The sequence below is a fragment of the Polyodon spathula genome, chromosome 9 (genome assembly GCF_017654505.1).
Source record: "Polyodon spathula isolate WHYD16114869_AA chromosome 9, ASM1765450v1, whole genome shotgun sequence".
NCBI lineage: Eukaryota > Metazoa > Chordata > Actinopteri > Acipenseriformes > Polyodontidae > Polyodon > Polyodon spathula.
In genome coordinates, this window is record NC_054542.1 from 17,309,237 (window position 1) to 17,381,325 (window position 72,089).

Here is a 72,089-nt window from a genome sequence, read left to right on the forward strand (position 1 = left end):
CTACCATGTCTTCACAGTCATAATCCTGGTTGCCTTCTACTCTGCCTGAGACAATTATTTCACAACGCAGTGGTATGGTCATATCCTAACCTGTAACTACCTTACAGACATCTTTATCTTTTTCAGCTGGAAGGAGAAGGAATTTCCTGCCAACAAGAGTACAAGTGCAGTCCTTAAAATTGAACACAGCACCATATTGCATTAAAATATCAGTTCCTGGTAAAGCTTGTTGCCCAGCATCTTCAGCCACAAGGAATTCACAAGTGAGCTGCAGATTAGCAGATTAGCAGTGTTAATGACAGCCTTCCCTATCACGTTCAACTTTTCACCATTGGCAACTCTGATTATCCCACAGAATGGTATTAAGGAGTATTCATTATCTTTGGCGGCGTTCATCCACAGATGGGGGTGGACAACGAACACCTGCGCACCTGAATCGACTAAGGTGCTTCAATTTGACTGCTCAGATAATACCCCAGCCCCACACCGTCAGCAAGTATAACCTCTTCAGTTTGGGCCTTACAATTGCTGAAAGGCTCCTGGCCCTCAGTGCTTGCCAGTACCAGTTTCCCTGCTGCTTTTGGTGTTTATGTTGAGGACACTCCCTTTCAAGGTGTTCGTAGCTACCACAAGTCTGGAGCTCGGTTTCTTGTCCAGAAGACTGATTTTGAACAGGTCCCATTTGGTTTGAACTGTTTCCATGCCATCTGTTGGCTTTGAACTTAGACCTCTGCTCTGCTGATGCTCTAAGCCTAGGAAAGAATCCACTGGGCCTATCCTGCATAGTTTCTCTAAGATGAGTGATCTCCTTAGGTCACGAATTGCCCCCATCATGTTCTTTAACACTGGTTCTAGCTGAGACATAGCATCTTTGGTCTTGTCTTCCCCAACTTCATGAATGCGTACCTTTGGGCTACTGACTTCCATTCACTCCATGTTCTGGATCAACATAAACTAGGAATTGTCATAACATTAACACTAAACCGACCTTTAGTTTTCAGCCCAACCATTTACAGAAATACATATAGAATTTAGTTGCACTTTCAGTAACTTACACTACCCAAACTTCTATAATTAAGGCTTTGCTTATTTCAGTTGAAGTAAAACAATTTAAACCTTGCTTAAATTATTAAGCTGCAACTTAGGTAATTTCACTATTGTTCTTATGCCTTCTTAGTTATTACTGTTTCCAATTTAAACCATACCAACACATTGTATTATTTACACATACTTCCTTAGCAAAAAACATTGCAATGCAAACCTCTATTTATCCTTTTTATAATAGCCCAGAATGTAATCAGAAAAGACATTTACTGATACAGCCTCAGATCAGTAGGCCTCTAATTCACCGTGCAGCCCTGATTTCAATACCTAAACTTAACCTGCCGCTGATATTTAGAAGTACAACCTATTTTTAGCCCTTTCCCAGTTAAACCCTGATCTCACCAAGATTATGCTGGCTTCCCCGACTATCCTGTCAGTTAGTTCCGTTACTGTCTCCCTGACCAGTCTGTCAGTTTGTTAGTTTAGTCTCCCTACTCCTTCCCTGATCTTCTCTATTCGTCCTCTCCCTTCCTAGTTCCTGCCCAAAACTGCATCCACCAATCAGAACAAGTAGGCGGGACTTTGATCTATCCTGTAAGCTGTCAATCATCACAACTTTCCCACTTAAGGTGGTATACACATTTTCTTCTACATTACACATACATTAAACATGATAATACAGCTATTTACAAATAGTTTTGGAGTAACACAACCCCTATGTTCGATCCATTACAGAAGTTTGAGGAATTTTTTTTTTTTTTTTTCGCGAGTACTGATTTTTGAGCTTAATTATTCCAAATGAAAAATGTGATCTTATTTGACTCCTATTTTTCCATTCAATTGCAACCCAGTTTCTGATCATGATGACTGAAGGCTGTATAAAATAAACAACACAGGTAATGAGCTATATTGTAATTTTCTAGAATGTGGAATATATTGTACTTTATTAATGATTCAGGGAATCAACCAAAATTACACATTTCTCAAATTATAAATTTATTTCCAAAAAAAATTAAATGTCACAATTATTGTTTTCAGTACTTTGTGCAACCTCCCCTTGCAAGGATAATGGCACTGAGCCTTTTTCTATAATTTTTTATGAGATTGGAGAACACATTGGAAGGGATTTTAGGCTATTCCTCCATACAGGATCTTTCCAGATCCTTGATATCTTTTGGTATGCGCTTATGGACTGCCCTTTTCAATTCAAACCACAGGTTTTCAATGGGATTAAAGTCCGGAGACTGAGGTGGCCATTGCAAAATGTTGATTTTATGGTCAATTAACCATTTCTTTGTGGATTTTGATGTGTGCTTGTGGTCATTGTCTTGCTGGAAGATTCACCTGCGGCCAAGTTACAGCCTCCTGGCAGAGGAAACCAGGTTTTTGGCTAAAATGTCCTTGTACTTGGTAAAGTTCATGATGCCATTGATCTTAACAAGGGCCCCAGGACCAGTGGAAGCAAAACAGCTCCATAACATCAAAGATCCACCACCCTATTTTACAGTAGGTAGGGGGTTCTTTTCTACATACGCATCCTTCTTTCGACACCAAACCCACCGCTGGTGTGCGTGGCCAGAGAGCTCTATTTTTGTCTCATCCGACCATGGCACCCGGTTCCAATCCAAGTGCCAAAGCCATTAAGCAAACTCCAGGTGCTTACATTTGTTGATTGCTCTCAATAAAGGCTTTTTTTCTGGCAACCTTTCCAAATAGGCTATTGGCATGGAGGTAGTATTTAATAGTAGATTTGGAGACTTGGTGACCCCAAGATGCAACCAAGTTCTGTAATTCTCCACTGTGGCCCTTGGATCCTTCTTTGCCTCCTGAACCATCTTCCTCACTGTGCATGGGGACAAGATGCACTTGCATCCTCAACCAGACAGATTTACCACTGTTCCACTGGTTTTGAACTTCTTAATTATTGCCCTAATTGTGGTATATTTAGGTTTTTTGCTATTTTAAATAAGTGTTTATGTAAGCTCACTTTAACAAAGTTATATTATTTTCATGGTAAATTACTCGATGACTTTGAACCTTTTCAATAAATTGAGTGAGGAAGTGGGTACAAACACTTTTCTTCATGGTGTAACATTTTTTTTTTTTTTTTGTTCCTGGGTAGCAAGTGTTATTTCCTAATTGCTTATGCCTCAAAAATATAGAAAAGCTATTATTCCCCACAAACTTTGTTTTTGTGACCAGGACAGTGATATTTCAAAATATCACTATTTCCAATGAGAAAACGAGCAAATTTGTGTCTTTTCATTCACATAAAGTGAGTAGTTTTTTGAGATTTACGATTATACTGTAAATTTACAGTATAATCGTAAATCTCGAAAAACTACTCACTTCTAAATCTTTTGTAGTCATTTTTGTATAACTTTAGTATAAATACATGTTAATTTGGATTCATATGTTGTTTTTTTCTGACTTTATGTGAACGAAAAGATACACATTTGCTCGTTTTCCCATTGGAAATAGTGATATTTTGAAATATCACTGTCCTGGTCACAAAAGCAAAGTTTGTGGGGAATAATAGCCATTTTCTATACTTCTGAGGCATAAGCAATTAGGAAATAACACTTACTACCCAGGAACAAAAATTGTGTTACATAGTGTAATGTTTTTGAAGTCTATGTGGGATATCTAAACCTGTTAACATAGAAAACGTACATTTTTTTAGTGGAAGATGTTGTTTTAAGGTGTATATATAATTTGAGAAACACACAAAACGATTGGCTTCCTATACATACTGTCCTAAATGCAGTTAAATTATTTACATGAACATCTGTAATCCTAGTTAACATGGTGGGTGTACTCGCCCATTACCAAATATTGTACTAATTCAGATAGCTCTCCAATTTAATGTAGTACCCTGTGCAAATCTGTCATTCCTCACATCTACAATGAAAGTCCCCACTCATCAGTTGTATTTCAATAAAGAGAAAATGTCATATCACAGGTTATACTTTTTACTGTAGATTATTATGTGAAACTCTGTGAGAACTTGCTCTTAATGTTAGCTGATTTATTTTAATTATGTTTTACACCAGATATCATTAATTAAATATAAATATATCATGAATATAATATAGATATCATACAGCATTCATTGCACACCATACAGTAATACTTATGTCTATATACATTTCTCAATAACAAAGATATTTAAAAAATACACTTTTATTAAAAGAAACCAATACACACAATACATGTACAGAATCCCAAATATACAATACAAAACAATATATACAATAAAAACAAGGTGTAAGGGTAGGTATGAGAAGAGAAGGCTATATTTACAGAAGGTGTGGTTTAATTCCATGCTGGAGGTTTTTTTAGGAATATATCATTACCAGTGTCATTCATATAGACACCCCCCCCCCCCCCCCCCCCCCCCCCCAACCTGATCATATTTAATTTCAGGATGCAGTATTGAATCCCCCCCTAAACCCCATACAAAATCCAAAATGACATTGTTCACCCAGTTACATGCTTTGTTTATTTTTGGAGATGCGTTTACAGTTTTCCAAAGACATCTGTGGGTGATGCACAAGAATTATTTTTGTATTTGGAAATAGCTCATGAAAATTTGTTAATTCCTTTTTTCATTTTTCTAACTAATTCAATGCTTTTCAATTTACCTAAATCATTGCCTCCATCATCAATCACCGTGATATCACGTTTGGAAGAAGGGGAATTAAACCAGCGGATAAAGGAGTTACCATCGACGTCTAGGTCGTGTTCCACTAAAAGAAAGATACCATTGAAGGACCATATATATATATATATATATATATATATATATATATATATATATATATATATAATATATATATATATATTTCTTTTTTTTAAATCAACACATTTTAACACAAATATAATTACTGCGGTCAAGCCATCAGCCAGTTTTGAAATGTTGGTCAAGCTATCAGACACTTACCTCTCAATCAGACGCTTAACTTATATAGCTAGTTTCAAGCTGTGAAATTCTTCACCCCGAGAGATTTAGAACTGCACTGGAATAAAACGAGTGATGATATACTTTCATACATTTTCAAAAAGAATGAAAAATGGAATATTTAATAAGTATGAAATAAATCTCATTAATAGCTTATTTCAACACAATCCTTCCACTGGACCTCTCTAATTTCACTGCACATGTGTTGTACACACGTCCCTCTCCAATATATCACAGTATAAAGTTGTTTGCCAAGTTCCCTATATATACACTGTTGTGCAAAAGTCTTCGACACATTCAGGAGTTACAGTTTATATTGATGTTAAGAGCATCAACAATTTATTGAAAACCTCCACTAGTGTTTTCCACTATTATAACAACTTTGACTGTTATTAATAAAGCTTAGTTTGGCTGAGAAGAAGCCAAGCTTGTCATTTAGCAATCTTTAAGGCACATTGATCAGAATCTTCCAAAACTTGTGATCACAAATACTAAAAGTAAACTATACATGAGCAGCTAAGTGTAGTAGCTAATTCATCACATTTACCCAGTGGTTCTCAACAGGATGGATATGATGCAATCCAAAGGCAGTGGCGGTTGGGGGGGGGGGGGGGGGGGGGAGAAACATGAGGGGGGGGGTTGTTCATCCACTAGAGGGAGCAGTGCCGTCATCGACGTATTACCTTGGAGATCCAGGGCCCCCTCAACCAAAGAAGGCTTGGGGGCTCAGACGTCAACCCCTCCCACCAAAACAGCCCACCCAAGGGACATAATTGGACTCTTGGGGGGTGGGGGGGGGGGGAAGGGGGGAGTTGGCCGACTGCGGCCGGTGTACGTTGTACATGGGGGGAGGTGTGTGGCAGAGCAAAGCTCTGCCGTTTAGAAATTGGCAGGGATGGGGTTAATTTCCCCTACCTGCCTGGGTTTATTATGTTCAGGTGGCTGGGGTTGATTAGTTGATTAAATGATTAACCTAATTAACGATCAATCAGCGCCCAGCCACCTGACATAAAAGGAGGCCTCTGCTTCTCATTTGAGAGGAGGGAGCTGAGGAAGCAGGTTGGTGTTTGTTGGTTTTGGTTTGGTGAATTTTCTAAATCCAGTGAAGGCATTGCCCAGCCTGGAAATCTTTATTTTTGTAAGTTTTGTGTTTTGTTATTTGTGTTTAAATCTTTATTTTTGCCCTTGTGCACTTTCATTTTTGTGTTTATTTATAATAAAATAGTTATTTTTTTGAACTGCAGTCTGTCTCTGGGCCTCTATCCACTCACCAGCCTGCCACATTTGGTGTGGGACAATTTTTTTTTTTTTTGATTATGGGAAAGAAGAGCAGACAGCGGCAAAGGCAGGAAAAGCAGCAGCTGAAGAAATGTAAGCTGCTGCAGCCACCGCTGGAGGACCCGGCCAGCCTCTTCCCCTGGTGTTCCTGGTGCGGGAAGGAGGACCATCGTTGGCGGTCCTGCCCAGATGTGCCACCGTCAAACTGGTGTGGCCGGTGTGAGGAGGACGGCCACAACTGGGCAGGATGCCCCTACAACCAGGCCCAGGAAGAGGTGCAGTGTTCACCCCGGGCATCAGGGGCCACCCCACTACCTCCAGCACCACCACCTTCACCACCGTCTCAGGAGATCTGGGACTGGTTGATGCACCCTGAGGCAGACCTCGTCCACGATCTCCCCATAGTTATCAACACGCTGTGGCGTCGAGATGGGGAGAGGTGGGAACAGTGGGAGGAACAACACCACCCGGCGTCCTTCCCAGAGGTTGCCCTCATGGTGGTTAATTACCTGGCGGTAGACATGGGAGATGCCCCGGTCACTCCAATAAAGAGGGTGGAGATGCCTTCCCGAGGGCCAGAGAGGGGTGAGCCGCCTTCCCGAGGGCCAGAGAGGGGTGAGCCACCTTCCCGAGAGCCCGAGAGGGGTGAGCCGCCTTCCCGAGAGCCAGTGTGGGGTGAGCCGCCTTCCCGAGAGCCAGAGAGGGGTGAGCCGCCTTCCCGGGAGCCAGCCAGAGGGGAGAGCCGCCTTCCCAAGAGCCAGAGAGGGGTGAGGAGCCTTCCCGCCGTCGCTCCCAGAGCCAGAGAGGGAGGAGCCGCCGCCGCTCCCAGAGGGAGGAGCCGCCGGGAGGAGCCAGAGAGGGAGGAGGAGCTGCCGTCGCTCCCAGAGCCCAGAGAGGGAGGAGCCGCCGCTCTCAGAGCCCAGAGGGGAGGAGCCGCTCTCAGAGCCCAGAGGGGAGGAGCTATGGTCCAAGGATGCCTGCCTTGCACCGCCCAAGGATGCCTGCCTTGCACCGCTCAGGGATGACGCATTTGGATCGCCTGGGGTTGCCTGCTACTCCGCATCGCCTGGGGTTGCCTGCTCCGCATCGCCTGGCTTGGGACTGCTGGTGTCTGTTTTCTGGGTTGCTCCGCTGCCGCCGTCGCCTCCCGAGGGTCCGCTGGCCGCCGTCGCCGCCTCCGCCACTAGAGGGAGCCGAGGGAGCCGGGCCGCTGTCGCCGCCTCCGCCACTAGAGGGAGCCGGGCCGTCGTCGACGTATTACCTTGGAGATCCGGGGCCCCCTCAACCAAAGAAGGCTTGGGGGCTCAGACATTAACCCCGCCCACCAAAACAGCCCACCCAAGGGACATAATTGGACTCTTGGGGGGTGGGGAGAAGCGGGGAGTTGGCCGACTGCGGCCGGTGTACGTTGTACATGGGGGGAGGTGTGTGGCAGAGCAAAGCTAATGTAGCTAATGTAGAAGGCCGTTTGAACTGCGGTTTTAACATGGGTGGTCGCTCATTTTTTGTTAAGAGGGCTGGGGTTGAGGGAGACAATAAGGGAGTATGTTAGGAGGATAAAAATAATGAGGAGGGCTGAGTTAAAGATAAGTTTTGGTGAATTCATAGCTTCTACTTGGAGTTGCACCAAGAGTTTTTGGTTCCTAAGACCAATGGATGAGCTATTATCCTTTAAAAGCCGAGTGACCCACGGATTTGAACCATGGTGCTGAAGAATTGGCAGTTCTTAGTGCCCCTTGCTTCTCTTGGTGAACAAGAGGGTTTAGCTCCCATCTTTAGAACCACAATCTAATATTTTGTTTAAACTATTTTTACAGAAACATCAGCCTCACATGAGTTCTGGTTTTAGTGTCAGTATGATAATGGGGATTAGGTGTAGTGCCATGAGTAGGTGTTCTCGTGTGTGAGATGGTTCAGCTACTATGATTAGTGTAGTTACAGGGCCTCGTTGTGTCATTAGGTACATGTAGAGGGAGTAGCTGGCAGTAATAAGGGTCCCAGCTCCTGTAAGGATAATTGTTCAGCTTGATCAGTTGAATATTGAGGTGATGATAATTAGTTCTCCTATTAGGTTGGGGAGGGAGGGAGGGCTAGGTTGGCCAGGTTGGCAATAAATCACCATGCAGCTATTAGGGGGAGGATGGCTTGTATTCCTTGTGCGAGAAGTAAGGTTCGACTGTGGAGGCGCTCATAATTGATGTTTGCCAGGTAGAATAATGCGGAAGATGCTAGTCCGTGTGCGATTATTAAAATAATGGCTCCGGTGAAGCCTCAAGGGGTTTGGATGAGAATTCCTGCCACTACTAGTCCTATGTGGCTTACTGAGGAGTAAGCAATTAGGGATTTTAGGTCTGTTTGTAGTAGACAAACTGATCCGGTTATGATAATGCCCCATAGAGCTAGGTTGATAAATGGGTATGCAAGGTTCTTGGATGCCGGTTCTAGTATAATAATCATTCGTATCATACCATAACCGCCCAGTTTTAGTAGTACAGCAGCTAGGACTATAGATCCTGCAACTGGGGCTTCTACGTGTGCTTTTGGTAATCAGAGGTGGACTCCGTAGAGGGGTATTTTTACCAGGAAAGCAATTAAGCAGGCTGCTCATCAGATTTTATCGGCTCAGGTGCATAGGGGGGCAGGTTGTATGTATTGAATAATTAGTATTGAGAGGGAGCCTAGTTCTTTTTGCAGGATCAGTAGGGCGACTAGTAGGGGGAGGGACCCAGCTAGTGTGTAGAACAGGAAATAGGTGCCTGCGTTGAGTCGTTCAGTTTGGTTTCCTCCTAGTGTAATAATAATTAGGGTGGGGATTAGTGTGGCTTCAAATATGATATAGAATAAGATAATTTCGGTGGCCCCGAAGGCTATGATTAAGAATAGTTGGAGGGACACTAGAAGGGTGATGTAGGTCCGTTGGCGATTAATGGGTTCTGGGGAAATGTTGTTTTGGCTTGCTAGAATTATTAGAGATAGCAGTCAGCATGTTAGGACGAGCAGAGGGGTAGAGAGCGGATCTGTGCCTAGGTAGGGGTTGGCGGAAGTTCAGCCGGTCTCTGAATTTCAGTTAAGCAGGGTTAGGCTTGTGGTGGCAATGATTAAGGCTTGGGCTGTTGTTGTGACTCACAGTCATTTTGGTGTTGCAAGTCATGTTGTGGGGAATAGCTTTAATGTTAGGATTAAAATTTTTAGCATTGTAGCAGGTTTAGGTTTTGGAGGTGGTCTGTGCCGTACGTTCGTGTGGTGGCAATAAGGAGGGCTAGGCCTGCTTCGGCTTTGCATGCTGAAAATGCTAGTGTATACGGGCGGCAGAATAGGTGGTTGATTCTAATTGAAGGGATCAGAGGGAGAGGGCAATAAATAGAGATAGCATTATTCCTTCTAGGCAGAGAAGGGCAGAGAGAAGGTGGGTTCGATGGAAGATCAATCCCATAAGTCCTAGTATGAAGGCGGAGCTGAAGCTGAAGTGTACTGGGGTCATAAGACGACTATGGACTTGCACCATAATTAGTTGAGCCGAAATCAGCGGTCTTACTTTGGACTAGTCATCTATTCAGCTCATTCAAGTCCTCCTTGGGTTCATTCATAGACAAGACCCAGGGTTAGTAGTATTAAAATGGCTATTGCTCATAGTAGGGCGGTGGTGGGGGAGGCTAGTTGATCTCCTCAGGGTAGGAGGAGTAGTAATGCAATCTCTAGGTTGAATAACAGAAATAAAATTGCCACCAGGAAGAATCGTAGTGAGAAGGGGAGATGGGCGGATCCGAGGGGGTCAAAGCCGCATTCATACGGAGAAAGTTTTTCGGAGTCAGGGTTTATTTGAGGTAGTCAGAATGCAACAGCTGCTAGGATGCAAGATAAAGTGATTGCAATTGTTAGGACTGCCATAGTTAGGTTCATTACCTTTCCTTGGATTTTAACCAAGGCTAAATGATTGAAAGTCAATTGTACTGAATGTTAATACTAGAAAGGTTATGATCCTCATCAATAGATAGAGACGTAGAGGGATAGTCAGACTACATCTACAAAATGTCAATATCATGCGGTGGCTTCGAATCTGAAGTGGTGTTCAGATGTAAAGTGATATTGGATTTGTCAGAGAAGGCAGACCGCTAAAATGGTGGAGCCAATGATGACATGGAGTCCGTGGAATCCTGTTGCGACGAAGAAGGTGGAGCCGTATACTCCGTCAGCAATAGTGAATGGGGCTTCGTAATATTTTATTGCTTGTAGGGCTGTGAAGTAGAACCCTAATAGGATGGTTAGGGCTAGTGCTTGGATGGCTTGTTTGCGCTCACGTTCTATGATACTGTGGTGGGCTCAAGTGACTGTAACGCCAGAGGCTAGTAGTACTGCTGTATTGAGTAGGGGTACTCAAAGGGGTCTAGTGGAATGATACCGGTGGGGGGTCAGCATCCTTCTAGTTCTGGTGTTGGAGCCAAGCTTGAGTGGTAGAATGCTCAGAAAAAGCCTAGGAAAAAGAAAACTTCTGAAGTAATAAATAAAATTATTCCATATCGGAGCCCTTTTTGGACAGGAGGTGTATGGTGTCCTTGAAATGTGCCTTCTCGAATAATGTCTCGTCATCATTGCTACATGGTTAGGAGAAGCAAGGCGAGTCCTATTGTTATAAGTACTGTGGAGTTAAAATGGAATCAGACTGCAAGTCCTGATGTCATCAGGAGGGCTGCTACTGCGCCGGTTAGGGGTCAGGGGCTGGGGTCGAACATGTGATATGCATGTGCTTGGCGGGCCATTAGACGTTCTCTTGTAGGTAGAGGCTTAGTAGGAGGACAAATAAGTATGCTTGGATTATTGCTACGGCTACTTCTAGCAGGGTTAGTAGGAATAGGACCACTGATTTTAAGATGGCTACAGTTGGCAATAGAACTAGAACTGCAATAGGCAATAGAACTTTGGGTGGTAGAATAATTAGGAAGATAAGTCATGAAAAAACTAAAATTATAAATCATGGGCTGGGGTTTAGTTGGGGCATGTCACTAAGGGTGGTTGGGGGTCACCAGTCTTTAGCTTAAAAGGCTAACGCTATTCCCTATTTAGCTTCTTAGTGAAGACTCTTCTAGTATTAATGAAGATCAGTTTTCAAAGTGTTCTAGGGGAACTGCTTCAACAATCATTGTTATGAAGCTGTGATTAGCTCCGCAGATTTCAGAGCATTGGCCATAATAAATTCCCGGTCGTGAGGTAATAAAGGCTGTTTGGTTTAGGCGTCCTGGTACTGCATCTATTTTAATGCCTAGGGCGGGTACTGCTCAGGAGTGGAGCACATCTTCTGCGGAGACTAAAACTCGAATTGGGGATTCCATAGGTACTACTAGTCGATGGTCTGTTTCTAGGAGTCGGAATTGTCCTGGGGTGAGGTCTTGTGTAGGGATTATGTAGGAGTCAAAGCCTAGGTTTTCATAGTCTGTGTATTCGTAGCTTCAATATCATTGGTGTCCTATAGCTTTAATTGTTAGGTGGAGGTCGTTAATTTCATCTATTAGGTAGAGAATTCGAAGGGAGGGCAGGGCGATTAAGATTAGAATCACTGCTGGGAGTACTGTTCACACAATTTCAATTTCTTGGGCGTCTAGTACATGTTTGTTAGTTTAGTTGACACTATGGCCACAATAATGTAAAGTACTAAAGTGCTGATTAGGAAGACAATCATTAGTGTGTGGTCATGAAAGTGGAGAAGTTCTTCTATAACAGGTGAGGCCGCGTCTTGGAATTCTAATTGTGATGGATGTGCCATTTAGTCCTTGGACTTAAGGCACGCAGTGCTTTAACCTGCAATTTTGCCTCGACAAGGCAATGTAATAACAGTTTTACTAGTGCCTCATGGGAATAAGAAAGTGGCAGAGCGGTTATGCGGCTGGCTTGAAACCAGCAAATGGGGGTTCAATTCCTTCCTTTCTCGAGGTTAGTTAGTTGATTGTACTTGCACGAAGGCAGGTTCTTCATAGGTGTGGTATGGGGACGGGCAGCCGTGAAGTCACTCAACATTTGTGGCTGTAAGTTCAACTGATAGGACTTCTCGTTTGGCTGCTTCTCAGAGAATAAATAGGAACATAATTACAGCGATAAGTGAGATTAGTGAGCCAACTGAGCAGACAGTGTTTCATAGGGCGTAGGCGTCAGGGTAGTCTGAGTATCGGCGGGGCATGCATGCGAGACCTAGGAAGTGTTGGGGGAAGAATGTTAGACTGACGCTTACAAACATTACAGCAAAGTGGATTTTAGATCAGGTGCTGTGAAGTGTGTAACCTGTGAAAAGTGGGAATCAGTGAACAAAAGCCCCCATGATAGCAAATACGGCTCCCATTGATAGTACATAGTGAAAATGTGCTACAACGTAATAGGTGTCGTGAAGTACGATGTCTAGGGATGAGTTGGCTAAGACAATTCCTGTTAAGCCTCCCATTGTAAATAGGAAAATAAAGCCCAGGGCTCATAGTAGGGGGGTGTCTTACTTGATTGAGCCACGGTGAAGGGTGGCTAATCAGCTAAAGACTTTAACCCCTGTTGGGATGGCAATAATTATTGTGGCGGAGGTAAAATAGGCCCGTGTGTCTACGTCCATTCCAACTGTAAACATGTGGTGGGCTCACACGATAAAGCCTAGCAGTCAGATAGCCATTATAGCTCATACCATGCCTATGTATCCAAAGGGTTCTTTTTTACCTGCGTAGTAGGCCACAATGTGGGAGATCATGCCAAACCCCGGTAAAATTAGAATATACACTTCCGGGTGGCCGAAGAATCAGAACAGGTGTTGATATAGGATGGGGTCTCCTCCTCCAGCGGGGTCAAAGAATGTGGTATTTAAATTTCGATCTGTTAGTAGTATTGTAATTCCTGCAGCTAGAACTGGTAGTGAGAGGAGAAGTACAGCTGTGACTAGTACGGATCATACGAATAGGGGGGTTTGATATTGAGATACTGCGGGGGGTTTCATATAATTTTGATAATTGTAGTGATAAAATTAATAGCCCCTAAAATGGATGACACCCCAGCTAGGTGGAGGGAGAAAATGGTAAGGTCTACAGAGGCTCCAGCGTGGGCCAGGTTTCCTGCCAGAGGAGGGTAGACAGTTCATCCGGTGCCAGCTCCGGCTTCTACCCCAGAGGAGGCCAAAAGGAGAAGGAAATATGGGGGTAGGAGCCAGAAGCTCATATTGTTCATGCGGGGGAAGGCTATGTCTGGGGCTCCGATTATTAGGGGGACCAGTCAATTTCCGAATCCGCCAATTATGATGGTTATCACTATAAAGAAAATCATAACAAAGACGTGGGCTGTGACGATAACATTATAGATTTGATCATCGCCAAGTAAGGCACCGGGTTGGCTCAGTTCGGCACGAATCAGAAGGCTGAGGGCTGTACCGACTATGCCTGCTCAGGCACCAATTACTAAATACAGCGTGCTAATATCTTTGTGGTTAGTAGAAAAGAATCAACGGGTGATTGCCATAGGTAAGATGGCTGAATATTTAAGCGGTGGATTGTAGCCCCATGCACAGAGGTTAAAATCCTCTTCTTATCAAGTCCCATGGTAAAGACCACATCAGATTGCAAACCTGAAGACGCGGGCTCGCCGCCTGCCGGAACTTCCTCCAGCCTCCTCCCCGCTGGCGGGAGGAAGTAAATGAATGCTAGCTGGATAGGGCACTTAGCTGTTAACTAAGATTTTGTAGGATCGAGGCCTTCTCATCTAGAAAAGGCTTTAGCTTAATTAAAGTATCTGGGCTGCATTCAGAAGATGTGGGGTAATATCCTGCAAGTCTTAACAGGGGCTAGGAGATTTTCATTCCTGCTTACAGCTTTGAAGGCTTTTGGTCTAGGCTTATCCTAAGCCCCTTATGTTGCTAGGGCTATGGTTGTTGGTGTGGTGGGCAGCAGTGTTAGTGCTAGTATGGTGGTGATGGATAGGGTTATAGTGGTTTGTGATGATTTTTGTCATCATGTTGAGGTGCTGTTGTTGATGTTGGGGGAGATTGTTATGGTTATTGCATAACATACTCGTAGGTAGAAGAAAATGCGGAGTAGGGTGGCTATGGCTATGATTGATGCTGTAAGAGGGAGATTTTGTTTGGTTAGTTCTTGCAGGATGAGTCGTTTGGGCATAAAGCCTGTTAGTGGGGGAAGTCCTCCTAAGGAAAGTAGGGTTATCATTGCTATTGCGGTTATTATGGGGGTTTTTGATCAAGTGAGGGTTAGTGCGTTTAGTTTTGTGGAGGTTACATTTTTGAATGTCAGGAAGGTTGCGGTGGTTATGATGATATAGAGTTCTAGGTTTAGTATGGCGGGGTTGGGGGAGTATTGTATAATGATTATCATTCAGCCCAGGTGGGCAATTAATGAGTATGCTAGGATTTTTCGTAGTTGCGTTTGGTTTAATCCGCCCCATCCGCCAATGATGGTGGAGGTTAAGCCTAGGAAAATTACAAGGGTGGGGTTTATTATTGGGCTGATTTGGTAAATTAGGGCAAATGGGGCTAATTTTTGTCAGGTAGAGAGGATAAGTCCTGTGGTAAGGTCAAGGCCTTGTAATACTTCTGGCAGTCAGTAGTGGATGGGGGCGAGTCCAATTTTAAGGGCCAAGGCCATGGTGATTAAGGTTAGGGCTGTGGGATTGGACATTTCTTGAATGTTCCATTCTCCTGTCATTCAGGCATTTGTAGTGCTAACAAATAAAATTATGGCTGCGGCTGTTGCTTGGGTTAGAAAGTACTTGGTTGTGGCTTCAACTGCTCAGGGGTGGTGTTGCTGTGCTATTAGGGGGATCATGGCTAGTGTACTAATTTCTAGGCCTATTCATGCTAGGAGTCAGCGGAAGCTTGCAAATGTTAGGGTAGTTCCAATTCCTAGGCTTGAAAACAGGATGGCAAGTACGTAGGGGTTCATTAATAAAGGAAGGATTTTAACCAACATGTTTGGGGTATGGGCCCAAAAGCTTTAATTAGCTGACTTTACTAGGAAGTGGTGTAGTGGAAGCACCAAGAGTTTTGATCTCTTGAGGATGGGTTCAAATCCCTTCTTTCTAAGGAAACGAGGGGACTTGAACCCCTATTAACCACTCTATCAAAGTGGCCCTTAGCCTTCAGGCACGATTCCTATATTGTGCTAGATTTGTGGTGGGAGGCCAGCTGAGGCGATTGGGAGGGAGATGTGTCATAGGACAAGGGCTAGGGTGAGGGGGAGGACATTTTTTCATACTAGATGTATTAATTGGTCGTATCGGAATCGTGGGTATGAGGCTCGGACTCATAAGAATAGCATAGATATTATTGAAGCTTTAACTATAAGGTTGAGGGCTGTTATTTCAGGGAACATGGTGTTGTGGTAGGCTCCGAGGAATAGGATTGTGGAGAGGGTGTTTATTAGGAGGATGTTGGCATATTCGGCCAGGAAGAATAGGGCAAATGGCCCTCCAGCATATTCAACGTTGAAGCCAGAGACTAGTTCTGATTCCCCCTCTGTAAGGTCAAATGGGGCTCGGTTTGTTTCAGCAAAGGTGGAGATGTATCATATTGCTGCAAGGGGCCAACCTGGGGCGAGTAGTCAGATTGCTTCTTGTGCAGTGTTAAAGGTGTGAAGGGTAAAATTGCCAGTGAAGATAATTATGCATAGGAGAATTAGGCCTAAGCTTACTTCGTAGGAGATTGTTTGTGCTATTGCTCGGAGCGCCCCGATGACGGCGTATTTTGAATTGGAGGCTCAACCAGAGCCTAGGATTGAGTAGTCTGCTAGGCTGGAGAGGGCTAGGATAAATAGGATGTCTAGGTTGAGATCCGCAATTGAGTAGGGTATGGGCATGGGTATTCAGAGGGTGAGGGCCAAGGTTAGTGCTATAATTGGGGTTGCTAAGAATAGGAGTGGGGAGGCTGTGGTGGGACGGACAGGTTCTTTAATAAATAGTTTGATACCGTCAGCAATGGGTTGTAGCAGGCCGTAGGGCCCAACGATGCTGGGGCCTTTTCGTAGTTTTATGTAGCCTAGTTCTTTTCGTTTGATAAGGGTTAGGAATGCTACTGCTAGTAGGATGGGGACAATATATGCTAATGGGTTGATTAGGTAGGTTAGCAGGTGAAAGGTCATAGCTAAGAAGAGGATTTGAACCTCTGTTGGAAAGGGCTTAGGCCTTTTGCAATTATCAAGCTCTGCCATCTCAGCTTGCCCTATTTTAGGGTAACTTGGTTCGTTGATCAGGCTAGGCCTTGGTCATTGTTCATCAGATATTCTGTTGCTTTGGACTGTCACCCTAGGTTTTAGGGGCAGTGCCCCCATAGACATGGAGGCTTTTTTGTCATCCGTGGTCGCCCCAACCAAAAACATTAGGATCAGGGGTACTTTTATGCTTTTAGCTATTATTCCTGTTGGTGTGTTGGCTTGATAGCATAGTTGATCTTGTGTTTTAAGCTCCATAGGGTCTTCTTGTCTTATGTGGTTATGCTCACCTCTGCACGAGCAGGTCAATTTCACTGACTGGAAAAAGGAGACAGTTGAGCCCTCTTTATGCCATTCATACAGGTCTTCATTTAAAAGACAAGTGATTACGCTACCTTTGCACGGTCAAAATACCGCGGCCGTTAAACTTTTGGTCACAGGGCAGGCGGGACCTCTAATACATTGTTTGCAAGAGGTGATGTTTTTGGTAAACAGGAGAGGCTCATGTTTGCCGAGTTCTTTTAGTCTTTCCTTGGTGAGCACTCCTGTGTCGGGTTAACGGTTGTGCTTTACAGGGTTTTCTTGAGTTTCATTATTATTTTGTATTTCCCTCTTTGGTTGGGTCCGTTATTTGTCAGTGGTGAGTCCGATCTGACTTACACATGTGCTAGGAGAAGGTCGTGCCATCTTGTTACTAATTTTGGCATTATTGCTTCTATAGCTGTATAGAGTAGCTCTGTAGGTTTAGGGGATTGTAATTGTTTTATCGAGATAATAGGATGGGGTTTTGCCTGAGCTTTAATGCTTTCTGTGCAGGTGGCTGCTTTTAGGCCCACTGAAACAAATATCCTTTGGTTTAAATATGATCTTTATCTGCCTGTTAAGGTTGTGTTTTTTTTCAAAGGAGCTGTACCTCTCTTGAATAACTCTTAAGGTTTTCTTGGTGTCTTTGTTGGTGATGACCTGGTTGACAGGAGAAGCCTTGAGGCTGAACTACTATTCATTTCTTGAGCAACCAGCTATTACTAGGCTCGTTAGGTTTGTCGCCTCTACTCGGAGATCTTCCCACTCTTTTGCCACAGAGACAGGTTTGCCCTGTTAGGCTGTCTTGGAGTAGCTCGTCTAGTTTCGAGGGGTCAGACTAAAATTCTCTTTGCCTGATAAGAACTGGCTAAATCATGATGCAAAAGGTAAAAGTTGTAATCTTTGCTTTTTATTGCTTTAACAAGTTGTTTCATTTTCTCTTTCAGCTTTCCCTTGCGGTACTTTCTCTTTTGCACTGCTTTGTCCTTTTCTATCGCCTATACTGGGGAGATTAAATGGTTTATTTTTTTTTTTATTTTTATGGGGGGTTATATATAAATATTTATTTGTGTGTTTGTGGTGAGGCTAGCTATTTAGCTCAAAATGATCTGATTTGCACAGCTGTCTCCTCGGTGTAAGGGAGGTGCTTTTCTATTGAGCCATATTTTGGTTGTTCCAAGTGCACCTTCCGGTACACTTATCATGTTAAGACTTGCCTCCTCTTGTTTGGGTTATATTTTTATATACTGGGGGTATTCCTTTGAGGAGAGTGATGGATGGTGTATGCGCGCCACATAGCCGGCTTCAAAAGAATTTTTTATTTTATTTTTACTGCTAAATCCACCTTCAATCCCTGATTTCACAGTGTTATTCGTGTGTTTTCTGTGTCAGAAAATGTAGCCCATTTCTTTCAACTTCATTCGCTACACCTCGACCTGACATTTTTGGGTGTGCCATTTTTGCTTACTATTGGTCTTTCACAGGGTAAGCTGACGACGGCGGTATATAGGCGGTAATGACAAGAAGTGGTGAGGTTTAACGGGGATTATCGGTTCTAGAACAGGCTCCTCTAGGTGGGTCTGGGGCACCGCCAAGTCCTTTGGGTTTTAAGCTAGCGCTCGTAGTACCCTGGCGGGCGATATGTGTAATTTGTCGCCAAAGTTTATGACTGAGCATAGTGGGGTATCTAATCCCAGTTTGTGTCTCAGTTGTCATGGGTTCAAGGGGTCCTTGTTAGGTAGAGCTACCTTCGTGGTTGGGCTTTAGGCCTCCAAGTGCGTATGACAGCTTAGGGGGCTTTTGACTCTAGTGCGGTGGGCATCCTTTAATCACGCTTTACGCCGTGGACTATCAGTTGGGGCCTCTCGTATAACCGCAGTGGCTGGCACGAGTTTTACCAGCCCTCTTAACTCTGGCTGAGTCAAGCTTGCGTTCATGGCTCAATGTTTATCACTTCTGAGTTCCCTTGGGGATGTGGCTTAGCAAGGCGTCTTGGGCTGCGGATGCATGCCTGATACCTGCTCCTTTTCCCCTATGTGGTGGGGGATTAAGGGCATTCTCACAGGGGTGCGGAGACATGCATGTGTAAATTGGGTTAAAATTGATAGTAAGGCCAGGACCAAGCCTTTGTGCTTGTGGGGCTTTCTAGGGCCCATCTTAACATCTTCAGTGTTATGCTTTAGTTAAGCTACACTAGCTATATATTATTTTGTGTGATTGTGTAATAATGTATATACGCACACAGTATAGGTATAATATTTGTACAACTGGGGACATGTGGGTAATCAAAATATGTCGATGCGAGTTAGTCCTGCTTTTGGGGTTTGACAGGAAGTACAAGGCTTGTTCGATGTAAGGGGGTAGGGGGTTTGTCGAGAATAAACATCAGCATACGTTGAATTAAGGTGTTGGCTCATATATGCTAGAAGCATAGCAATGTTAGGCTCAGCGAGATATAAGTATGTACGTGATACAGATCAATGTGGTGCAATGTGGCTATGTCATTAAATCATTCACTAACATTTGTAAAGCGGAACACATGTTCCACCTTCTTGTTCCTCTCTGAAGGAGTTCCCACATGTACGTGAATGGTAACCGAAAAAAAATAACCAAATGTTTGTGAGGTTCTCGACATGTGGGGTCATGGATTGTATGGTACTCCTAACATCAATCAGATGCCAGATATAATTCAGTTATGGGGAAGTAGCTGTTAATGGACCTGAAATAGGAACCAGATGCCAGTAATAGTTCATTTCGTGCGACCCTCACAATTATTGTCCTTCATCTCATTGATCTTATGTTTTACTAAAATATAAATGGTCGGTTCTTACTTCTATATTGTGGTTCTAGATAGATTATTGTTGGTTATACAAGCTTAATGTTATGTAAAAATTAATGTGGATTAAACATAGTATGTCTTATATACTTAAATAAATTAATATAATAAATGAATATGATTTATGGTGGCTAGAAATTTATGTGGGTTAAACATAGTACATTTTATGTACTGTTCAGAGAATAGTTTAATGTAGAATCTTAGCTTTGGGAGTTAAGGGTGAGAGTTGAATTCTCTTTTCTCTGAGGTGGCGCTAGGAAGGACTTTAACCTTCGATCTTCGGTTTAAAAGACCGGTGCTTTAGTGTCTAAGCTACTAGGGCAGTTTAAGATTTTGTTTTCTAGTCAACTGGTTAGGGGGAGAGCAATTAGGAATAGGGCGAAGTAGATTGTGCAGGCCATTTGTCCGATTAGGACAAATGGGTGCTCAACCGGCTGGCCTCCGATTCATGTGAGTACTAACATGTCAGCTACTAGGGTTCAGAATAGGATTTGGGTAAATGGTCAGAATGTGTTTCCTCGCTGTTTAAAGGTGTGGAGGATTGGCACTAGTATTAGTACTAGGATGGAGAAAAGTAGGGCTAGTACTCCACCTAGTTTATTAGGGATGGATTGAAGGATGGCGTAGGCAAAGAGGAAGTATCATTCAGGCTTGATGTGTGGGGGTGTGACGAGGGGGTTGGCGGGTATGAAGTTGTCTGGATCCCCTAGGAGATTTGGGGAGAAGAGTGCTACAGCGGTGAGTCCGATTAGCATTAGGATAAATCCAAACAGGTCTTTGTATGAAAAATATGGGTGGAATGGTACTTTGTCTGCATCTGAGTTTAGTCCTGTTGAGTTGTTTAATCCTGTTTGATGAAGGAATAGAAGGTGGATTATGCTTGCACCTGCGATTACAAATGGTAGGAGGAAGTGGAAGGCAAAGAATCGGGTGAGGGTGGCATTGTCTACTGAGAAGCCACCTCAGATTCATTGCACTAGTGTGTCCCCGATATAGGGGAAGGCGGAGAGGAGGTTGGTGATTACGGTGGCCCCTCAGAAGGATATCTATCCTCATGGGAGTACGTATCCTACAAAGGCGGTTATTATAGTTTAGAGTAGGAGGATTACTCCGATGTTTCAGGTTTCTTTGTAGCAGTATGAGCCGTAGTACATGCCTCGTGCTACGTGGAGGTAAAGGCAGATGAAGAAAAAGGAGGCTCCGTTTGCATGGATGTTTCGGATTAGTCATCCGTAGTTAACATCTCGGCAGATGTGGGAGATGGAGGAGAAGGCTGTTGAGATGTCGGCTGTGTAGTGTATTACGAGAAATAACCCTGTTAGGATTTGTGTGATTAGGCAGAGGCCAAGAAGTGAGCCAAAATTTCATCATACGGAGATGCTGGAGGGTGCTGGGAGATCAATAAATGCTCCATTAATAATTTTAAGAAGGGGATGCGTTTTTCGAATGTTAGCCATTGGTTTTTATAGTTGAATTAACAACGATGGTTTTTCAAGTCATTAGTCTTGGTTAGAGTCTGAGTAAAAATTCTGTTTTACTTTACTTTTTTAGTTTTAGTTGGATTAGTTTTGGGTCCGGTGGGGGTGGCTTCAAATCCTGCTCCTTATTTTGCAGCTCTAGGGTTGGTTGTGGCTGCTGCGGTTGGGTGTGGTATTTTGGTTGGACATCACACAAAATGATATCAAAAAAATCATTGCATTTTCCACATCCAGCCAACTAGGCTTAATGATAGTCACCATCGGCTTAAACCAACCCCAATTAGCCTTCCTACACATCTGCACCCATGCATTCTTTAAAGCAATACTATTCCTATACTATTTAGCAAAGCCCTGCCATTTAGAAATTGACAGGGATGGGGTTAATTTCCCCCACCTGCCTGGGTTTATTATGTTCAGGTGGCTTGGGTTGATTAGTTGATTCAATGATTAACTTAATTAACGATCAATCAGCGCCCAGCCACCTGACATAAAAGGAGGCCTCTACTTCTCATTTGAGAAGAGGGAGCTGAGGAAGCAGGTTGGTGTTTGTTGGTTTTGGTTTGGTGAATGTTCTAAATCCAGTGAAGGCATTGCCCAGCCTGTAAATCTTTATTTTTGTAAGTTTTGTGTTTTGTTATTTGTGTTTAAATCTTTATTTTGCCCTTGTGCACTTTCATTTTTGTGTTTATTTATAATAAAATAGTTATTTTTTTGAACTGCAATCTGTCTCTGGGCCTCTATCCACTCACCAGCCTGCCACAATGCAGTTGTAGTCAAAAGTTTACATATCCTAATGGAAATTTAGTTTCTCGAAAACAAATAATTATAGGAAAAATCTTTTGTAGCCAAAGTTTAGCTTTTGTGGATGAAGAAAAAACGTTACAAAAGATAGATGTCTCCAATTTATATCAGCAATTTTCAAAAGTATTCATAAGCTGAAAAGGAAAATGAAATTAACAGGTAGTTGAGGCACCTTTAGAAAACAATTAGGATATTTGTCAACAGCATTCCCTCTAAAGCTAAAATCCACACATTTTTCACAGTAACTGGCAATAACCTTTGCACTCAGTTGGGGAACAAGCCATCTGGCGATTCTGCCTCTAGAGCCTTGTTCTTCAATTCAAGGCCCGGGGGCCACTGACTGCCCCTGGTGGTCTTTAGTGTGGCCCCTGACGTGCGGCCCCCGACAATGCACAAATGTGAAAAAAACAGTGTGGTGGCCCACACACTGATGTCTTATCGGTGAAAGTGGCCCCCTTCTTAAAATTAGTGAAGAACACTGCTGTAGAGTGCAGCTCTGTGCTGCTCATGAACTTTTCAGTTTTTAACACGTCCTATAATTGAATACTAAAATCAGTAAAGCACAATCTTCCTGCATTATTTAGAAGTATAAATACTCTGTTAAACATCAATAAAAATCACAATACTCAGACTTTGATGGTTTTTGTTTTATTTCCCTTTTAAAAAACGACCATTTCATCTCAAATTAATTTTGAAACTGGTAAAAATGTAATCAGCACATTAGTCGAAAATACAAATTTAAGTGTATAGTAATTCAAGACAAACCATGTCATTTTTTTTTTTTTTTTGTGAGTTTATTCATCGTGTGCCATAACTCCATGTCTCTGTTGACAACATGGCTGCTGCACAAATGAAGAAAAAAAAGAAATGTTTCAGTAAGACAAAGCTAAAATCTGATTTTCTATATGTGGATGGTGCGATAGTATTCTTGCTGTAATTTTCGATATCATAAACAAGTAGAGAATAAGAAAGCACATAAGACGACAACAATGGCAAAGCACTGCATTCTTCTATGCTGAAAAACTAAGAACTAAGGAACTGCACTCAAGGCAGAGCTTTCCTAAAGTAAGCAAAATAAATTGCGTATTTCATTATTGTTTAGTTTATTTCTGTCCATGCTACCTGCCTTTAATGAAGCTATAATTAGCTATTTTAAACCATGACCATTTATTAATTGAGTTATATTTTCTGACGACAAAGTAATGAGCTCAACACTATTTTTCTAGCTATGCAAATCCTAAAGGAAATTGATCACTTTACTGTGTAAAGGATGTAGTCACTACACTACATAACGTTGGTTTCATAAAGAGATTCTGTCTGGAGACATGCCTCTTGTTAAATCTTGCGAATAACAGTGCAGAATTAGGGAAAAAACAAAAACAAATGAGAGGATTAATTATGCATTTACATTAAAAGGGGCGCTATTTAAATTAAAATCTGGTAATATATAACAGTGAACCCATTTTAGAGCAAATAGTGAGTCAACACGTCTTTACCAGTGTTTCATATTTTATCCTGGTGTGTATAATGCCAGTAAAACGCTAATACAAAAAGACTGTATTGTATTTATTTCTCTTTTGCTAATACTTACAAATATGTACATGTACGAAGAAAACCTGTAATATAAAGTAGCCAGCGATTAAATGCAATCTTTGTAAACTTCGTAGACTAAAGTTAACCTATTATTAAATAATAACGTGAAAAACATGTTATCAATATTACAACAAAGTGTTTCTGATTTTTATCAGATGTAATGTAGTTTTTAATAAAGATTCTGATCAAATTTTTAAGAATTAAACAATTTACCAGACATATTGGAAAGATCGCAATAACAGTCTGTTCTGAATTAAAGTTCACAGACAGAAAAAATCAACGTCAACCTTGCCTTTAAGGTCTAGGATTCGCACATGCGTAGAAAGATTCAAAAAGGCAAACTTATTTTCCAACTAACTTATTTCCTGGGACAACGGGCCATGCGGTTCCCATGATATATACTACACCTGGTATATATAATCAGAACCGCACGGCCCGAAATGGTTTATACCGCTTATAACTCGGCTACCTATTATTTGTGGGAAGAAAATTGTTTTAATTAAAATAATTAAAACACATTTAAATTAAGCCAAAACAAGAAACTTTTATTGTGTATACATCCACAGTGCAATATAGTTCTGTGACAGGGTCTTACTCGCGATGTTCAAGCACACGCAGAGACAGTCGTGGTGTTGATGTTGAAAACGCCAGCACAGGCGGTCAAACGCCAGCACAAAGGTGGTCATGTGACATTACCAGAGATGGTAACGCATAGAGGATTAATACAGCAAACTGTACAAAAATTCTAAATAAAACACAGTACAACAAACTATAAATCAAAGGTGCCGTGAAAACGGCAGACCTTTCAGCAGCCCCGAGCCATCTTCTACGGATGTTTTTAAACTGACAGACACTCAGGCAAGACCTGCCCACCTGCTGCTTGAAGACCAGCACAGCCAATCACTTGCTGCCCTTCCCCTCAACCAAGCCTAGCAGGCAGCATGTCTCAATCGAGCCACCGTCTGTAAACAACAATTCAATCAAACAAATCAACACCAAAACGACACTCAATAAACCCCTTCCCACACAAATCACACCAACACTAATTTACCATTGTGCAGGGCAATCACCCTGCCACAAGTCCCAAATTTAATTTCATTTAATTAATTGTTCGCTTATTAAAAATAAATTGCACACGTTAGTTTATTGTGAATTTCTGCATCGAAAGTGCCATCTCACTAGTGACTGGAGGACTGAATACAAGCTGTGATGATGGGCGGAGTTTCAAATAACACTAAGAATGTAAGGAGAGCAGCTGCGATGGAGGCTGAAGCCAGATCTTGAAGTGAGTTTGTGAACTCCTTATATGAGAGTGTGGCAAAGTGCCTGCCCCTGTGCTATTTATTTGTGTTTTATGTTGGTGTATAGTCATTGGAATACAGGATATAATATGGGTTACGAGCACAAGTGTTTAAAATGTATATTTGTATTTACGTGCAGGTAAGATGTAATAATATGTGAGCACGGGAAATTGCACTTCAATAATTCAAATGCAGTTCTACTCAGACTCCAATTGAATAATTGATTAGCAATCAAGTCTCAATACAGCTGCATAAAAGCAAAATGTTTTCACTCACTCGGCTTGTGTGTTCAGGGCGAAAGAATGGGAGAGAGTGAGGAGAGTAAAATAAAAAGGTAAAGAAAACAATACTTACAGCAATTGCTACGGAGGACCAGCACGGTACTTGTTTGTTTAATGTTTGCCCCTGTGTGTTAGTGTGTATTCGTTTTGTTTGTCTGTTTATTTTGGCGTCAAGTGCCTGTGCTGTTTTTTGTTTAAATCTTTTATTTGTTTCATCAAAACACTGAGCGCAGTCATTGCATCTTAGTTTCAGCCCCAGTACCGCCTGTTTCTGTTATTCTTTCTGGCCTGACATCACCCCTACAGCCAGCCTGTTCACACCGAGGCACACATATTATAATATGCTTTCCTGCTTTCGGATCTCAAAATGTGTTTTTGTCCAACACCCTCGCGTCCAAGTCGTGCCAGATTAACCTTTTGCGTTTCTGTGTGGGACCAGGTCTGACATTACAATTTTCCCTTTCCAGTCTGATGTCGGAACCCTGTCCAAAAATATAAACTCAACATGTAAAGTGTTGGTCCCATATTTCATGAGCTGAAATAAAAGATTCCAGAAATTTTCCATAAGCACAAAAAACTTTTTTCTCTCAAATTTTGTGCACAAATTTGTTTAAATCCCTGTTAGAGAGCATTTCTTCTTTGCCAAGATAATCCATCCACCTGACAGGTGTGGCATAGCAAGAAGCCGAATAAACAGCATGATCATTACACAGGTGCACCTTGTGCTGGGGACAATAACAGGCCACTCTAAAATGTGCAGTTTTGTCACACAACACAATGCCACAGATGTCTCAAGTTTTGAGGGAGCCTGCAATTAGCACTCTGACTGCAGGAATGTCCACCAGAGTTGTTGCCAGAGAATTTAATGTTCATTTCTCTACCATAAACCGCCTCCAATGTCGTTTTAGATAATTTGGCAGTACGTCCAACTGGCCTCACAACCGCAGGGGTTATGGTATGGGCAGGCATAAGCTATGGACAACGAACACAATTTTTTATCGATGGCAATTTGAATGCACAGAGATACCATGATGAGGTCCTGAGGCCCATTGTCGTGCCATTCATCGGCCGCCATATCGCATGTTTCAGCATGATGATGCACGGCCCCAGTTCTTCCATGGCCTGCATACTCACCAGACATGTCACCCATTGTGCACATTTGGGATGCTCTGGATCGACATGGATGACAGCTTGTTGCAGTTCCCGCCAACATCCAGCAACTTTTCACAGCCATTGAAAAGGAGTGGGACAACATTCCACAGGCCACAATCAACAACCTGATCAACTCTATGCGAAGAAGATGTGTCGCGCTTCATGAGGGAAATGGTGGTCACACCCAGATACTGACTGGTTTTCTGATCCATGCCCCCTACCTTTTTTTTAAGGTATCAGTGACCAACAGGTGTATATCTGTATTCCCAGTCATGTGAAATCCATAGATTAGGGCCCAATGGATTTATTTCAATTGACTGAGTTCCTTATATGAACTGTAGCTGTAAAATCTTTGAAATTGTTGTATGTTGCATTTATATTTTTGTTCTATGTATATATAGGCTTACTGGGTGAATTGGAATCGTGGTTGTTTTGTGTTTGAGCAAAAGGTTGAAATGAGAGAGACTACTGTGGGTCTTCTTTTTTTAAAAGGGGCAAGTCTGGATATGTTTACAGACCTCATAAAAGGAGGAAAATATTTTTGCAGCTTAATAGAGAGTTACACAAGTCACGCCATGTCTCATGTTGGCATTAGTTCCTGCTCTGAGAAAGTTGATCTTGAGGATTGGAAAATGGCTGAACTTTAAATACTTCTCTCAGAATGCTGTTTTTGAACCTGATGATCTTGAGATCGATTGGTCAGCTGACGAGATGACCAGACTCATAACTCTGCAGAGTCAGACGACGTCGATGGCCCTTTAGGCATTTGTTTTGAAAAAGTATTAAAGATCTGTAAGGGGCTCCTGGCTTCTCTATTGGAAGTGATAATCTACCATAATACGATGAAAAATTGCCAGGGTTGCGAAGTTGACCACCCGAGCCAGATGATACACAGCTGCCTTTTTGAAGCGGACCCCTATTATTTTGATCAACATTTTGAATATATACTAGAAAAAATCCACGTCCCGTGGCTGAAGCTTCTGGTTTGTAAAGCGCTAGCCTGTTTCAATTTTGATCATTCTTTGACCAAACTCCAGTAACTGGTGGATGATATTTTAACTGAGCCAAGACCTGAAAACTGCGTTATCTACAAGAAGTTCTGGATGACAAGCCCTGAGACATTGTCAGCAAAATTACCAAAGCGTTCTCCCATTGCAGTTTTATTAATCCCCAAGCTCCTTTAGCTTATTACAGAGCCTGTGATTTTGAAAATGGGGAATGTCCAAACTCCAGCAAAACTGCGGAACACCATGGAAGGGCTGCTGTTTGAGTTAATAGCCGAGAAAGTGGTTTTAAGAGACTCTTTCAAAACATTGTAATATGGCACGGAGTAGGGTAATTGATGGCTGCTATGTATCTTCACCTTTCTTGTTATTTGTTATTCATCACTAATGAGCTCAACTAGAGACAGGTGCCACGGATCAACACACCTGTATAAAAGCACAATCTGACCGGCAAACTCCCTCTGAGTGTAGTGGTGGAGAAAAAGACTTGGAAGGCAGGCGTACAGCGAGCATGCAAGCGAGAGAAAGAAAGAAAATAAACAAAGGATTTCTTGGCTACAACTTTGGAACAGAATTGGACTGAAAGAGTACCCATACCCGGTAAACTGACCCTTTTATAAACCTGAACCACGAGACTGCCTATTATTGTTTGTTTTTTGGTTGCTTATATGAGAGCAGGGAAAAACAGCTTAAATTGTCCGAGATAAAGATTATCTTCATTTTGCTTTTTTTATTTTTGTTTAAAAAGAAATGTAATCTGCTGCTTTATTGGAAGGCTATAAACTGTGAAAGACACCATGCTGTTCAAACCGTAATACAATCTCTCTTTGTCTGATGTTTGGCATCTTACCACTTGTCTTTCACAATCTATAATTACCCCAAACCCCGCACCACCTTACATGATCCCTGTAAATGTAAAAATGTACAACAACTTAAAAAGTATAACCTCTTTAACCCTTTGCGGTCCATTTATTCAGCGCCTGTCAGGCACGTCAGTTCCAATTTATTTTCTCATGCACTGTTTATTTTGCACACGCTGTTTAAAATATATATATATATATATATATATATATATATATATATATATATATATATATATATATATATATATATATATATTTTTAGAGTAAAACTGGTTTAAAAGGCACTGAATCGCAAAAGGACACTCAGTACTGCATCTCCAGCCAAGCCCCACCCCTTGTTCGTTGTATTTATCACATACCTGTTCATAGTAGTGCATTTCCTGATCACTTGTTTTATTACCAAACTTCTCAATAATGTGATCCAAGTCATTATTTTATTACTATAACATCTCAGAAAGCTCTGCAAATGTCTATGATATTCTTTGAGCACTGGATGCGGAAGCAGATATCTCCTTTGTTAATGTCTTTGTTATCTCTGTGGTGCAGGGGCTATGTGTATTGCTCAGCTCCACCCTTTTTTTCAGCTTCTCTCAGCCTCTATTTGTCTGAGCTTTTTCCGGAGAAAAAATGACTAGATACCTGTGCTTGACATCCTTTTGATGATGTCGGACAGGAAAAGAAAAATTGTAATGTTGGACCTGGACCGCAAAGGGTTAATATATACAGTTATACAGGCTTCACCTGTAAAACCACATAAAACCCTAAAGGGATTTTTAATGACTGTTACCTCGATTGTTTAATGAAATAGATGACCGCAAATATGTGTGTGTATGTATGTATGTGTGTATATATATATATATATATATATATATATATATATATATATATATATATATATATATATATATATATATATATATATATATATATATAATTGTTTTGTATGCTATGTGACTGATGTCTGTTTTAATATCCTGGCTAGGTTTTTAGGAGATGAAGATATATAAAAAGGTCTACAAAATGTTGTGGAATACTGACTAACCTTGAGTGTCTTTATAAGCCTTTGTGACAGGATAGCTAGTGAGGAGACTCGACTGGAAAGTGCAGCAAATAAAATACTTTAAATTAAATAATAATCAACAGACAAAACAAAAGGGCTCAATGGCCAAATAAAAAGACACAAAACAGTCTAAACAATAACTAATAAACAACTTGCAATAACACTGTGTAGTGTGCAAGGTATATTTGTATTTTGACTAGTTTAAATTGTAATGATTGAATACTTTGTTTTGAATTCAAATCATGTAGATCCCAACCCTTATTGAAATAATCAGACTAGATCACGTTTTTAGTAAATACACAGTAACAGTTTTATTAGACATAAAACTAAATAAAGGAAAAATTAAAGGTGCAACAACTAAACTAAGGAATTAACTAAACTAAACAGTACATAAAATAAGGTTCAAACAACAATACCCCCACTCCCGCTGGTTAATTAGCGATTAGTGATTCAACACAATCTATGGGAGATTCCCTTAAGGTTACAAGTGCATTCCTGACAGCTATTTAAGCGAAGATTAGTCTTAACAGGGGTATCATTAGTAACACAAATATTCAGTTTAGTTAATATTTGGTAATCAAAGCATCGTTAAATCAGTCTCATATATATATATATATATATATATATATATATATATATATATATATATATATATATATATATATAGTTTCGGTTCAGAAGGCAATTCTCACTCTTGCTCTTTAAGTCCAGACAGCCTATCAAGAATTATCTATTATCAAGACAGCTAAATTTGAATTCTAGTTTCTAAACGCAGAATGATAATTGCCTTATGAAACTCGCATCAGTTTGTATAAATTGCAATTTATATGCTACTCATTGAATATTTAACGGATTTGCGTTGCTTCTTCCTTCCTTCTTCATTGAAGCTTGCCTGCTGTGAATATACTTCAATTTATGTCAACTTCAAATGTTTATTTTTTCTCTGGTGATTAATCGGGGCTAAGTTAGACAAGTACTTTAGAATTTTAGATGTCTCGCGCAGCGGACTCCCACACCAAGGCAAAGCTAGAATAATTATCTCATATTAGTTTGTCCGAAAACTGTATCTCTGTCCAAGCTGGTCGGAGGCTGGTCTCCAGGTTATCACAGTTCAAAGACTGGTTTGTGTACTGGAGCCTTAATTAGATTTTGTGTCAGGAGCGTCGTTTCAATGTCACGCTCATACTTTTGTAGGTCTCTTTCTATCCCTGTGATTGAATAGTTGGGTTAATTTGGGCAGTGCCAGAGCCCACTTGAAGTGTTTTTCATTGTTTTTTCTCATACCGATGAGATGCCTTGTTCTCCATTGGTCCACTATTCTACCCCCTGTCGGGTGGATTTATGACATAGACTGATTCTTGTCTTAAGTGTGAACTGTTGGCTTGTGGCGCCGAATGAGTCATTCAACGATCGTGAAGATAAGCCATGTGTCCAGTATTTAGTTTACAACTCTTTTTAAAAGCTTTTTTTGTCAGTGGGGGAGTTGGAGACCAGAAACCAAGAAGACACAGAGAATGGTTTAAGACTCCCCCTTGTATATTCCAATTCTGTTACTTTCATGCGCAGAATGATATGATGACCCCCTCTTGACACTACAACTGCTTACACACTCTCACTCACCTCTTCCAAACAGGTCCTCTCACTCTCTCAAACACTCACCAACTAACATTCCCAACCACTCCCTTTTATACAGGTGCTGCAGCTAATTGGGCAATTCGCACCTCATCAGCTGCAGCACCTTTCACACATTCCTCACACAAACTTAGATGTGTTATTTTAATTAAAGATGTCACTTCAGCAGATGAAAAAAAATATACTATGATCCCTCAAATCCTGGGGGCTTAGAGGGGTCTCCAGACTCTTCAAAGGGCTCTGGGGTCTGATGGCCCTAAAGTCTCTGAGAGTGTCCTAACATGTTTTTTTTTTTTTAATAAGAGCAAGCCGCATATACTTTGCATAAGACCTCTAGAATAAATTTTAAAAGAAATACAGTATATGTATCTAATATCGATAGGCTTTGGCAAGCTGATTTAGTGGATATGGCTAGCTTGTCAAAAGAAAATGGAGGTTACAAGTAGATGCTAACATGTATAGATATCTTATCCAAATATGCCTGGGTAATACTCCTGAAAAATAAGTCATCTACGACATTGACGGAGGCATTCAACAGGATCCTCAGCACAGGCAGGAAGTCTAAAAAAACTACAAACTGATAAAGGGACTGAATTTATAAACAGAGCATTTCAGCACAGGCTAAAAAACACAATATCCTACACTTTACCACAGCCAACAAACTAAAAGCCTCTATTACTGATACAACAGGACAAAAATGTGAAAATATTTCACCCCCTTAACACTCAAAAGTATACGGATAAACTACAAGTACTGGTTTAAGCTCATAATAACTCCTTTCACCATAGTATTAAAATGACAACTTCAGAAGCTAATGAAGACAATTCATTTAAAGTGTTTAAAACCTTATACTCTAAGGAGAGGGGCCCTAAACATATAAGGTTTAAGTTTAGAGTCAGGGACAACATCAGAATTTCAAAGTTAAGAGCTCCCTTTATAAAAGGCTATGAACAGAATGTTGAGATTTTTACTATAACCGAATGTATACCAAGATTTCCATTGGTTTATAAACTGTGTGATTATGATGGAGAGGCTATAAATGGCACCTTTTATGAACCAGAATTGCAAAAAAAATAAGTATCAAGACTGATAGGTTGTTTAGTGTAGAGAAGATTGTAGCTGAGAAAAAGGAAAACGGTAAAAAGTCTTATCTTATAAAATGGGTTGGTAAAATGTCTTATCTTATAAAATGGGTCGGTTGGCCTGAAAAATTTAACAGTTGGTTCGTTGGGGATCATGTGGTGAATCTTAAGAGTTATCAAGTCCTGGGTTATTTTATTACACTTATAAACATTAATCAAGATGACTCAACACTCTTTATATGTGACTCTGCCTAGTAACGTTTCACAGGATCTTTTCCCTAAAAATGCTGTAGCTGATTTTATTACCAAGTTAGTTAAAACATTGAATCTATCGAAAAAATGGGAAGTTTGCTTAGCAGAGATTCAATACCCCCATACCTGGGATAATATAAAACGTACTGACGGCACTTTGATTACTTATGATATCGAAAAGGTCATAATTATCACATCCTCAAAGGATATTATGAGACCCTTCAGGATGTAATAACGACTATGAACGATGTTCTGCTCAGAAAAGGAACTGATCAGGGTGACAAGGCTCCCAATGAGCAATATATAAATTATTTGAAATTAGTCTATAAACCTATAGAAAGAAGAATTTATATAAAAAGTACTAACCCAATTATGATGTTTGCCCCAGAACAACTCGGGCAAAGATTGGGATTTCACGAGACTGCAAGGCGCAAATCTTTAAATCTATTGGGTCCTATTGAGGCTAAACTGTTTACTGCTCATATGAGGACCATCTATCCTGTCAATATCCTAGCGGGTTTTTATACCTTGTATGTCTATACACATCAAGCCATTGGAGATAGTTATGTGTTTCTTCTAAGGTGTGTCCCTATTAAAGGCAAAAACAACAATATAGTCATAGTAACTTACGACAAACGTCATTAGACCCCCTCAGCAAGACTAGCTTTGATACGATAACTATACAAATTAAGACGGATCAAAATAAGTTAGTGCCATTCCATTTTGGGAAGGTTGTGAAGCTGCATTTCCAACCTTTAAAACTGCTTTTATATACCTAATTGAAAAGAAAATGAGACCTTGTTGAAATGTCAATCCTTATATTAATTATTATCAAAATCAAGCTGGTAATGGTTTGCCTGGATTTTCAGGAGCTCCCATGATGTATGGCGTGGGTATAGGGGGCATTTTTTGAAGTCTTTTCAGAAAAGTTTTGTCTCTACTTAGAAAGGGTTTTCAAATAATTTAACCTCATTTTAAATCAGCCACTAAAAATATTGTTAGTGATGTTGTGTCAAATGTCCTAACACGTCACCACGATTGATGTTGATGGCCAGAGGCCACAAGAGAAAACATAGCAAACTCCTGTGATCTCACTATCATCATCACAAAAAATCGAAACCCTCCACATTTAGGGCATTTAGTAGCAGCAACTGGAGAAGGAGTAAGAAACCAAAGACTCATGGAAAAAAGGAAAACAGAAACATCTTTTAAATTCTGATGCTGGTACACCATATGTCTGAGGAATGTGCGAAATTTGAACTGAATTTGTTTACCATCCCCTAAACCCAAACAAGTATTGATAAAAACCTCTATGTGGAAATTCCACCCCTGTTGGCCTTGTCTGACACGGCTCTGCTTGAATTTTACATAACAGGGAATGGGGAAGATTATCTTGATTTGAATAATACTCTTTTAAGACTTTCATGCAAAATTACTAAGGCTGATCTCACTGATTTAGTCGCGGCCAGGTTTGCGGAGATTATTAATTACCCCGTAGCTACCATGTTTTCACAAGTGGATTTAACTTTAGGAGACCGTCTAATTAGCCAAAGCAGCAATCCATACCCAAACATTATAGAAGCAATGCTAAACTTTAGTAAGGATGCCCTAGAATCTCAATTCACAGCCGGCTTGTTATACAAAGATTCCCCAGGACACATAGATGTAACTGATCCTGCAGGGGCTAATGAAGGGTTAGTTAAACGACATGCATTTACCAGAATGAGCCATATAGCTGAACTCTTAGGACCCCTGTACTCAGATATATTTATTCAAAAAAACTCTTGCTAAATGGTATTGTTCTGAAAATTAAAATGGTGAGGGCCAGTGACACCTTTTGTTTAGTGTCTGACGCCACAGAGGCGTACAAACTTAAAATTTGAATAGTCTCTCTCTAAATCAAAAAAGTGGAAATAGGAATAGGTGCTCAAGCCTTGATGGCCTCTAATGTCAAATATCCTATTGATAGAGCTGCTATAAAAGCTTTTAGTGTCCCTGGAGGGAGCAGAGTATGTAATCAGGAAAATGTGTTTCTGGGGCAGTGCGGCAAATTGATTAACAGTGTGCACGTGCAGATGATTAAAGAACAGACAGATGATTGTAATCCAGGTGCAAAGGTTTGTTTTATTTGTTTTGTCCAGTGCCTGATGGCAAAACAAACAGTAAACACTAATGATGTTGAGTAATACAGCAGCGTGCATTACTTAAATTATAATCCCCAGGTTTGCCCCGCAAATAATAGTCCCATTTTTATTACAAACCCACACAAAACACAAAACACATACATAATCTGCGGCTACCATATTATTTACCTTCTGGGTCAGTGAGTTAGTGTACCGAAGCGCCGTCTCTTTTCTACATGACTGACTTCCTTTTAAACCTCGGAACGAAGTGCCAGGCCAAGTAATCCTGAGTACTCTGTTCCCGTTACTTAGTGCCCTCACAAGTTGGGAGGGAGATTTACCACCAAGAATCATTGTCTTTCTGTCACATATCCCATCGCTCAGAGTGGAGCCGAAGGAACACTCAGCTGAATCTACTTTTCCCATTACTCCCCCCTTCCAGGAAAAATAATCCACATTTTGGTGGTCTTTCCTTGCACAATGTACCATGTTGTACATGAAGGGCTGCAATGCCCGATACCATCGAGTTATCCGGGCATTGCTATCCTTCATTGTGCTTAACCACTTGAGTGGGGCATGGTCTGTGACAAGATCAAATGGGTGCCCCAGCAGGTAGTTTAATGGCCAAACACTCCTTTTCGACTATAGAGTAGTTGCACTCCCGAGGGAGCATCTTTTTGCAGATATATAATATCGGGTGTTCTACTCCGTCAGCCTTTTGGCATAAGACCGCACCCAAATCCACATCTGATGCATCAGTGTGGAGAATGAATCTCTTGGTGAAATCTGGTGTGATGAGAGTAGGGGCCTGGCAGAGTCTTCGCTTAAAAATATCAAACGCCCCCTGATATTCAGCTGACCAAATTAAATTTGGAGTGCTCTTTTTGGTGAGGTCAACTAAAGGGTTAACCATCGTGGCATACTCAGGGATAAAACAGCGGTAATAACCAGCTAATCCCAGTAGCGACCTAACCTGAGTCTTGGTTTTGGGGATCACTGCGTCTACCAAAGCCTGAATTTTGTTGACAACGGGTTTCACCCTAACATTCCATTACAAATCCCAAATATTGAGTCTTTGATATGGCAAACGCATATTTTTTCAAGTTACCTGTTAGTTGGGCTACCCTTAGAGACTGAACCCTAACCCTGGTCGAAAGGTTTGAATTAGTGCATTTTTGTTGTAATGCTGCTGTTGTCTGTGCTGAGCCAATTTGAGGTTGTCCTGGGCCAAACAACCGACCAAATCTAGGAGATCTCTTAGTAGGAGCACATGCTTCACTACATTTTTGGATGAGCCTTTGTGCTTATCCCACCTGTCTCTCAACAGATCAAGGATGCCGTCAGGCTGTCGGCCATACAAGAGCTCAAAGGTGGAAAACCCTGTTTTGAACTCTGTGGCACCTCTTTTGCTGCATAAAGGAGGTAGGGAAGAAGAGATTCCCAATGTTTTAGCTCTTACATTTCAAAATGTCTTAACATCTGCTTCCAGGTCTGTTTAAAGCATTCCACTAATCCCTCTGTGTGTGGATGATAAACAGACATCTTGATGGGACGTATTTTTTATATTTTATATACCTGTTGTAATATGTTAGACAAAAAGTTGGTTCCATGATCAGTCAAAATCTCCTTTGGGTTCCCTATTCTAGCCATAATCTGCATGAACTCTATGGCTATCGCAGCGGCACTAGTGGACCTCAATGGAACTGCCTCCAGATATCATGTTGCATAATCTACCACTACTAATATATGTGTATACCTGGAGTCAGAAGGTAGCAAAGGGCCCACTATGTCCATTGCAATGCATTCAAAAGGAATGGAAATAATCGGTAGTGGAACCAAAGGGGCGGGGTGCACTCAACCCGGTGCTACGCACTGGTAGTCTGGGCATGTGGCTACATATTTCGAAACATCAGTATGAAGACCTACCTAATAGAATTGAGTCAATATCTGTTATCCATTCCCTTGTCTTGTCAGTTCCAAGTTGCCCTGCAAAAGGGATATTATGTGCCAGCTTCATGACCTTGGTGCGACAAGATGGGGGAACTAATAATTGTGTTAAAGGCTGTCCTCTGCCTGTGGTTAGGTTTATCTTATACAGTAATTGCTCCTTGATACTGAAGTGTAGATACACTAGTGCCCCAGTGCCATAAACATCCTTACCTTCAATATACTGGACCTGCCCCCAAGCGTGCACTAGTGACGGTTCATTATGTTGGCCCTACTCTATGTCTGCGCTTGAGTACCACATGTCCGATATATTGAGAGGGGCTGGAGTAGCATCTGCCCAGAATGGCCCAGTAACCTCACCCTCTTGGTCACACCTCATTCTGACTCCTTTTGACTGACATTTGTTACCATCTGACCACTCTCCCACCAGACCCCACTCATGTCTTAGTGATGCTCCCTCCCACTTTGCTGTCCATCTCTCTTTATTCATTTTTCTAGGACAGAAAATAGGAGAAAGCATTTAGGCTTGGAAAGGAAACACATCACCAATTCATGCTTTTTTCTATTTTTCTGCCATGTTTACAGAATTATTGGATGTAGTAGTCTTTCCTCTTCCCCAACTACTAGGTGGCATTTTATCAGTGCTACCGAAAAATATACTTTTAGGGTGAGGTATGTCGTTGTGTCTCCATGGATGCAGGAGATCACCATCTGGCCATGTGGCTGTCATGACACTCCGCCCAAGAGAGCTGCTTTACTTAAGGTCTGCTCACACCCGATGTCCACTAATGTGTGGGTTGTCATCTTGCCTAAAACTGCATTAACAATTCAAGGGCCCTTATGACCAGTTTCCCCGTGCTTACCCACTACAGATGCCCAACTGCATGCCACCACATCACACTCCATTGCCGATGGGCATGACCTGGCCTGGTGCCCTGTTGGTTGCATCTAAAACAGATAGGGGAGAAGGAGGGAACGTTGGTTATACATTTGTTTCGTTGCTGGTATGGCAATGGGGCTGGAGTAGCAGCTTTATCCCTGCTGGGGGCCATCCTTAACCTCCATGAAGAGGAGGCAAGTTTGCCGATTGGGGCGGAGATCTAGGCGATTTCAGTCCTGATGTTGTAGGTGGAGCAGAGAGAGGAGGTGGTGTGCAGCTGTGCCGGTGGATGTGAGCTGTGGCCAGGTTGGTGTGGGCAGAGACCAGGGAGTCCTCAAAGTCTGATATGCTGCCTAAGCCTTACCTTCCAGGTCAATGAGTTACTGTACTGAAGCTCCGTCTCTTTTCTACATGAATGACTTCCTTTTAACCCTTGGAACGAAGTTTCAGGCCAAGAGGTCCAGAGTATTCTGTTCCCGTTACTTAGTGCCCTCAGAAGTCAGGTCAGTCAATTTACCACAAAGAATCATTGTCTTTCTGTCACAGGCAGCTACCAAAGTTTGTGGTTATTGGTTTAACAGATAATGATGCTTTTAGTGTTTTTTTACACTAAAAACCTTTTCATTTTAAACACTTTGCCGGGAACTTTATAGCAATATACATCAAAGTGAACAAGTTCCCTAAGAACCTTTACAACCGAACTATACAGCAAGACACAAACCTGTCCGGGAACATTACAGTCTAATACAAGCCACGGGTAGATATCTCAAAGACAAACCGTTAATAATTGACCAGTCAGACTTTATTACAGGCTATACATGCTAAATCTTTGATTTGACCCTGACCAAGAATGCAGAGATTATTTTTCCTTAGCAAAATTTTTTAAAATACATTTTGAAATGCGTTTGGACAGTGCTTTGTCAGAGACCTGAATATGATTGTTTATGCTGTTTTTGAGAATGTGATTAAAGTTTCCACCAAAGAGCAGTTCTCTTTGATTACTGAAAAGCTTGATATAACTTTGATTCTTTTAAACATAATAATGTAATTGGCATTCAAGTTTATGGTCCGGCTCAACTTTCCTTGAAAAAACAAATTTTGAATCAAATACAGCACGCATAAATTCCTATGATGGACGTATTTTGTAAAAGCTTTCTGTATTTCACCATTTTCGCTAGCTGCCTCCATCAAGTCATCTGTAATGATTGATTTTGTTAGGAGGTAGTAAATTATCATCGGTTAATGAAGACTGTGTGCCTTCAATACATTTCACATTTTTAATTTAAGTACCAATTGATGGTATAAGGGCAGTGTGACAAAAATGGCAGTAGTGGGGACATCAGACCAGAAGAAACATACAGTACTGCGAGAAAAAATGATAAATGGATGCGCTGCTGCACGGTTTATTATTATAAAATAAAACAGGACAAAAACAGGACACGGCACTGGCAGCCAAAACAAAGAGACAAACAAAAACTAACTACACAGACAAACACAGTGCGCTGAATTTATGATTTACTTTATTATTTTATTATTACCTCCGTCTCCAATCCCCTTTTCTACACTCACCAAACACACAACCCAGAGTGAGTGAAAACATGCTGCTTTTATGTAGTTGTACCAAGACTCAATTGCTAATCAATCATTCAATTGGAGTCGCGTTACAACTGCACGTGAATTAATAAAGTGCAATTCCCCATGCTCACATATTATTACTTTTTACTTGCACGTGAAGTGCTGTGCAATCCTCATGCCAAAATACAAATATACATTTTAAACACTTGTGTTACACAGACCTGTTTATATCCCATGTACCAATGACTATACACCAACATTAACACACAACATACAACACAAAGTACACACAGGGGTGGGCACTTTAGCACATATACACCCCCTTGTGCAAAGCATACATGGCCTCAATGGCCACCTCCCCCCTTAAAATCCCAAAAGTCTTGCTCAAAGTCCTGGGCCAAGAACAGGGATTTTAAGGGGTTGATGGTCGGCAATGTTGCCAGTAAAAAGGCTGCTACTGGTCATGCTGTCAGCAGACTTGTTGACAGTGGGGCAAATCTGTACCACTGGCAGTGGAAATGCTGCCAACGGTGCGGCTGTCAGTAGACATGCTGACAGCTCCCAGACTGTCTCCTTCAGCCGTGGCAAGTCCAGCAGCGGAAAAGCTGCTGTGGTTGGTGGTCTCCAGACCTCCCTTACGATCTCCAGCAGCGAATCTGCTGCGGGGGAAGGTGGTCTCTTGACCTCTCCCCCCTTTATAGCCGGCAGCTCCCTCTGGGGGGACTCTAGCCCCCAGAACTTCTGCAGCGAAATTGCTGTGGAGAAGGGTGGTCTCCTGACCTCTCCCCCCTTTTTCGTAGCCGGGAGCTCCCTCTGGTGGGGATCCGGCCATGCTGACCCCTGCGGCCAAGCAGAGCTGACTGCATCCCCTGGCGAAGCAGTTCCAGCGACGGCTGGCAACCCCAGGCGATGCGGAGCAACAGGCAACCCCAGGCAATGAGGAGCACAGGCAACCCCAGGCGACGCGGAGCAACAGGCAACCCCAGGCGATGCGGAATGGCTGGCAACCCCAGGAGATACGGAACGACTGGCAACCCCAGGCGATGCGGAGCAACAGGCAACCCCAGGTGATGCCAGGCAGGCATCCTTGGGCGAAGCGAGGCAGGCATCCTTGGACGAAGCGAGGCAGGGAGTCAGGACAAGCTGGGGTGCGGGCATTGGGCCTCTTCTCTGCCACTGCAGCCAGACGGTTCTTCCCCGTGCTTCCCTCAGCAGCCTATGCAAGGGTTGCTGAGGACTGCCAGCATCTATTCCTGGTCCCTCTGGTGCACGGAGAGGCAGCTCCTGCTCCTCTCCCCCTGGTAGTGATGGAGGCAGAGGAAGCTCCAGCTCCCCTCCTCCTGATGGTGGTGGATGTGATAACAGCTGGCATTCACCCTCTGCTGGTGGGGGAAGTGATACCAGCAGGCATTCACCCTCTGCTGGTGGGGGAAGTAATACCAGCAGGCATTCACCCTCTGCTGGTGGATGGGGACCCAGCAGGCATTCACGCTCTGCTAGTGGACTGGAACCCAGCAGGCATTCACCCTCTGCTGTTGGACAGAGACCCAGCAGGCATTCACTCTATGCTGGTGGAGGTGGCAGAGGCAGAGGCAGCTCCTGCCGATGGAGGTGGTGGAGGCGTGTAATCTCCTGGCAGCGGAGGTGGGAGCAGTGTGTAGTCTACCCTTGTTACAGGGGACTGGTGCGGCTCTCCCTCGCTTGCAGGGGACTGGTGCAGCTCTACCTCCTGCTCTGGAGACAGCAGTGGGACCTCTCCCTCTGGCACTGGAGACGGCAGCAACGGCTCCTCTCCCTCTGGTGCTGGAGACGGCTCCTGTTCCTCTGGCTCTGGAGGCAAAACCAGCACAGACTCCTCCTTCTTGGGTGGTGGATGCACCGACTCCTCCCTTTTTGGCTGTGGAGCTGGCATTCGCTTCTTCCCCTTTCTGTGGACTGGTCTCTTGGCCTTCAGACGAAGCCACTCCTCTGCATCCTCCACCTTTCCCTGATCAAGGGCCTTCAAAAAGAGAGGGTCTTCATAGGGGCAAACTTCCCGGAGGTGCCCATACTCCATTCAGGAGGCACACTATGGAGGCCATCCTTCTTTCAACTCCTCCTGGTAATTACGGCAGGGATGCCTTTCTTCCTCCCATCCCATTTTTTTTAATGAATTTTCCACCTGCAGTATCCCTGTTCTGACGCTTGGAGGCGCTGTTGTCCCACTACTAACACCATGTGTCACGAAGACTGCCGGAGTGGGTGACGTCAAACCAGAGTCAGGAAACAAACAACAAGAGAGGAGGAGTTTGGTGGAGCTGAGCAAATGGTCTCGCTCAGCATTTAATAAGTGAACAGACAGTTGGGAAATAAAAAGGTTGCAACAAACAAAAACACAGGACACGGCACTTTCGCCAGAATAAATAGACAAACAAAACAGACTACACAGACAAACATGGTGAGCTATTTTTGTTACAATTATCACAATTACCTCCATCTTCAATCCCATTCTCCACTCACTGAACACACATCCCAGAGTGGGTGAAAACATGTAGCTTTGATGCAGCTGTACCGAGACTTGATTAGCAATCAAGCATTCAATTGGAGTTGCGGTACAACTGCACGTGAATTAATAAAGTGCAATTCCCCATGCTCACATATTATTACATTTTACTTGCACGTGAAGTGCTGTGCAATCCTCGTGCCTAAATAAAAATATACATTTTAAACACTCATGTTACACAGACCCGTTTATATCCCGTGTACCAATGACTATACACCAACATTAACACACAACATTTAATACACACAGGGACCGGCACTTTGCCACATGGACGTATTTTGTAAAAGCTTTCTGTATTTCATCATTTTCGCTAGCTGCCTCCATCAAGTCATCTATAATGATTGATTTTGTTAGGAGGTAGTAAATTATCATCGGTTAATGAAGACGGTGTGCCTTCAATACATTTCACATTTTTTATTTAAGTGCCAATTCATGGTAGAATGGCTGTGTGACAAAGATGGCTGTAGTGGGGTCGTCAGACCAGAAGAAACACACAGTACTGCGAGAGGTAATGATAAATGGATGCAGTACTGTGTGGTTTATTATTATAAAATAAAACAGGACAAAAATAGAACACGGCACTGGCAGACAAAACAAAGAGACAAATAAAAACGAACTACACAGACAAACACGGTGAGCTGAATTTATGATTTACTTTATGTTATTATTTTATTATTACCTCCGTCTCCAATCCCGTTCTCCACTCATCGAACACACAACCCCAAATGAGTGAAAACATGCTGCTTTTATGCAGCTGTACTGAGACTCGATTGCTAATCAATCATTCAATTGCGGTCGCTGTACAACTGCACGTGAATTAATAAAGTGCAATTCCCCGTGCTCACATATTATTACTTTTTACTTGCACGTGAAGTGCTGTGCAATCCTCGTGCCTAAATACAAATATACATTTTAAACACTTGTGTTACACAGACCCATTTATATCCCATGTACCAATGACTATACACCAACATTAACACACAACATACAACACAAAATGCACACAGGGGCGGGCACTTTGCCACAGGCTGCTAACAGCTATAGAACCATATGATGTTCTCAGGGTTTTGGGAAAGTATCTGTTGAGTTTTCTCAAAGCTGCTTCACAAAATTACTTTTGCCAGAATTGGATGGTCCAGATATTATAGTAGCAAAATGTACGGTTAGTTTAATATCGAAGCTCTCTTCAGTAGACATAAGGATGAGAGGTGTAATCAGGCCACAAGACTCAATTTTTAAACACTATCTGAAAAGTTTTCTGGAGTGGACCATTTTCTAGTTGAAATTATTTTTTATTACGGTGAATCTGGGAGCATCGAATCATGATCTGTCCTGCAGGGGTGTTTCTGTCAAGATTTATAAAGTTTTGAACTAGGTCTTTTAATGAAGCAATGTTAATTAATTTTGAATTCTCAAAGTTTAGGGTACTACCCTATGTCTTTCTGCTGTTTGTTATGTAGCCACACATTTTAGTCCCCCCTGACACAAACTGTAATATATTTCCAGGGCATCAGTTTGCTAGTTAAATCTTCAAGATAATCGGCAAGTTCTGGACGCCAAGCATTGGGCTTACTGACAAGAGTTCATATTATGATACAAACAGTGTTTCTACAGGTGATCCATGAGGTTATAGAGCTCTCGCCAGACATAAACAGTTGTAAACACTGTTATGAAGACGTTTACATTACCTGGGGGTGTATAAGTGTGAGAAGCATAACACCACTAAACCTGGGCTACTGTATCACTTACAAAGCAGAAGTGAGAAACCTGATATTGTTTTGAAAAGAGATAATGAAACAACTTTTCAGGATCTTTAACCAAGCTTGTAGAGAGCGGGTTAGTTTCTTGACCAAAATTTCCCCAGAGGGAATTTAGAAACTATTTGGATATTTGTCTTTTAGCAGGGTTGACATAAATGTTTTGAGGATCTAAATGAATCCCCTCTTTCTGAAAATAATCATCGATATAATGTTCTTTACTCACCTCATCGGTACATTGAAAGGGGTAACCTGAACTTTCCTGTTTTTCCTTGAGATAACTATTAATGTAGTCTGTAAAGAGAGTGCCAGATTTCTGTATTTTAGACAATTTGTAACCTTTCTCAAGAGCTTTAACTACCTCTACACTACACCAGTTTCCTGTCAAGCCTCTTTCTTTAGAGGTATGGTTACATACCCCTGTCTGCTTTAGTGTTTCTATGCAAGAATGACAGATTGTGAACATTCATTTACCAAGGGGTTATGCGTGTCAGCATATAAGGGTGCCGGAGAACCTGAGACAGCACTTCACTTGTATCACTGTAAACGGACGTATGTTGTCAGGCACTTCAATGGTATCACTGTACACTGTTCGGCTGTCAGCGGAGGATGTGTTTTAGCAACCGCTTGATTTTGCCGATAATAATATAGGATATACTATAAGTGCTGCTCATGCATATTTAGTTTACAAAGGTATGTGAAAATAAAAACAATGTGTTTTTGTGCACTTAGCATCTAAGGGTACGAAAAATACTTTAATAAGAAAATCATGCGGCTGCAGCTGAAGGAGGTGTCTTAGCACCCCGCTTCCGCGGTAGGTGGTGGCTTGTCTGGGGCTGTTTGAGGCATTTGCATTTGCATGCAGGCTCTATGGTTCGGGACCTGTGTTTTGTTGCTTGTCCAAGGTAAAAAATATTGCAGATGAAGGAGGTTGTTATTAGAAATCTCGCATTAAAATATATAATATATAGATATTAATATATATATATCTATATATTATATATATATATATATTATATAACTTGAAAAGTGGTTGTTCTACGCCACCTGAAGGGCTCTTGTGGCACGTAGGCTTGGAAAGGAACTATGGAAGGACTTATGCGGCGACATCTTCGCCATCTGCTGAGATGCCTCCCGGGCTTTAGCAGAGCGCTGTAGCATCTCCTCTACCGCTGGGCCAAATGTGTGCCCTGGTGTGATGGGAGCATCTAATAATGGGGCCTTGTCAGGCTCTTGAACTCTCGACTGCGAGAGCCAGAGCTGCCTTCGCAACTACCAGGGATGCAATACTCCTGCCCTGGGCCCATGCGTTTAGCTGGGCTATCTTGACAAGGAATTGAGCGACCAACGCCAATTCTGCCCTCAGAGACACCAAAGGTGCTCCGGAAGATCTTTTATCAGCAATGCCTGGTAGACTGAAAGGAGGCTAGCATCATTGGACAGTCTAACTGCCTCTGTAGCCGCTGAATAGCCCTTCTTTAAATGAACCTACGTGGTCCTGCACTGTCTGTTAGGACATGCAGGGTCTTTAGTTAGGCCCGAGAGCATCAATGTCTTAACTAGAGCCGTGAAGGCGACATCGACTGGTGGGAAGGATGCCAGTTCCACCTCATTCGCTCCCTCATTGGCTTCTTGGCTTCTGGCAAACGCATAAGCCTTCCACAAAGTTGCTGGTGAAGAAGCTGGGGCCACCCAGGTGGATTGCACCTCCTTAATAAAATCAGGGAAGACCCTCTGGTGAAGAGTGCACTGCTGAAAATTAGCTCACAATGTACAAGACGACCTGTCTGCCGAGACAAACGTGGCGTGCTCTGGTCCCAGGCACTCCATACAGTCTTCATGCGGGTCGCTTGCCGGCAATTTTGCCTGGCAGGTGACATAACGGTGAAACCCAGACATCTCAATGATGGGATGTGTCGTAAGCGTCAAGGTGTGTGCCCTGATCAATGCGCAGAAGCGCTGAGGTACGTGTACCGAGCGTCGAGGCGTCGATGCACCGAGCATCGAAGCCGAAGCGACGAGCGTCGATGTGCAAGTGTTAAGGCGTCAAAGCGGAGAGCATTGAGAGCTGAAGCGTCAAGTGTCGAGGCGTCGATGCACTGAGCGTCGAGCACCTAAGTGCCGAGCGTCAAGGTGCGTGCGTCAAGCATCGAGGCACAGAGCGTCGAGGTGCGTGCATGGAGCATCGAGGCGTTGATGCACTGAGCGTCGAGCAAGAAAGCATCAAGAGTCGAGGTGCGTGTGCCGATTGTTGAAGTGCCGAGCGTCGAGGTGCGTGCACCGAGCGTCGAGGAGTCGAAGCGCCGAGCATCGAGGTGCATGTACTGAGCGTCGAGCGCCAACGCGTGGAAGTGTGTGCACCGAGCATCGAGCACCGAAGCGCAGAGCGTAGAGGTGTGTTCACCAAGCCCCAAGTGCCGAGGCACTAAGCACAATGCGCCAAAGCGCTACACCAAAGCACCAAGGCGCTGACACTGAAAACACCGAAGAGCATGTACTGAGCACCGGAGAGCATCAGTTTGTCTCTTAACTAGAGCAGTTTGAAGGCGACAATCGACTGGTGGGAAGAATGCCATTCCACATTATTCGCCTCCCTAATTGGCTTCTGGCAAACGCCTAAGCTTCCACAAAGTTGCTGGGTGAAGAAGCTGGGGACACCCCAGGTGGATTGACACCTCCTTAAAAAAATCAGCAGTGAAGACCCTCTGGTGAAAGTGACTGCTGAAAAATTAGCTCACAATGTAAAAGACGACTGTCTGCCGAGAACAAACGGGCGTGCTCTGGCCCAGCGCACTCCATACGTCTTTAATGCGGGCGCTTGCAGGCAATTTTGCCTGGCAGGTAACAGAACGAAATAAAAAAAAAAAAAATGGTGAAAACCCAGAACATCTCAATGCATGGGATGGTCGTAATGCGTCAAGGTGTGGCCTGATCAATGCGCAGAAGCCGCTGACGGTACGGTTACCGAGCGTCGAGGCGTAGAGCCCACCGAGCATCGAAGCCGAAAGGACGAACGGCATCGACTGGCAAGTGTTATAAGGCGTCAAAGCCGGAGAGCATTGAGGCCTTGTGAAGCGCTCAAGTGTCGAGGCGTCGATTGAACACTGAAGACGGCTCGAGCACCTAAGTCGCAGAACCGTCAAGGTGCCTTTGTGCGTCCAAGCATCGAGGCACAGAGCGCGAGGTGCGTGCATTGGAGCCCATCGAGGCGTTGAGGCCGAGCGTCGAGCCAAGAAAGCATCAAGCCGTCGAGGGGTGTGCCGATTGTTGAGGAGTCGAAGCGCACGAGCATCGAGGGCATGCCACTGAGCGTAGAGCGAACACACGCGGGGAAGTGTAGGAAGTGTGGCACGAGCCATCGAGCACCGAAGCGCCGAGCCGCTAGAGGTGGTGTCACCAAGCCCCAAGTGCCGAGCCACTAAGCACAATGCGCCAAAGCGTCCCTTACACCAAAAGCCACCACAGGCTGCTGACACTGAAAAAACGACGCGCATGTACTGACGCGTGAAGACGCTATGCACTAGACACCGAAATGTCAGCTGACCCGCAGAGCGGAGATGCTAAGTGCTAGTACAGTGTCTAGTCAAAAGACAATGGTGTTGTGCTATACTTACCTGTTTGGTAAGGGGCAACTGAAAGTGTCGTTGGCGGTAGTCTTCCTAATGTGTTGCATGGGAAAAAAAGTACCCTTTTTTTTTTTTTTTTTTTTTTTGAGGAACTGCAACCGCACTAAGTGCAGATATTCGTAGTGTAGCTACTGAAAACAGCGACCACACGTTGGCACGCAATGTGTCCTCTGAATTCTATTCTTTACCCTGGGGAAGAATAGACCCAACAAAAAAAAAAATATATAACAAAAAATATATATATCAATATTAATAATATGAAAAATATTAATATGAAGGAAGACGGAGAGCCAACATGGAAAGAACGCAATGCCAAAGCAAAGCGTGAAAGTGAAAAAGAATATATATATATATATATATATATATATATATATATATATATATATATATATATATATATATATATAATGCTCAAAGGAGCGAACACTGAAATAAACTCAAAGGGGCGGTAGCCAGCTTCTCAAGCTCAAAGGCTGTCGAGTACAATCAGTGGAAGTAAATCTCTCAGAGAGAACTTATCATCTCAAAGTCCTAGAAAGGCTGAAGGCAAAAGAGGAAGAGAACCTCCATGCGCTGCGTATAGTAAGCTCCCAGGGGGGCGGGCTTACATGTCAGCTAGCGCAGAGGCCTATCGGCAGCTTTGCTATAAAGCTCAGCCAATCCTACTGCCTGACGGCAATATCCCATACCTTGATGGTTATTTTCGACTTGAAAGGGAATGGCCTTTATTTCCAACGACAACCCCATGAATGATGAAGACAGTGTTTCCAGTGAACCCAATTCAATACCTAGGCATGTGATTTTACAGAGAAGTATGTTGTATATACACATTAATTTGGCATCATACCTAACTTGGTTTGAGGGCTCACTGCCTGGCCGACTGGACAAGGCAGAGACCTCCATTGGCAAAACATAGAAATTGTTTTTAAGAAAGGTGGAGAAGGGGAGGTGGTGGGTTACGATGAAATTAAAATGCAACTGAGAGGTAAGTGAAGAGGGTATTTATAGTGCTAACAGTCTTAATTAGCTAATGTGTAAATTGAATGATTCAATTTGGTGATGCAGATTGGTGTCTGACCATCCTCCCAAACTTTACTTAATAACTTTTATATATATATATATATATATATATAAAAATCTGTTTTTTGTGGGAAGTGGCATTTAACCAACAAGTTTCTAAAAAAAAAAAAAAAAAGTGGAACAAGTTCAGTTGGTGAGTTGGTACAAACCGTGCAGGAGTCTGATGAAACATATATATGCTTTATGCAACAGCAAATGCAGGCTGACAGGGATTTTCAAGAGAGGCAAATGGAAACTGACTGGGAGGAAATGGGAAAGGGAAGCTTCAAATGCTTTGAACATGTAGTTCTTAGCTATATTAGGAAGACTTGGAGAGGCTTTATCACAAAGTCAAGATCTTCCTGTAGATTAACAGTGTAAAAACCATTGTATATCATTGTTTATGCAAAATGTTTGTATATATTTAATGTATGAGTGTATATAGTTTCTGAATAATTAAACTTTGCCTTGTATAGTTAATTTATAAGTGTGTATTATTCATCTAATTATTGTTTTTATAATAACAGTTCAAGCACTTTTAAAGTAAAGACAATGTATATTCATGTGCAAAAAAAGTTTGATTTGATTTTTCTTAAACACACAATAATTAGCATGGTGCAGTAATAACAGACCTAAACATTCTAACCTTGGTTATAAACCATTTGTTACATTCTGACCAGTAATACACTTTAACTAAAATCCCCCAAATAAACCAGAACATTAACAGTAATTGTCAAAATGTACCAAATAATAATAATAAAAAAACCTGTACTTATTACTTTATTAGACTGTTTACTTGGTACTACGGTAGCAGTGTGGCATTTAATGCCTTCCCAGCGACAGCGAGTGGAAGCGACAGCGAGTGGGAGAAGTGAGACAGCAACAGGATCTTGAGGAACTGGCACACCCACAATTCATGGAAGTCTGCATCACCCCTAACAGACTGAAAGCCACCAGGGAGATAGAAGGTCAGAACAGCTGGGTTCAGGTAGGCAGAAGCAGGGAAAAAAAGAAACTTCGTCAAACACAACCACCAGAAATCAAAACAACCAACAGATTTGAGTCACTTCAGAATTGTGATGAGCAGAACCAACAACAAGAGAATGAAAGGAACAACATCCAGGACCCTATTGACAGTGGTGACAAGACAGTAAAAAGAAGGGAGGTCATGATTGTTGGGGACTCCATATTGAGAAACACAGCAAGTTCAGTTCGCAGTTTGGACCCCCTTACTACAACAGTGTGCTGCCTTCCGGGAGCCTCGGTCAAGCACATCACTGAGAACGTGGACAGGCTCCTAGAACGAACAGGAGACGACCCGGTAGTAGTCGTCCACATCGGTACAAACAACATTGGAAGAGACAGACCAAAATCCCTGCAAAACAAATTCAGAGAGCTAGGAAGGAAATTAAAAGAGAAAACCAAAACTGTGGTATTTTCTGGTATACTACCCTCACCTTGCAAAGGACCATATGGACAGCTGGAAATAATAAATCAAAACCAATGGTTGAAGACGTGGTGCACACGGGAAGGCTTCACCTATCTTGATCATTGGACCACATTCTACAACGAGGACTATCTGTATAGACGGGATGGACTGCACTTAAATAACAAGGGAACCAGTCTACTTGGAGAAAAGATCCTCGAGCAGGTTCAGAAGCATTTAAACTAGAAAGGAAGGGGGGAGAAATCAACAAAAAAAACAGAAGGGAGACCGCATCAAAACAAGAACAACAACTCAGGTAAGACAACCATTAAATGTATTTATCTAAATGCTAGAAGTATCAGAAACAAAATTTTAGAACTTGAAGCTACTGCACTAACAGGTAACTATGATGTGATAGGTGTTACAGAAACGTGGTTATCTGAGAGTGATGGGGACGAATATAATATTTGTGGGTATACACTGTATAGGAAAGACAGGCAGGACAGAAGAGGAGGAGGGGTAGCGCTATACATAAGAAACAGTCTTGAAGCCCAGGTGTTAAACCTGGACAAAGAAAATAAAACCGAATCAATATGGGTCAGAATAACAGACAAAAATTCAAAAGGCATAATAATAGGAGCATGCTATAGACCGCCAGATTCAGACGGTGAGCACAATAATCTGTTATACAATGACATTAGAAATGTGTGTAGCAAAGGAGAAGCCATACTAATGGGGGATTTCAACTTCCCCCAAATAAAATGGGAAAACCCGGTGGGTAGCACGAAGGATGAAATAGAAATGGTGGAAATGACAAATGACTGCTTCCTAACACAATTTGTCAAGGCACCAACTAGAGGGGAGGCATGCCTTGATTTAGTCTTTTCAAATAACGAAGATAGAATAACTAAAACAGAGGTCAGAGAACCACTGGCAAACTCAGACCACAACATGGTCTCATTTGAAGTGTTTTTTAAATCCTCAAAAGTAAAGACTAAAGCTAAGGTTTACAATTTTAGAAAAGCAAACTATGAAGGCATGAAACAGAGACTAACAGAAGTAGATTGGAGTAAAATAGAGAAAACACCCACAGAAGAAGGATGGTTGTTCTTCAAAAACGTAGTACTAGAGGCGCAAAACAATTATATCCCTAAAGTAGACAAATCTAAATGTAAAACTAAATTGCCAAAATGGTTTAATAGATCAATTAAAAAAAATATTCAGCGAAAAAAGGCACTTTACAGAGCATTAAAAAAGGACCAAAAAGAAAGTACACAGAAAGAGTACACAGAACTGCAAATGCAAGTCAAAAAGGAAGTTAGAAAGGCCAAGAGAGAAATAGAAATGAACAACATTGCTAAGGGAGCTAAAACCAATTCCAAAATGTTTTTCCAATATTACAACAGCAAGAGAACATTCAAAGAGGAGATTAAATGTTTAAGAGATACAAATGGCAAAATCGTAGAGGAAGAAAAAAAAATAGCAAATATGTTAAATGATTACTTTTCACAAGTTTTTACAAAGGAAGATACTGACAACATGCCCCACATGTCATCCAGTTCCTATCCAGTTTTAAATAACTTTAGCATAACTGAGGCAGAAGTGTTAAAGGGACTAGGAGCTCTTAAAATAAACAAATCCCCTGGGCCGGATGAGATCCTCCCAGTAGTACTCAAAGAAATGAAAGAAGTAATTTACAAACCGCTAACCAAGATCATGCAGCAGTCTCTTGACACAGGGGTGGTACCGACAGACTGGAAAATTGCAAACGTAATACCGATCCACAAAAAGGGAAACAAAACTGAACCAGGTAACTACAGACCAGTAAGCCTGACTTCTATTATATGCAAACTTATGGAAACTATAATAAGATCCAAAATGGAAAATTACCTATATGGTAACAGGGTACTGGGAGACAGTCAACATGGTTTTAGGAAAGGGAGATCGTGCCTAACTAACTTGCTTGATTTTTTTGAGGATGCAACATCGATAATGGATAATTGCAAAGCATATGACATGGTTTATTTAGATTTCCAGAAAGCTTTTGACAAAGTCCCGCACAAAAGATTAATTCTCAAACTGAACGCAGTTGGGATTCAAGGAAACACATGTACATGGATTAGGGAGTGGTTAACATGTAGAAAACAGAAAGTACTGATTAGAGGAAAAACCTCAGAATGGAGTGTGGTAACCAGCGGTGTACCACAGGGATCAGTATTAGGTCCTCTGCTATTCCTAATCTACATTAATGATTTAGATTCTGGTATAGTAAGCAAACTTGTTAAATTTGCAGACGACACAAAAATAGGAGGAGTGGCAAACACTGTTGCAGCAGCAAAGGTCATTCAAAATGATCTAGACAAGATTCAGAACTGGGCAGATACATGGCAAATGACATTTAATAGAGAAAAGTGTAAGGTACTGCACGCAGGAAATAAAAATGTACATTATAAATATCATATGGGAGATATTGAAATTGGAGAAGGAATCTATGAAAAAGACCTAGGAGTTTTTGTTGACTCAGAAATGTCTTCATCTAGGCAATGTGGGGAAGCTATAAAAAAGGCTAACAAGATACTCGGATACATTGTGAAAAGTGTTGAATTTAAATCAAGGGAAGTAATGTTAAAACTGTACAATGCCCTTGTAAGACCTCATCTTGAATATTGTGTGCAGTTCTGGTCACCTCGCTATAAAAAAGATATTGCTGCTCTAGAAAGAGTGCAAAGAAGAGCGACCAGAATTATTCCGGGCTTAAAAGGCATGTCATATGCAGACAGGCTAAAAGAATTGAATCTGTTCAGTCTTGAACAAAGAAGACTACGTGGCGACCTAATTCAAGCATTCAAAATTCTAAAAGGTATTGACAGTGTCGACGCAAGGGACTTTTTCAGCCTGAAAAAAGAAACAAGGACCAGGGGTCACAAATGGAGTTTAGAAAAAGGGGCATTCAGAACAGAAAATAGGAGACACTTTTTTACACAGAGAATTGTGAGGGTCTGGAATCAACTCCCCAGTAATGTTGTTGAAGCTGACACCCTGGGATCCTTCAAGAAGCTGCTTGATGAGATTTTGGGATCAATAAGCTACTAACAACCAAACGAGCAAGATGGGCCAAATGGCCTCCTCTCGTTTGTAAACTTTCTTATGTTCTTATGTTCTTAATGGTAAGTATTTAACTTGACTGTTGCATTTGTAACCTTATTGCTTTTGTCTTTAGTTCATATGTTTAAGTTTCTTGTTTCAGTGTATACACTTTCTGAAGTTGTCTTTTCACGGATTAAAAATGATAAAACTATATTACTATTGTACTGTGTTTTTATTTATATTTTTTTTTGTTGATTTCACTAAATGTGAATCACCATACATTTGTAATTATTTGACAAGTGAGTCAATGTTGTGATTTAATTGGGCTCTTCTGTTCAGTATTAAACAGAAATAATGAAACACCTTGAACTTATGTTAGATAAGACATATGCCTTTAATGTCGCTTTATAAATAAGTTAATAGTAAATAAAATAACACTATAGACCTTTGTATAGAGCTATAATCAACATATGTTCATGACTTCATGGTTATTTTTTATTGTCATTACTAATTTTAGGCTAGAAAGTTCATGCTGCATGCAAATATTTGAATGACAAAACAAGAGGAAAAAAAATACTTTTTTTGCCATATGCCTCTTCTCTATTCTCTGCGAATCGTCATGTTCATTATGTGTGACGTCATTCGGTTGGCTTGGCTCTTCAGTGTAAAAGCAACTCAAGGTACCTGAGCTGTACCAGGCTGGCTGGGCTTGGCACCAGCTCAGTTCGGGTGTGCCAGTGTAAAAGGGGCATATGTGATGGGGACATACTGAAGTAAAATGAAAAAGAATTACAAGTCAGCTGGAAGTCTTTGAAGGTCAGGGAAGAGGAATGTGCATTTTCATTAAAGGACATCCTGCCTTTACTCCCCCATAGTCTCAGGGGAACATAGATACAGGAAGGACTTTTATCTCCAGTTCTGATCTCCAGCAGGAGAGGGGCCTGTGATCGAGTGAGATGAGATGACATTTGTAGGGAGTAAGGTGATGTCCATATCTAGTATATATAGAACAGACAGCTTCTTTGGTCTTTGAGTAAAGCCGTATAATCAAATTGCAAAATGTGCTTTTCAAAAAAGCTCCTTTCAGTCGGCTCTAGTGCTCTGGGTTTGAGATCTGTCCTCTAAATCACTGCAGGAAGAGCGATATATTTTTTTTTCAAACATAACAAGTGCTCTGGCTTTTCTTTTTCCCACCATGTCATGGATCGTTATTGCTCGATTACCTGTTTGACAATGTGGGCAATAATCTTTAAACTATCAGTGTACTAGAGCAGACATTTTGAAAAGGGCTTTGAAACAGATTTTAAAGTTATAAGTGTAAAATGTCAGGATGTTAACAATGAAAAGGTAAATTACAGGTAGGTCTAACGCTGTACATTTTTTGGAACCCTGCTACTTACTCTTTAACAAGCACATTTACGAGAGGACAGAAACACACCTCTTCTACCTTTCCTGCACTAAAAGGTAGGATGTGGATCAGGTGGTGTAGAAATTCCACTTTCAGGTCTTGATGTTCGACATCTACCATGATGACTTTAGCTAAGCACCAGTGATTGTCGTAAATAGCCAGTCTCCAAATTGCAGGCTGTTGAGCATGATTTCTGTGGTTGTTCCATGTGGACCATTTTACAAGGTTTTTATCTACTTCCTCCATCAGCTGATCCAAAGGGCTCACTTTCTTGGCCTCAGGTACTTCCTTATTTTCAGTTATAGAAAGAGACACATCGGTAGTTACACCTGGTTTAAATCTGACATCCTTTCAGTATACTTGCAAACTTGTACAATCTGGATTGAAACAATGGCAAGTAGATTGCTTGTGACAGAAATATGACAGTATTCTGTGGTGTAACAGATTTCCATCATGAAAAACATGATGAACTTTCCTGGTTGATGGCAAAGTTTTAAGATTTTAAGAAAGAAGCGAATCAAACATATCAATGGCACTTTCCTCAATATAGTACAGCTGGGTAAATCACAGACTGATTGAGACCTTTTCAAAAAAGACTTTAGCACTTGGCACATCATTCTTCTTAAGAATAAGGCTGTCATCTGTCCTTTTCACGTTCCCTCCAACTCCATCGGGAGTTCCCTTTCCATGTGAGGTTGGAAAAAATTACAAGTGGCTTCTTTAATCCCAATGTAGGTGGAACAAGAGAAAGAAGACAGACATTGTTCTTATTTTTATATTGCTTACTTGGACCATCTGACCAGAAATGTACTGGTTCAATATTTGGATGTGTCCCACAGATGCTTTTCAATACTGGTTTCCATATACACCCAGATTGATGCTGCATCCTGACTTTTGGATTCTGCGGCTGTACAAAAACCTGACTTCTCATTGTTTGTGTAGTACATCCCTGTGGGCAAGTGTAATTAAAGCTGGTGTAGTGAATTAGGTATTCAATTTATTTAAAAATAAATAAGTCTCTAGTCACCCACCCAAGGGTGTGGGAACCATGTATATATATATATATATATATATATATATATATATATATATATTATATATATATATATATATATATACAGCTCTGGAAAAAATTAAGAGACCACTGCAAATTTTTCTTAAATCAGCATCTCTACATGTATGGCAGCCATTCCATTCCAGTGTCTGTTGAATTCCAACACAGGCACACCTCATTCTACTGAATGAGGTACTGATTAGGGGATCACCTGAACCAAATCTTATTTCACGAGGAAAAGTATAAAAAACACTCCTGTGGTCATCACTATCCTCTTGCAATAGGACCAGTCGGATGGCAAAACAGTGTTAGTAGTACCTCAAAAGTAATTGGAATCAAAAAATAACTATTGACCATGCCCAAAGAGTTGAAAAGGAAAGTTTTGAGTGAGGAAAAGAAGGGTTCAATTCTGGCTTTACTGGTAGAGGGATACAGTGAGCGTCGGGTTGCTTCCATCCTTAAAATTTCAAAGACGGCGGTTCATAAGAACAAGGTCAAGCAGAACACATTGGGGAAAACAAAGCTACAGACCGGCAGAGGGTGAAAATGACTCTCCACTGACCGGGATGACCGCCAACTCATTTGAATGTCACTCAACAACAGTAGGATGACCTCAAGTGACCTACAAAAAGAATGGCAAACAGCAGCTGGGGTGAAGTACACGGCATGGACGGTTCTAAACAGGCTCCTAGGGGCAGGGCTGAAGTCTTGCAAAGCTAGAAAAAAGCCCTTCATCAATGAGAAGCAAAGAAGAGCCAGGCTGAGGTTTGCAAAAGACCATAAGGATTGGACCGTAGAGGACTGGAGTAAGGTTACCTTCTCTGATGAGTCCAATTTTCAGCTTTGCCCAACACCTGGTGGTCTAATGGTTAGAAGAAGACCTGGAGAGGCCTACAAGCCACAGTGTCTCGCACCCACTGTGAAATGTGGTAGAGGATCGGTGATGATCTGGGGGTGTTTCAGCAAGGCTGGAATCGGGCAGATTTGTCTTTGTGAAGGACGCATGAATTAAGCCAAGTACAAGGTTGTCCTGGAAGAAACCTTGCTTCCTTCTGCTCTGACAATGTTCCTCAACTCTGAGGATTGGTTTTTCAGCAGGACAATGTTCCATGCCACACAGCCAGGTCAATCAAGGTGTGGATGGAGGACCACCAGATCAAGACCCTGTCATGGCCAGCCCAATCTCCAGACCTGAACCCCATTGTAAACCTCTGGAATGTGATCAAGAGGAAGATGGATGGTCACAAGCCATCAAACACAGCTGAGCTGCTTGAATTTTTGCTCCAGGAGTGGCCAAGACGTATGAAAGCTGTGATTGAAAATCAGGGTTATTCCACCAAATATTGATTTCTGAACTCTTCCTAAGTTAAAACATTAGTATTGTGTTGTTTAAAAATGAATATGAACTTATTTTCTTTGCATTATGTTATTTTGACCAGTTGTCATTTTCTACAAATAAATGCTCTAAATGACAATATTTTTATTTGAAATTTGGGAGAAATGTTGTCAGTAGTTTATAGAATAAAACAAAAATGTTCATTTTACCCAAACGCATACCTATAAATAGTAAAATCAGAGAAACTGATCATTTTACAGTGGTCTCTTAATTTTTTCCAGAGCTGTATTATATATATATATATATATATATATATATATATGTGTGTGTGTGTGTAGCAGGGGTTGATCTGTGCTGACTCTGCTGGTGTGTTCATAGTGCTGCAAGAGGAGGGCAGAAGTCGTCTAATACCCACCTGTGGGTCATGGCAGTGATACAGGGAGGGGGGAAGGGTGTGTGTGGACTTTCCCTCTCTCTGAGTGGCTGGGAGGCGGGTCTTGGGAAGATTGTTAGCCCTATAAGATAATGCTCTACTGTTTGCTCAGAGCTGCCCTTTTATGATGTACCGGGAAAGACGGAAGCTCAGGTCATGAGCCAAGACAGAGAGAGGCCGGGACCGAAATCCAAACGATAAATAAGAGAAGGAAGTGTAGTAATAGCGGGGAAACCATGGGCAGACCCCCTGTGCATTTTTAAAGAAGCCTGAGGAACGGTCAGGGTAGGACGGACACTCGGGCCGTGCGGGTAGCGACAGCTGGGGTAATGCTGCTGAAGTGCAGCACCTTTTATTTATAGTTTTGATTACTGTGTTTTCTTTTCCATTTTCCTTTCGCCTTTGGTTTTTGGATTATTGTTTTGAACACCTGTGAGTGCTTCTGCACTTGAACTGTACCATCTGTGGTATTGCCGTGTCTCTGTTTTTACCATCGTTGGTAGGCAGAACACGGTGAACAGCGCCCTCTCTGGGCTAAAAAGTAAAAACGCACTCTGAAAATAAAACTGAGCACCTTTATTGTGTTTTCAAGTGTACCTGTCTGTCTTCAACTTCCCATTCAGAATCCAACATTCCAATAACTAATTTATCAAATTAGTTTTACAGTGTTAATTTAGTTTAGATATGATCTCAAAATTAACTCAGGAATGGGGCAATGATCAAATTATCTGCATTTATCAGGGAACTCCTTTGAATTACACATTTCAACAAACAAAATTAATTTCTTGCACACTCTAAAACAGGAAGTTATATTCTATTCATAGAACAATTTAACAAATACTTGACAGCATTTGCTACAGTTAATTTCTCGAGTCATAAAATGTTTAATTCTTGATATGTTGAATACTTATTGATTTTCAACAAAGGAGTCCTTAGCAGCTTCTTCCATCTCTCTGGGTCTGACGCTCCACTGAAGGAAAAAAAGATGGTACTTTGCTTGTTGGAGGCATTGTATTGCGTCGGCTTGCAGCAAGATAACAGTTCTTTTCAAAGGGAGGCAGGTGTTGATTTCTAATAGTCTTGCAACATTATCTTAGACTTGATCAGACATACTAACTGTTCGATGAATGCATTGCACTTGAGAAGTTATGTAGTTTGTAACAAATTTCTAGGTAAAGCTAAGGGACCTTCCCAGATGCATAACATACTAGACATTAGAAATGAGATTCCAGAGACATCTTCTATTAACAGCAGTCTTTCTCACAGTTGTATTCAAAACAATGTAAATAATATAACTAAAGGAAAAACAGTCAGATGTTTTTATTGAGTACATTACATAAACATCCGAACAACCGATATATATATATATATATATATATATATATATATATATATATATATATATATATATATATATATATATATATATTATATATATATATACATTTATAATAAATTTAAAACATTTTGTTACCAAACAAAAATGCAAAAATATTTCGGTCAGTTATACGCCAATCAAATCACGTGAAAGTTGCCAGACGGCTTATATATGTGTGTGTGTGTGTGTGTGTGTGTGTGTGTGTGTGTGAACATTTATTTTACAAATCAAAACAAGAAAATGTAAATAAATAAACATCTGAAAAGACATTGGTTTACAACATGCATATTTATAAAACTGAAACGATAACAACACAATTTTTAATTTTCAACAGCAATCGGTTTATTATAAGATGTGCAAAAGCAACTGAACAACGTAAATAAATAAACATTTTACAGAAGCACACAGCAGAAGAAGTTATAAAAAATGTCTAATTTATTTTTCTTTTTTTTTTGACAAAATGGTAGTCCTTTATCTTGAGTCTAAGGCTGTTTGCAATCAATTCAGATAATGTGCTTCTCCACGCTGCCTTAGTTCACCAGGAACAGCTGCCCGAAATGTTATTTTTATTGCACTTGCCAACCTGGCATTGATGTCTCTTGCGGCTCTCAGTGTTGTTGTGTGGCATAGTGCCCTGCCCCTGGGTTATCTGTGTTGTATGCTGCGTATAGTGTGTTAATGTTGGTGTATTGTAGTTGGTACACGGGATAATGTGGGTTATGAACACGAGTGATTTAAAATGTATATTTGTATTTAGGCACGAGGATTACACAGCATTTCACGTGCAGGTTAATTGTAATATGTGAGCACGGGGAACTGGGGAACAAGTAAATTCAAGTGCAGTTGTACCAAGACTCCAATTGAATGATTGATTAGCAATCGAGTCTCGGTACAGCTGAATAAAAGCAGCATGTTTCACTCACTCAGGGTTGTTTGTTCGGTGAGTGGAGATCGGGTGTGGAGAAGGAGAAAGTAAAAACTAAAGTAAATAATTGATTTAAACTCACCATTTTTGTCTGTTTGTCTGTCTGTTTAGTGTTAGTATGTTTTGTTTGTCTGTTCATCTTGGATACTGTGCTGTTTTATTTTACAAAGTGTTTTTCATTTGTTCAACCTTTTATTTTCTGTTTATTGCTTAAACTGCGCAACAGCGCAATTCACATTTCACCTGGCAGTACTGAGTGTTTCTTCCGGGTCTGACGTCACCACACATGCCATCCTGTTACAGGATGCCAGCTTCATCTGTGGGTACACACTTGGCAGTCTCCCTTTTTTAACTGTAAAATATATACAGGGAGATTTACAATATTGAGACCCAAATTTATAAAGGAGAAAAACTAATCGCAAAAAGCCACGTAATGTGTGTGTTCGGTATGGCCGCACTTATTGTCAAAATAATAACCTATTTTAGAAGACTAATTAGGTAAAGCCGGTGATTCCATAGTCAACCAGTTTTAATACCACTTACCGCAATTATCGGTGAAGAATTACCCACCTTTCACAATAAATATCGGGTTTGGGTCAAATCTGCATGTGATGGCTACACATTCCAAAAGAAAATGAATGGCACCTCAGCCTGGTACTAGCCATAATGATGAGGATGCTCAGAAGCGAAAACTGAAATTTACCAGTATGGAATTGGATATTTTGGTACAAGCAGTACTTGTAACACATGAAGATGTGTTACAAGCTCGAAATACATCACCAGGACAAATTAATAAAATATGGAATGTGTGGTGCCTTCTTAATAAACAGATTTACCACTTCAGAGTTTAAAGTAGGTTGCTTATACATTACTACACATCATCCAGTTACTGTGCTTCACATATTAGTTCAACTTCTTATAATAATTCCAAGCATATAGGCATACTTCAGAAACAATACGTTTTATTTATTTACATCCATGGCAGTCAAACGGGTGGCTAATCCTTCCATTGTTGTTCAGCAACAATATAGCTGCATACAAACTAACTACGACTTATATCTTCTTATGCAGTTACAACTCTCCTATTTCTTCTGTTTGTCTGTATTTCTTACTCTATATATGCTTTTAAAGCATATCTGTATGGTATATATGGTCGAAAAACTGTAGTTGCTCTAGCTACAAACTAACTGCGTCATCTGTCCCTCTGCTGTTTTTAACTATTTTCTTTCCTACTCGAATTTAACAATACTGCCTGAACCAGTATCATTAAATACCAGATTACAAAAAATACATTCTGTAGGCATTATTGAAATAACAGTGGAGGATGAGCCCTCTATATGAGACTTATTCTTTCGTGCGCCTCGGAATATCATTCCATCTTTTCTTAATCTCCTCCACCGTTCTTTTAATAATGGCTATACTCTAAGAAGTAAAGGCTCTCGCTAGAAAATTGCTTTGCCACTGTAGGGAGACCTTTTTCAGTGCTTCTAAGAACCTTTTATACATGGATTCTATATTCTCTATTTGCAGACTTTCTGTTTTGTCATGTAAGCTATGAAACATAGATTGAAAATCGGTGTTTGCTAAACAATATGGTACTGGTATTATAAACCATAATTTACAAACTGACTTGTTCAGAGGGGTTAAAAAATGAGCTCTTTGCAAAACATATAATGTTATTATATGTTTCCTTGTCCTTGAAAACAATGTCTCTTTGCTGCAGACAAGTCTCCCACATCACCTTGCATTTTATATAGCCTACTGTCTGACTGCAGCAAATTAACACATGCTTTTCAGAGTTTTTAAAATAATCACGCAAATACAGGGCCCGCAATTACCGACAGCTTTATAAATTAGATAGAATATTTAATAGACCTCATTTGCAAAATCCCCTCCCAATTTTAGTGGTTTCATTCCGAAACACACCAGAATTACATATGCATATACAGAATTACATATGCATCAAGGGCTAAAGCGCACAGAGACATTGCCCCCACAAATCACGTATTAATTGCGTGTTTATGCCATTGCGTGTGTTTTATAAATCCCATCCAAGAATTCAGAACACCCAGCATCCCTTTTACGGTCGTAAAACATGCAGCAATCCTTTTATAAATCTGGGCTGATTTCTTTCTCTCTTTATCACATATCTTACTCATCAGAGTGATGCTGAAGGAACACTCGGCAACTCTACATTCCCCAGTGGTACCCCCTGAGCTGTAAAAAAAAAAAATCAGCTTTTGATGTTTTTTACCTGCTCGATGTTTCTACAGTGTAGTGGAAGGTTTGCAGCTACAAAGTCCAGATACACTGTGTTATCGTGGCGGTTTCTGTGACCTTCAATAGGTGTGTAACCACCTTAAATGACAGCGGGGAGCTTGACAGAACTGTAAGAACGAACATAAGAACATAAGAAAGTTTACAAACGAGAGGAGGCCATTCGGCCCATCTTGCTCGTTTGGTTGTTAGTAGCTTATTGATCCCAGAATCTCATCAAGCAGCTTCTTGAAGGATCCCAGGGTGTCAGCTTCAACAACATTACTGGGGAGTTGATTCCAGACCCTCACAATTCTCTGTGTAAAAAAGTGCCTCCTATTTTCTGTTCTGAATGCCCCTTTGTCTAATCTCCATTTGTGACCCCTGGTCCTTGTTTCTTTTTTCAGGCTGAAAAAGTCCCTTGGGTCGACACTGTCAATACCTTTTAGAATTTTGAATGCTTGAATTAGGTCGCCACGTAGTCTTCTTTGTTCAAGACTGAACAGATTCAATTCTTTTAGCCTGTCTGCATATGACATGCCTTTTAAGCCCGGAATAATTCTGGTCGCTCTTCTTTGCACTCTTTCTAGAGCAGCAATATCTTTTTTATAGCGAGGTGACCAGAACTGAACACAATATTCAAGATGAGGTCTTACTAGTGCATTGTACAGTTTTAACATTACTTCCCTTGATTTAAATTCAACACTTTTCACAATGTATCCGAGCATCTTGTTAGCCTTTTTTATAGCTTCCCCACATTGTCTAGATGAAGACATTTCTGAGTCAACAAAAACTCCTAGGTCTTTTTCATAGATTCCTTCTCCAATTTCAATATCTCCCATATGATATTTATAATGTACATTTTTATTTCCTGCATGCAGTACCTTACACTTTTCTCTATTAAATGTCATTTGCCATGTGTCTGCCCAGTTCTGAATCTTGTCTAGATCATTTTGAATGACCTTTGCTGCTGCAACAGTGTTTGCCACTCCTCCTACTTTTGTGTCGTCTGCAAATTTAACAAGTTTGCTTACTATACCAGAATCTAAATCATTAATGTAGATTAGGAATAGCAGAGGACCTAATACTGATCCCTGTGGTACACCACTGGTTACCACACTCCATTCTGAGGTTTTTCCTCTAATCAGTACTTTCTGTTTTCTACATGTTAACCACTCCCTAATCCATGTACATGTGTTTCCTTGAATCCCAACTGCGTTCAGTTTGAGAATTAATCTTTTGTGCGGGACTTTGTCAAAAGCTTTCTGGAAATCTAAATAAACCATGTCATATGCTTTGCAATTATCCATTATCGATGTTGCATCCTCAAAAAAATCAAGCAAGTTAGTTAGACACGATCTCCCTTTCCTAAAACCATGTTGACTGTCTCCCAGGACCCTGTTACCATATAGGTAATTTTCCATTTTGGATCTTATTATAGTTTCCATAAGTTTGCATATAATAGAAGTCAGGCTTACTGGTCTGTAGTTACCTGGTTCAGTTTTGTTTCACTTTTTTGTGGATCAGTATTATGTTTGCAATTTTCCAGTCTGTTGGTACCACCCCTGTGTCAAGAGACTGCTGCAAGATCTTGGTTAGCAGTTTGTAAATTACTTCTTTCATTTCTTTGAGTACTACTGGGAGGATCTCGTCCGGCCCAGAGGATTTGTTTATTTTAAGAGCTCCTAGTCCCTTTAACACTTCTGCCTCAGTTATGCTAAAGTTATTTAAAACTGGATAGGAACTGGATGACATGTGGGGCATGTTGTCAGTATCTTCCTTTGTAAAAACTTGTGAAAAGTAATCATTTAATATATTTGCTATTTTTTTTTCTTCATCTACGATTTTGCCATTTGTATCTCTTAAACATTTAATCTCCTCTTTGAATGTTCTCTTGCTGTTGTAATATTGGAAAAACATTTTGGAATTGGTTTTAGCTCCCTTAGCAATGTTCATTTCTATTTCTCTCTTGGCCATTCTAACTTCCTTTTTGACTTGCGTTTGCAGTTCCGTGTACTCTTTCTGCGTACTTTCTTTTTGGTCCTTTTTTAATGCTCTATAAAGTGCCTTTTTTCGCTGAATATTTTTTTTTAATTGATCTATTAAACCATTTTGGCAATTTAGTTTTACATTTAGATTTGTCTACTTTAGGGATGTAATTGTTTTGCGCCTCTAGTATTACATTTTTGAAGAACAACCATCCTTCTTCTGTGGGTGTTTTCTCTATTTTACTCCAATCTACTTCTGTTAGTCTCTGTTTCATACCTTCATAGTTTGCTTTTCTAAAATTGTAAACCTTAGCTTTAGTCTTTTCTTTTGTGGTTTTAAAAAACATTTCAAATGAGACCATGTTGTGGTCTGAGTTTGCCAGTGGTTCTCTGACCTCTGTTTTAGTTATTCTGTCTTCGTTATTTGAAAAGACTAAATCAAGGCATGCCTCCCCTCTAGTTGGTGCCTTGACAAATTGTGTTAGGAAGCAGTCATTTGTCATTTCCACCATTTCAATTTCATCCTTTGTGCTACCCACCGGGTTTTCCCATTTTATATGGGCGAAGTTGAAATCCCCCATTAGTATGGCTTCTCCTTTGCTACATGCATTTTTAATGTCATTGTATAACAGATTATTTTGCTCACTGTCTGAATCTGGCGGTCTATAGCATGCTTCTATTATTATGCCCTTTGAATTTTTGTCCGTTATTCTGACCCATATTGATTCGGCTTTATTTTCCTTGTCCAGGTTTAACACCTGGGCTTCAAGACTGTTTCTTATGTATAGCGCTACCACTCCTCCTCTTCTGTCCTGCCTGTCTTTCCTATACAGTGTGTACCCACAAATATTATATTCGTCCCCATCACTCTCAGACAACCAAGTTTCAGTATCACCTATCACATCATAGTTACTTGTTAGTGCAGTAGCTTCAAGTTCTAGAATTTTGTTTCTGATACTTCTAGCATTTAGATAAATACATTTAATGGTTGTCTTACCTGAGCTGTTGTTCTTGTTTTGATGCGGTCTCCCTTCTGTTTTTTTGTTGATTTCTCCCCCCTTCCTTTCTAGTTTAAATGCTTCTGAACCTGCTCGAGGATCTTTTCTCCAAGTAGATCAAATGCCTCCTGACACTGCCCTGTCCATTTAACTAGTTTTGGAGCACCCTTTCAGGTGGTTGACTATGGTGGCATACAGGGATAAAATGAGGATACTAGCCAGCTAACCCCAGTAGTGATCTCACCTGTGAATTTGTTCTTGGGATCGTCGTCTCGACCAATGCCTGGACTTTGGAGGTGACTTTACCCGGCCATTACCCATAATGTAGCCAAGATATTGGGTCTCTTGCTTGTGAATTGCACACTCTCCAAGCTTGGCTGTTAGCCCTGCCTCCCTTAGAGACTGTAGGATGGTTGAAAGTCTAATAATATGCTCCTTCCCGTTGGGGCTCAAAATCACCACATTATCAATGTACGTGGCTGCATTCTGATGAAGGGGAGCTAAGACCTGGTTCATCAGTCTCTGAAAGATGGCGGGAACTCCATGCATCCCAAAGGGCATAGTCTGGAAATGGAACAAGCTGTCTGGTGTAGAGAAAGACGTTTTCTCTCTCGAGCTCTGAGTGAGTGAAATTTGCCGCTATCCCTTCGTCAGATCCAGGGCCGAGGGTAACTGTACCTTACCCAGTCAGTCGAGGAGTCATTGGATATGGATCAAACTTGGAGATGGCAAGAACCAAGTGGAGCCTTCCTTCTTGCCCACCATCATGATAGGACTGTACCACATGACCCAGGAAGGTTCAATGACTCTAAGCCTGATCATATCCTCCACCTCCTTGTAAACGGGACCCCTGTGGCTCTCTTTAATCCAGTATGATCTCTTTCGAACCTTGGCACCTGCTTGAGTAATAATAATATGTGAAATAGCATGAGTTCGACTGGGAAAGTCAGAAAAACCATCATTAAACCTTTCCACTAACTGGTAGAGCTTGTGTTTCTGATCCCAAAGTAACTGTTCCTCCATCGGAATGTTAGTTGTAGCTGGTGGACTTAGAGTGGGACCAAAATCCTCTTCTAAACTGTCACCAGCTTTCCAGGGTTTTAAGAAGTTAATATGATACATTTTGGTCTAATTTTGGTGATCAGGTTGCCTAATTTCATAGTTCAAATTACCAATTCCCCGTTTCTCCTTGTATGGCCCTTGCCACTTAGCATACAACTTAGAGTCCAAAGTGGGAAGTAGCAACAGTACCTTATCACCTGGCCAAAAAGTCAGAATCCATGTATGTTTGTTGTATTGCTGCTCCTGGTGATACTGAGCTAATTTTAGATTCTCTTGAGCCAAACAACCAGACAATTCTAGACAGTCTCTTAACATGAATACATACGTGACTATGTTTTTGGAAGTCTTTGATTGCTCCACCCACCCTTCTTTCACAAGATCGAGGATTCCCCGGGGTTGCCTCCCATAGAGCAGCTCAAGAGAACCCAGTTGAGCTCTGAGGCACCTCTCTCACTGCAAACATCAGGTAGGGGAGGAGTTTAGCCCAATGTTTCTGTTCTTGGTTGACAAACAATTTCAGCATCTGTTTTAAAGTCTTACTAAACCGTTCCACCATACCGTCCATCTGTAGATGACAAACAGAGGTTTGAATGGACTTAATTTGCAATAATTTATACAATTCCTTCAAACATTGTGACATAAAGTTTGTTCCATGATCAGTGAGGATTTCTTTTGGAACCCCGACTCTCTTTATAATCTGTACTAACTCTCGAGCAATTGCTGCAGCACTAATGGATCTCAATGGCACCGCCTCTGGATAGCTGGTAGCGAGTCCTTCATTGTGCTTAACCACATGAGTAGCATGTGGTCTGTGACAAAATCAAATGAATGTCCCAGCAGGTACTATCATTAAGAGTGAATCGCCCATTTAATGGCAAAACACTCCTTTTTGACTACGGAATAGTTGCACTCCACACTTTTTGGTGACCACTGGTCACAGCCTTCCATTTCCCATTACAAATCCCAAATATTGAGTCTCTGATTCGGCAAATGCACATTTTCTCAACTTAGCTGTTAGCCGGGCTACCCTTAGAGACTGAAGGACTGCTGTAATCCTAGCCAAATGCTCTCGCCATGTGGAGCTGTAAATCACCACATCATCGATATACGCTGCTGCATATTCATGATGTGGGTGTAAAACCTAGTCCATCAGTCTCTGAAGGGCAGCGGGCACACAATGTAGCCCAAATGGCATGGTTTTAAAATGAAACAGCCCTTCTGGTGTTGAAAATGCATTTTTCTCTCTAGAACTGCGGGTTAAGGGGATCTGCCAGTATCCCTTTGACAGGTCCAGAGTTGAGATAAACTTAGCCTTTCCAAGTCTATCTAGAAGTTCGTTGACCCAAGGCATAGGGTGCGCACCAAAATTGGCAATAGCGTTTACCTTCTGGAAGATCACACAGAAGCGATTGGTACCGTCTTTCTTGGTCACTATTACAATTGGACTGCACCACTTACTCCTGGAAGGCTCGATCACCCCAAGTCTGTTCCATACCTCTTTGTGAATACCACTTTCTCAACTTTCCAGTAAGGTCTCTGTGACACCTGAGAGAGAGACAATGTCATATTCAACCAAGTTAGTCCTGCCAGGCACGTCAAAAAAAACATTGCTGAAGTCCTCAATAAGCTTAGACGGTTACTGTTGCCCATCTGGAACCACTTGTTCACCCATCTAAATTAGTTTTGAGTCTCTTGGACAGAAACCTAAATCATCCTTTATTTTGCCTGGGGCTATAAATAAGACCTCCCTTGCCTGCCAGGTCTTTTATAAATTTATATGGTAAATTTCACGTTCATTATGACGATTGGGCTGTCTAATTTCATAATTCACCTTTCCTATAGCCCGAATCACATCATATGGCCCCTGCCATTTAGCATACGATTTCGATTCTGATGAGGGAAGTAGCATTATTACCTTGTCTTGTGATCGAAAGGTTTGAATTAGTGCATTTTTGTTATAATGCTGCTGTTGTCAGTGCTGAGCCAATTTGAGGTTGTTCTGGGCCAAACGATTGACCAAATCCAGGTGATCTCTTAGTAGGAGCACATGCTTTACTACATTTTTGGATGAGCTTTTGTGCTCCTCCCACCCCTCTCTCAACAGATTGGGGAAGCCACGAGGGTGTCAGATGTACAAGAGCTCGAAGGGGGAGAACCCTGTCAAACTCTGTGGCACCTCTCTCACTGCAAAAAGGAGGTAAGGAAGATGCGATGTCCAATGTTTCTGCTCTTGCATTACAAATCGTCTCAGCATCGACTTCAAGGTCAGATTAAAGCGTTTCACCAATATTTTTAGTAATTTATATACATGTTGTACATGGTAAACAGAAAGTTGGTTCCATGATCAGTCAAAATCTCATTGGGGATCCCTACTCTAGCCATAATCTACACTAATTCTGTGGCTATCGGAGCAGCACTAGTGGACCTCAATGGAACTGCCTCTGGGTATCGCGTTGCATAATCTACCATTACTAATATATACGTATACCCAGAGTCCGAAAATAGTAAAGAGCCCACTATGCTAATTACAATGCTATTCAAATGGAGTGGAAATAATTGTCAGTGGGAGCAAAGGGGCGGGGCACACTCGACCCGGTGCTACTCGCTTGCAGTCTGGGAATGTGGCTACATATCTCAGCACATCAGTATGAAGACCTGCCCAATAGAATCGAGCCAATATCCACTCCCTTGTCTTGTCAGCTCCGAGGTGTCCCGCATATCATGCACTAGCCTCATGACCTCGGTTCGACAAGACAGGGGAACCAATAATTGTGTTATTATGTGGTTAGGTTTATCCTATATAGTAATTGCCCCTTGGGACTGAAGTATGGATGTACTAGCACCCCAACGCCATCAACATCCTTCTCTTCAATAGACCGGAGCTTCCCCCAAACGTGCACTAGTGATGGATCATTATGTTGGTCCTACACCATGTTTGAATTTGAGTACCACATGTCCAGTATATTGAGAGTGGCTGGAGTAGCATCTGCCCTAGATGGCCCAGTAACCTCACCCTCTCGGTCATACTGCATTCCGACTTTTGACTGCCATTTGTTGCCACCCAAGCGTTCTCCCACCAGACCCCAGCCTTGTCTTAGTGATGCTCCCTCCCATTTTGCAGTTCTTCTTTCTTTATTAGATTTTGTAGGAAGGAAAATGGGAGAAAACATTTCAGGTTGTAAAGGAAATACATCACCAATTCATTCCTTTTTCTTTTTTCTGCCACGTTTGCGTGTGCGGTCGAGACTGCCATTAATTTAACCAATTCTCTATAATCTGGCCAGTCTCAACCCAGAATTGTTAGGTGTGGTATCCTTTCTGCCACCCCAACTACTAGGTGGCATTTTATCGGTCCTACTGATAAATATACTTTTAGGGTGGGGTATGTTGCTGTATCTCCTAGATGCAGGAGATCATCACCTGGCCTTGTGGCTGCCATGACACACCGCCCAAGAGAGCTGCTCACACCTAGTGTCCACTAATACATGGTTTGTCATGTTACCTAAACCTGCATTCACAGTACAAGGCCCCTCCCGACCATTTTCCCCTCACTTACCCACTCCAGATACCCAATTGCACACTGCCATGTCACACTCCATTGCCGATGGGCATGACCTGGCCTTGTACCTCTGTTGCTTGCATCTAAAACAGATAGGGGAGAAGGAGGGAACATTGGTTAAACATATGTATTGTTGGTATGGCAACAAAGCCGGGGTAGCAGCTTTACCATAAGGAGGAGTCATGGTTGCCCACTGGGGCCAGAGATCTAGGAGGTCTGGATTCTGTAGGCAGTGTGTTGTGGTCCATGATCTCGAGTTCTGACACCACTTGTGGCAAAGTGGTTGGTTGTGTACAGGTGCAGAAGAAATGCAGTGCACAATAAACAAACAAGGATAGTTATAATCCAGTTGGAAAGGTATTTTATTGTATCCAGCTCTGAAGACCAAATAATAAGACCCTGGCAATACAGAACAATGTGTACTGTGTTGTGTAAATATTAACGGGTTGCAGTCCCAAATAATAAACACAAATATCCACCCCACAATAGTACTAAAACGGTCACCAGTCCTGGGTGTGTGCAGTAGTGCTTGTGGTGGGTGATACAGTTTATTTAGCGACAGTCGTGGCGTGCTGTTCCGGGTTAGTGCTGGCCCTTGTCAACAGCTCTGGAATCGTGTTTATCAGTCTAGTAATATACAGAACTAGAAAATTACAGACAAACAAAGCAAAGCACTTACGAACGTCTCTTTATTTCTCATGGGGTCTCTCACACAGTCCTTATGGTTCAATAGTTTATAAACCTAGCAACGGAGCAGATACATCGCTTCGCCCCCTATTTATACCATCTCTCATGACCCCTTGGTAAATGATTGCAGCTGCTTTTTATGATCTGCAGCTGCCACATCATTTGCCCTCTGGGTCAATCAGTTAGTGTACCGAAGCTCTGTCTCTTTTTTACATGACCGACTTCCTTTTAACCCTTGGAATGAAGTGTCAGGTCATGTAGTCAGAGTATTCTGTTCCCGTTGCAAGTGCCTTCACACCCGGGACACAACGCTGTGCATCCCTTCACACCCAGGACACGACACTGTGTATCCCTGCACACCCGGGACACGATGCTGTGCATCCCTGCACACCCGGGACACGACGCTGTGCATCCCTGCACACCCGGGACACGACGTTGTGCATCCCTGCACACCCGGGACACGACACTGTGCATCCCTGCACACCCGGGACACGACACTGTGGATCCCTGCACACCCGGGACACGACACTGTGCATCCCTGCACACCCGGGACACGACACTGTGTATCCCTGCACACCCGGGACACGACACTGCATCCCTGCACACCCGGGACATGACACTGTGCATCCCTGCACACCCGGGACACGACGTTGTGCATCCCTGCACACCCGGGACACGATACTGTGCATCCTGCACTTAGCCCCTCTATTCACGCAAATGCTTTCAGTCCACCAACTCCTGTCACGCAATCTCTAGCAAACATAAACCCAGAACAAACTTACAGGATCTGTGCATGCCAAAGAGTGCGAATCCCTGGGCAAACTAACCTCCTGCTCTCCTTACCAGCCAAGTGAGACAGTGAACAGAAACAAATGCAGTAACAATTATGACACACAACACAAACTGAGCAGTCAAAAAGCTTGGGGTCGTTACAATACTATAATGTTATGAGTTATTTGAATTGTTTAACTTATCAGGCTGCATTCTTTTTTTAAACAACCAAACTCTGCATTCGACTACTTTATAAACAGAACACACTACACAGTTAATATAATTATGTATTTATTCAGCTAACACTTTTTACTAAAGTTATTTATCAGAACAATCAACTGAAACAAAAGATTAATTTTGCTTTAAGGTCAAGCTGCTTTTGAAATGTAAAGTTATTAACATTCTCTGTCTATCACCAAGTAACTAGCTCGCTGCAACTTTAAGCTCTTTATTTGGTGCAGAAAGGTTTTTGTTTTGTACTATAAATAGTATTCTCCCCTTCTTTGTCATACTGATTTGTGTTTCATTGTGTACGTTTGAAATTATAAAAAAATAAAAAAAACATTTGATATTATATTATTCTAAAACAGCGATGGTCCCTACATAGCAATGAGTTGTGCCCCTTTCTTGAAACTGTTTGTGTTCTGATGTACTTTTCTATTTTTATTCTGATTAATTATAGTGTAAACTTGGTTTTGCCTTTGCCATGTTCATAAATTAAAAGGCAACAATCAATAAACTATGTTAATAAAGACAATAACTATTTTAATATTTCAAAACAAACTAATACAAAAACATGGATATGGTGTATAATATATTTACATGAATGAGTGGGCAGTAATGCAGTTTGCCCCTTGAAATGATTTGTGTTTTTCTCAGAACCCGCACAAATATATGCATATACGAGTATAGGTTGTGTCATCTCTAACAAGCATTATATTTTGAAGAAAATAAGAAAATGAGCATGACAATCATTGGAAATAATTCTTTATTTTTTTTTTATTTAATTAAAGACCAGTATTAAATTAATTTTACAAACCTGCTGTTTATCTTCTGCAGACACCAGACAGTTCCAAATGACTGTACATTGCAGATTCAAAATGGCGTGGACGTCCGTGGCCGGCATGATTTATGTGCGGCCGGCATGATTTGTGCGCGGCACACACCAGACTGCTGCGCACGTTCGCAACTTAGAGGAAACCTGGGTCATGAAATATCTGCAGAAATGATTAATAGTTATAGAAAAGAGATAACATGGTAGTTTCCAGAAATGTTGCTAAAATGAATTTCCTTTGAATTCCAACTGTGTTGACAGCTTTCCTTTAAATGTAACACAGACCAACCACAGTAAATGTATATGTTAGTGTGGTTCAGAAGGTGGAGCTAGGCCCCCCTGCATCCTACCATCTCCTGTCATCAATTGAATTGACCTTATTTAGCCATCAGTCACCACTATCTAGCCGTCTTGTGTTTTTCTGTTTTTGGTGTAAACCTAAGCAGATTTCAAGACTCTCGATCCAGGGTCCCACCAGACCCTGATTTTTTTCTCCCTCTGTCATCTCAGTTAGATCCGAACAGACTCCCGTTCAAACAGCACTCCCTGACATTTAATGAAATTAAATGCAGCCTTTTACTGACTGTGATGGGATGCCCACCACTTGTGTATATTTATTTTATATATGATTGTTTTAATTTGTATTGTTATTATATTATATTGTACTTGTGTGAGACAGACGAAAGCTGTCCAACATTATTATTTATCATTTGAGACCGACAAAAAGCCGGTCTGTAGTAATTGACATGGATGGTGTTGAATCCCCATCCATGTAAAGCTTGTGGGAATGTGGCTGGAGTCTTAATAAGGTAATTATTTAATGGGTAATTAAGGCTTCAGCCACAGAATATAAGACACACTCCAGCTCATTTGGGGAGGAAGAGAGTTTAGAGGAGTTGAGAGTGAGAGCGAATGCTACCAGAGAGACATCCAAAAGTTATTCGTTTATACCAATATCATTATTGTTTGTGTTTGTTTTACTTTGACCAATGAACTCTTTTTGTTTTTTGAAAATACGAACAGAGCAGCGCTGTTTTGCCCTGTACGACCTGTGTTATTGTTTCA

The 72,089-nt window shown here is 41.5% G+C and overlaps 6 pseudogenes; all 6 read right to left on the reverse strand.

Moving 5' to 3' along the window:
* Positions 1-8,269: 8,269 nt before the first annotated feature.
* On the reverse strand, positions 8,270-9,478 carry LOC121321138 (annotated as a pseudogene).
* A 1,901-nt stretch (positions 9,479-11,379) lies between these two features.
* LOC121320446 lies at positions 11,380-12,107 on the reverse strand (annotated as a pseudogene).
* A 20-nt stretch (positions 12,108-12,127) lies between these two features.
* On the reverse strand, positions 12,128-13,759 carry LOC121320445 (annotated as a pseudogene).
* Positions 13,760-14,131: 372 nt separating this feature from the next.
* LOC121321049 lies at positions 14,132-15,317 on the reverse strand (annotated as a pseudogene).
* A 94-nt stretch (positions 15,318-15,411) lies between these two features.
* On the reverse strand, positions 15,412-16,451 carry LOC121320686 (annotated as a pseudogene).
* Positions 16,452-19,915: 3,464 nt separating this feature from the next.
* LOC121321134 lies at positions 19,916-21,162 on the reverse strand (annotated as a pseudogene).
* Positions 21,163-72,089: the final 50,927 nt, after the last annotated feature.